Source organism: Hylobates moloch, unplaced genomic scaffold, assembly GCF_009828535.3.
Source record: "Hylobates moloch isolate HMO894 unplaced genomic scaffold, HMol_V3 SCAFFOLD_16, whole genome shotgun sequence".
Classification (NCBI taxonomy): Eukaryota; Metazoa; Chordata; class Mammalia; order Primates; family Hylobatidae; genus Hylobates; species Hylobates moloch.
Window position 1 is genome coordinate 58,073,243 of NW_026652291.1, and position 68,472 is coordinate 58,141,714.

At 46.0% G+C, this 68,472-nt stretch overlaps 6 protein-coding genes across 18 annotated transcripts; 4 read left to right on the plus strand and 2 right to left on the minus strand.

Moving 5' to 3' along the window:
- The first annotated feature begins 1,225 nt into the window (after window positions 1-1,225).
- METTL17 (methyltransferase like 17) lies at window positions 1,226-8,415 on the plus strand. The gene is made up of 14 exons (XM_032180406.2): window positions 1,226-1,344; window positions 1,497-1,650; window positions 1,731-1,865; window positions 3,498-3,579; window positions 3,915-3,996; window positions 4,495-4,568; window positions 5,344-5,438; window positions 5,928-5,998; window positions 6,178-6,285; window positions 6,549-6,617; window positions 7,285-7,335; window positions 7,593-7,676; window positions 7,911-8,095; window positions 8,170-8,415. Exons 1-14 carry the CDS (start codon window positions 1,270-1,272, stop codon window positions 8,273-8,275), a joined length of 1,371 nt encoding a protein of 456 aa, XP_032036297.1. The 5' UTR covers window positions 1,226-1,269; the 3' UTR covers window positions 8,276-8,415.
- Window positions 8,416-10,043: 1,628 nt separating this feature from the next.
- On the plus strand, window positions 10,044-13,228 carry SLC39A2 (solute carrier family 39 member 2). Of its 2 annotated transcripts, XM_032180408.2 has the most exons (4): window positions 10,044-10,941; window positions 11,122-11,252; window positions 11,496-11,546; window positions 12,323-13,228. In XM_032180408.2, the coding sequence occupies exons 1-4, from the start codon at window positions 10,827-10,829 to the stop codon at window positions 12,953-12,955; spliced, it is 930 nt and encodes a 309-aa protein (XP_032036299.1). In that variant the 5' UTR covers window positions 10,044-10,826; the 3' UTR covers window positions 12,956-13,228. The 2 variants fall into 2 exon arrangements, with proteins under 2 accessions (XP_032036299.1, XP_032036298.1); XM_032180407.1 differs by lacking the exon at window positions 12,323-13,228 and having other exon boundaries at window positions 11,501-11,546.
- Window positions 13,229-30,200: 16,972 nt separating this feature from the next.
- On the minus strand, window positions 30,201-39,230 carry NDRG2 (NDRG family member 2). Of its 11 annotated transcripts, none has more exons than XM_032180411.2 (17): window positions 39,130-39,219; window positions 37,481-37,547; window positions 36,685-36,765; window positions 36,312-36,353; window positions 35,840-35,945; window positions 35,510-35,630; window positions 35,265-35,327; window positions 34,229-34,289; window positions 33,941-34,027; window positions 33,349-33,405; window positions 33,068-33,171; window positions 32,545-32,589; window positions 32,192-32,243; window positions 31,886-31,933; window positions 31,633-31,668; window positions 31,415-31,466; window positions 30,201-31,191 (listed from the first exon to the last, which is right to left on the minus strand). In XM_032180411.2, the coding sequence occupies exons 3-17, from the start codon at window positions 36,757-36,759 to the stop codon at window positions 31,025-31,027; spliced, it is 1,116 nt and encodes a 371-aa protein (XP_032036302.1). In that variant the 5' UTR covers window positions 36,760-36,765; window positions 37,481-37,547; window positions 39,130-39,219; the 3' UTR covers window positions 30,201-31,024. The 11 variants fall into 11 exon arrangements, with proteins under 11 accessions (XP_032036302.1, XP_032036301.1, XP_058285680.1 ...); XM_032180410.2 differs by lacking the exon at window positions 39,130-39,219 and adding an exon at window positions 38,479-38,516; XM_058429697.1 differs by lacking the exon at window positions 39,130-39,219 and adding an exon at window positions 38,299-38,465.
- A 4,393-nt stretch (window positions 39,231-43,623) lies between these two features.
- TPPP2 (tubulin polymerization promoting protein family member 2) lies at window positions 43,624-46,261 on the plus strand. 2 transcript variants are annotated; one of them, XR_009210331.1, is made up of 5 exons: window positions 43,624-43,755; window positions 43,962-44,207; window positions 44,461-44,614; window positions 45,336-45,824; window positions 46,049-46,261. XR_009210331.1 is itself a non-coding variant. In XM_032180423.2 (4 exons), the coding sequence occupies exons 2-4, from the start codon at window positions 44,035-44,037 to the stop codon at window positions 45,519-45,521; spliced, it is 513 nt and encodes a 170-aa protein (XP_032036314.1). In that variant the 5' UTR covers window positions 43,624-43,755; window positions 43,962-44,034; the 3' UTR covers window positions 45,522-46,261. The 2 variants fall into 2 exon arrangements, 1 of the variants encoding a protein (XP_032036314.1); XM_032180423.2 differs by having other exon boundaries at window positions 45,336-46,261.
- Window positions 46,262-48,255, minus strand: RNASE13 (ribonuclease A family member 13 (inactive)). Its single transcript, XM_032180424.2, has 2 exons — window positions 48,104-48,255; window positions 46,262-47,744 (listed from the first exon to the last, which is right to left on the minus strand). The coding sequence occupies exon 2, from the start codon at window positions 47,734-47,736 to the stop codon at window positions 47,266-47,268; it is 471 nt and encodes a 156-aa protein (XP_032036315.1). The 5' UTR covers window positions 47,737-47,744; window positions 48,104-48,255; the 3' UTR covers window positions 46,262-47,265.
- A 7,530-nt stretch (window positions 48,256-55,785) lies between these two features.
- Window positions 55,786-57,662, plus strand: RNASE7 (ribonuclease A family member 7). The gene is made up of 2 exons (XM_032180425.2): window positions 55,786-55,866; window positions 56,374-57,662. Exon 2 carries the CDS (start codon window positions 56,414-56,416, stop codon window positions 56,882-56,884), a length of 471 nt encoding a protein of 156 aa, XP_032036316.1. The 5' UTR covers window positions 55,786-55,866; window positions 56,374-56,413; the 3' UTR covers window positions 56,885-57,662.
- The last annotated feature ends 10,810 nt before the right edge of the window (window positions 57,663-68,472 follow it).

The following is a 68,472-nucleotide window of genomic DNA, read 5'->3' on the forward strand; positions in this document are numbered from 1 at the left end:
AAGAGGCAGAGCGGCCCTTCTCCCCTTGTCCACCCATGTCTCCTCACCCCTAGATGAGGAGCCCTGAGAGAGCTGGCAGGCTGTGGTCGGTGAGGGATGCAGATTTGGGGAAGAAGTTGAATAAGGGAGACGACCACAGAAGGACAGTCCAATTAGGGCGCTGGGGCCTGAGATCCCTGGACCACCTGCGGCGGGGCCTGATGACCCAGGAGTCTAGCCCTCCAGATGAACTGGCTGGTTCCACACACAGGTCAAGTGGATGTGCTGGGAGAACATCCTAAACCTGTAACGGAAATTAGGGGGCCAGGAGCCCACAGAAATCACACACCGGGTGAGCTCCAGTGTTCGGAGACTGAGAGGTAGCAGTTGTCCACTGTCAGGTTCCGAAAATAGACATGGCCTTGCATATGTCATTTATCCTTCTGATGCTCTGGTGAATGAAGGTGTTGATGAGCTTGCAGACTCTGGAAACCATTCCCTTATGCTACATTATCACGTCAAAATAGTGGCTGGACCCACCTGAGATTCTGCACCTTAGGTAATCAGACGGCTTCTGTGTAAGTCCTGGACCTGGGGGAAACAGTCTGATGTAGCAGCAGACACAGGAGAGTCGCCATCAGAACCATGTTTTCTGTGAAGTGGGGATCAGTCCTTTTCCCTGAAGTACCTAGCACATAGGTGTTCTCAGTAAGCGTTATGTTAGCTTACTAATAAGACTGGTCTCATTTGAAGAGAAATTAACAAATGTAAAAAAATAAATAAATAAACCTATTAACTAGGTTTAATATTTATCAAACTATTAACTATTTAATAATTATTTAACTATTAATTTCTGTTATCTTCAGTCGCTTAAATCTGATTTTTTCTCTTCTTTCCGTTACTGCAGTCTCCCTTTTTCACACAGGGAAACAACCCAAGACTCAGAGTTCTCCGCGGAGGAATGCAAAGAACACAGGAAGTCAGTACTCCCAGAAACCGTCTTTGCTGGCGCGCTCACACCCAACTCCATCCCGCCCCCGTCCCGCCCCGCCCCACCCTCTTGATTTCTGGCGCCGGTGACCAGGCCCAACGCAGCCTTCAAGTCGGCCCAAACACGATTTCCGCCTCAAAGATTATTTATATAACCATTGCTTATTGGCTGCTGGCAAACACTCGCTCTTCTGGTTGGCTGAAACTGTCGGGAGAAGTTCTGCGAAGGCTGCTCTTTGCGGCTTTGGGACTGAGGGTCACAGGCACCTACATTTCCGTTTCCGGTTCGTCTCCGGAGCCATGGCGGCGGCACTGAAGTGTCTACTGACGTTAGGAAGATGGTGCCCCGGCCTTGGAGTAGCTCCCCAAGCCCGGGTGAGTGCCTACATTCCCTGCTGTCGGAGAGACTCTGGATCTGCAGAGACATCTCCGCGCAGAGGAGGAGCGCTCCTGGCAGCCCCCGTCCTAGCGAGCGCCAGCAACTTTCCTTTCTGCCAGGAAATCAACCTACCTTTCTCTGCCTGCAGGCGCTCGCCGCCCTAGTACCTGGAGTGACCCAGGTAGATAACAAGTCCGGTTTCCTGCAGAAGAGACCTCATCGCCAGCACCCTGGCATCCTAAAGCTGCCGCACGTGCGGCTGCCACAGGCACTGGCTAACGGTGCCCAGTTACTGCTACTTGGTGAGTAACGGCGGGAAAGCGAGAAGAAACGGGACTGGACCTGCATGCAAGTGATTCCGCTTTTCATCTTTGACCCATAGAGAGCGCTGGGCCCACTATGGAGAATCAGGTGCAAACACTGACCAGTTATCTCTGGAGCAGACATTTGCCTGTAGAGCCAGAGGAGTTGCAAAGACGGGCTAGGCATCTTGAGAAAAAATTCCTGGAAAACTCAGGTAGGACTTAAGAATAATTAAAAAGTAGGCGAGATTGAAATATCGGTTAGAAATGAAGAGTAATAAATAATTTTACAGTCTCTCAGATACTGAAGTCTCTTATTTGACTTTCTCGATCTCCTGACCTCGTGATCCGCCCGCCTCGGCCTCCCAAAGTGCTGGGATTACAGGCTTGAGCCACCGCGCCCGGCCTTCTTATTTGACTTTCTAACCAGAGCAGCAGTTGTTACAATGATGCCTTACTAAAAGAAGGTAGATTATTTTAGAGATTGCTTAGGTAAGGGTCAGAATGTCCCAGTATACTGTTTTTTGTTTGTTTGTTTGTTTTGTTTTTTCGTTTTTGCTTTGAGACAGAGTCTTGCTCTGTCACCCAGGCTGAAGTGTAATGGCTCGATCTCGGCTCACTGCAACCTCCGCCTTCCGGGTTTAAGTGATTTTCCTGCCTCAGCCTCTTCAGTAGCTGGGATTACAGGCGTGCACCACCACACCCGGCTAACTTGTATTTTTAGTAGAGATGGGGTTTCATCATGGTGGCCAGGCTAGTCTCGAACTTCTGACCTCAGGTGATCCCCCCACCTTGGCCTCCCAAAGTGCTAGGATTACAGGCATGAACCACCGCGCCTGGCCACCAATATACTGTTAAAATCTAGATTTTTTTTTTTTTCCTGCAAGTCCACTGGATTAGGACCTTCTAAGTTTTTATTCAGGTAAAATAAAGTCCCTGGATGGTCCCTGCCCGGTACTGAAACCCTCTTTTGGGATAAGAGGGTAAATATAATTCATCAAGTTAGTTTCATGATTGTGAGCTCCTTGACACTACCATTTATTCATCCTGCATTCCCTACACACCTCACAGTACCTGGCTCACAGTAGGTGATCAGTAGATACTTGCTAAATAGTACTGAACTGAACAGTCATGAGACCTAGATTTTCAGATTTCTTTCCTCTCCATAGGAATAGTGGAGACCATCAAAACCTTAAATTTTGGAGAAGTGAAGAAATCCAAAAAAATAATGTCCTTGGCCTACCCTTTAAAAAAAAAATTTTTTTTTTTTTTGAGGCAGAGTCTTGCTCTGTTGCCTAGGCTATAGTGCAGTGGCGCGATCTCAGCTCACCACAACCTCTGCCTCCCGGTTTCAAGTGATTCTCCTGCCTCAGCTTCCCAAGTAGCTGGGAATACAGGTGCACGCCACCACGCCCGGCTAATTTTTGTATTTTTCGTAGAGAGAGGTTTTCACCATGTTGGTCAGGCTGTTCTCGAACTCCTGACCTCGTGATCCGCCTGCCTCAGCCTCCCAAAGTGCTGGACTTATAGGCGTGAGCCACCGCACCCAGCTTACCCTTTAAATTTTTATCACACTTTCCTTTAATGTAAAACAAACCTGTGGGACAGGATTGGTTAAGCTGAATAAACCATTCTTATAAGCAAAATGCTACCTGATACAATCTGTTAGTGATAGTTGTTACTGTTAATTCTTGCCTGAAACTTTTCTCTAGGTTTGTCGTCTCTCTCGAGCTTTAAGGCTTTTCTTAGGTGGAGTCGGGGAGGACTGGGTGGGCAGTATATTCAGATATTGGATCTGAGCCCTGTTCTCCCTAGGTCCTGACTTCCAGTCCTTGTTCTCACCATAGACTTATCTCAGACAGAGGAGAAAGTTCGTGGAGCAGTGCTACATGCACTACGTAAAACTACCTACCATTGGCAAGAACTGAGGTAAGGGGGCCTAGAAGAGGTGCACAAGAAAGAAAAGGCAGACTTCAGAAAGAGAGTTGGGGGAGTACAATTACACAATCAATTTAGTATTTTCTTTTACATCATCTGACCTTAAAAGGATCAATTTAGTATTTGAAAAAGCTAAAGTACGAAGTTTCGAGCACTGAAGTTTGAAAATTTAGTGTTTGTAAGTCTCCCCGGGACCCTTTTGTATTGGGGAGTGAAAGGCCTGAGCTGGAAGAGCCCTTTCCAAGATGTCATTTTCTAAATCTAGAAGGTAACTATGGGATTAAGGTTATTTACTAGTATGTACGACTCTCTAATTTTAATGGCAGCTACACTGAGGGACTGAGCCTGGTGTATATGGCAGCAAGACTGGATGGTGGCTTTGCAGCAGTCTCCAGAGCATTCCATGAGGTGAAAGTCCCTTAACTTCCAACCTGAACTTTTTGACCATCAGTTCCCTATTCATAAAGTAGTTTTCTAGGATGGGGATTCTTGGGACATTGCATATGCATTTTTTTTTTTTTTTAAGAGGATCTCCACTGGACACAGTGGGCTCCTGCCTGCAGTCCCAACTGTTTGGGAGGCTGAGGCAGGAGGATTGCTTGAGCCAGTTTGAGGCTGCAGTGAGCTGTGATCTCCACTGTACTCCAGCCTGGTGACAGAGTGAGACCTCATCTCTTAAAAAAATACAAAATAAAGACATTCTCTTTATCCTGTGAAAGCTTTCTGTGACCCAAGAAAGGTTTAGAATCACTATTTTAGGAGATTCTTATCCCATAAGGTATTTATATCGAATCTCAAAAGGCATTCACATCTCACATCCTCTGTGATAGCCTCCTAATTCATATTTCTCAAGGTCCTAAATAAGTATCTAATTACCCTACTGTGGGATTTTGTATATTTCTTCAGATCCGGGCTCGAAATCCAGCATTTCAGCCACAAACTTTGATGGACTTTGGCTCAGGTACTGGTTCTGTCACCTGGTGAGTAACTTTCTTCAGCCCTGTCTTGGTCAATTTTAGCTCTAGAAAGCCATACTTACACCACTCCAAAATTAACAGACTGGAAAACCACAGGGAGAATAGGCAAGTTGGGAATCTGTAATGTTTCTTCCATCAGATTAGGCAAGGCAGAAGAAGGTATATGGATTGGGGCCAGAACTTAAAGAAATGTCAAGTGAGAAAAGGTGCATGTTTAGAAAAATTAAAAAGAAAAGGAATTATCAATCAAAGTTTTTTTGCCTACACATAGTATTTTGAGTCTACCTTTTTTTTTTCTTTTTTGAGACGGTGTCTCGCTCTGTCGCCCAGGCTGGAGTGCAGTGGCACAATCTCGGCTCACTGCAGCCTCCACTCCCGGGTTCAAGCGATTCTCCTTCCTCACCCTCCCGAATAGCTGGGACTACAGGTGCCCGCCACCACACCCAGCTAATTTTTGTATTTTTAGTAGAGATGGGGTTTCACCATATTGGCCAGGTTGGTCTCTAACTCCTGACCTTGTGATCCACCGCCTCGGCCTCCCAAAGTGCTGGGATTACAGGCGCGAGCCACTGCGCCCAGCTGAGTCTACCTTTTTTTTTTTTAGGAGTTGTAAATAAAACAAGAAAATAACACTATTAGTTATTTTATTACTAACTGTACAACTATTTTAACATAACACTGTCTTTTCCCAGAGGTGGGGTTGGGTGTAAATGGGTCTCTTGTAGAGATGACTCTTGGTCATGGGAATTGGTGATTTATAATAATTTTGCTGTCTTAGGGCTGCTCACAGTATTTGGGGCCAGAGCCTACGTGAATATATGTGTGTGGACAGATCAGCTGCCATGTTGGTTTTGGCAGAAAAACTACTGAAAGGTAGGTGCAAGAGCACTTCCAAAGTTGAGAGAGTTAAGAAAGCAAAGGGGTACTAGCAAAAGTGTTTTACTGGGAAGTAGAGAAGAGGGTAAAAATTAAGATGAATCTGGTTTACTTTTAAAGTTATAGTTAAGCAAAGGGTGGTATTAGAGGTTTCTGCTGGACTGAGGATGGGTTGGGTAAGAATCAAAGGACAGGAGGCCTAATATTCTCCCTGCCTTTTTTTTTTTTTTCTTTTTTTTTTTTAATTAGAGGTAGGGTCTCCATATGTTACCCAGGCGGGTCTCAAACTCCTGGCCTCAAGCTATCCTCCCACTTCAGCCTCTAGGGTAGCTGGGATTACAGGCACGCACCGCCATACCTGGCTTATCCCTGCCCTTTTTGATATACACTTTCCCTATTCTTGGGGCCATGTTTCTTATCTGGATATCTCTTCAGTTTATACCTAACTTCCTACACACTCACAGATGCCTCTTCTTTTCTCCGCAGGTGGTTCAGAATCTGGGGAGCCTTATATTCCAGGTGTCTTTTTCAGACAGTTTCTACCTGTATCACCCAAGGCAAGTGGCAGTGTTTAGAATATTCTAAATGTGGAATGTGGCAGATGGAAAACTGTGGCTTGAGCTTTGCAGCCCAGCACTGAGTGTTAGAAGATAAAAGAAATTTAGCGGCTAGGACTTTGTTGTATTTTGGGATGCAAAGATGTTGAGTCTGTCATGTTCCTTGTCTTGGTCCTCAGGTGCAGTTTGATGTAGTAGTGTCAGCCTTTTCCTTAAGTGAACTGCCCAGCAAGGCTGACCGCGCTGAGGTAGTTCAAACCTTATGGCGTAAGACAGGTCATTTCCTGGTGAGTTAAAATTCCTTGTTCTCCTTAAGTCTTAAAGCAGCTTCATGGATTTCATGCCTTTGCTTCTCTCATTGTCTTTATTCTTCACCGTTTTTCTCCTTTATGGGTTTCTTTATCCCTCTTTGAGGGTCTTCATCCTGATTATATAATACCTATTTCCTTTTAGGACTCCTTCTCCCTCTATGATTGCTCTTACAGAGCTACTGACATTTATACTTTCATGTAATTTAAGTCTTCTGCATATTTTCCCCTTTTGTGAACAGGTACTGGTGGAGAATGGAACAAAAGCTGGGCACAGCCTTCTCATGGATGCCAGGGATCTGGTCCTTAAGGTAAGGCTTCTTCTTCCCTCACTCCCCCACCCATATGTCACCAATTACTGTTACTCTCTTGAAAACTAAAGAGACTGTCATATATTGACAAGGCTGACTCTCAGGAAACTGGGCATATAAAGTCATTATGATACAGAGCAGTGGTTGGCAAATGAGAGCCTGTGCATCAAATCCGACCTGCCACCTGTTTTTATATAAGCCATGCTTATTTGTGCCTCTGTTGTCTGTGACTGCTTTCACACTACAAACAGCAGAGTTGAGTAGTTGGGACAGAGATAGATTTTGCCTACTCTCTGGCCCTTTAAAAGAAACTTTGCGGACTCCTAATGTAGGGCATTGCTGAGCTAAGAACCTTGTCACGGGGGGAGAGTATGAGCCAGTGTATAATCATAAATTTAATTGTCCTGGAGTGGGATTTTTTTGAGAGTGGAGGTTGCTGACAAGGGAGAGCACCGTACTATGTGCCAAGTTCTTGCCTTTCTCCTGCAGCAAAGAGAAAGTTCTTTGTTTGGAGTATTAAAGATGCAGCCAGCTTAACTCAAAGGACATAGTTAATCGTTATTAGAATTGAATGTTAAAGGAGTCCTCAGTTTACTGAGTGCAGAGATTGAATTATGAAAATAGACCCCTGGCCCAGCTTTATTTCTTTTATTTCCTTTGATTTTAGGGAAAAGAGAAGTCACCTTTGGACCCTCGACCTGGTTTTGTCTTTGCCCCGGTAATTATTACTTCTACCTGTCCCACCACACAGATCAGAACTTAGGCGTGGCCGGGAAAAGTAAGATGGTAAAGCTCAGCCACTCTCCACTACTTTGTGTTGCTATCCAGTTCCTACCTAATGATTCCCCTGGCTCCTCCTACCCACTGCTCCTGTCCTCCCTTCTCCTTGGCCCCTTTTGACTCTATTGTTCTCAGTTTTTAAGTTTTGTGGTTGATGGCTCTTTTGTCTTACCTCATTTTTTTATGTGTTCACAGTGTCCCCATGAACTCCCTTGTCCCCAGTTGACCAACCTGGCCTGTAGCTTCTCGCAGGCGTACCATCCCATCCCCTTCAGCTGGGTAGGTACCTGGGGATATTGCAGCAGGAAGCAAACATCCTGGAAAAACAGGAAGAAAAAGAATCAGAGTTAAGAGGAGTTGGATAATTCGTAGAATAGCCTAGAGACTTTAGGGCCTACATGTATATGATTTATACATTGTAAAAAAGGACTGCAGGAATGGGGAAGAAGGGGCTTTACAAACTTTTTTCCCGTATCTTTTTCTTCTAAACAGTCTCTATGTTCCTTATCTTAGAACAAGAAACCAAAGGAAGAAAAGTTCTCTATGGTGATCCTTGCTCGGGGGTCTCCAGAGGAGGCTAATCGCTGGCCCCGTATCACTCAGCCTGTCCTTAAACGGCCTCGCCATGTGCATTGTCACTTGTGCTGTCCAGATGGGCATATGCAGCATGCTGTGATCACAGCCCGCCGGCACGGCAGGTATAGGGGATGTGACCAAAATTAGTGGGATGTGGCAGGAACCTGCAGCCCACATGAACATCTCGTTTCCATAGGGATTTGTATCGTTGTGCCCGTGTCAGCTCCTGGGGAGACCTTTTACCTGTGCTTACTCCATCTGCGCTTCCTCCATCTACTGCTCAAGATCCCTCTGAGAGTTGACAAGGATGTGTAACAAGTATTTTCTTCTATCATGCCTGCCAGGGCTGAAGCTGCCTGGTATCCAGGAGGGGAATGCTGGTATCCCCATATGTCTGTGTTTGTTTGAGATTTTTAATAATAAATAATAAATTTTTAAAGAATGGAAGTGGATTTTGTGATTCTTAAAAAGTGTAGAAGCTGGGCACGGTGGCATGTGTCTGCATTTCCAGCCACTCAGGAAGCTGAGGCAACAGGATCATTTGAGCCCAGGTGTTAAGGCTGCAGTGAACTTTGATTGTACCACTGCACTCCAGCATAGGTAACAGAGCAAGACGTCCTCTCTTAAAAAAAAAAAAACATGTAAAAGATATAGTTAATTCTCCTGGCCTATCCTGTAATGAAGAGCTTCCTCAGATTTTTGGTGCCAGGCTTCCCACACAAATCTGAAGCTCGCCCTCTCCTATTGTGGCAGTTCAGAGCTCCATAAGCTCATCGCTGTAATGATGAATGTGTAAGCTGATCATTAAAGCAGAAGTAGAAAAACCAGATTTCCATAAGCCCTTTGAATGTACAAGTTAAACATTAAAGCAGAAGCAAGAAAAATGGATAAGGAATTGGGGGAAGCTGGTGCCTGAGTACGAAAGCCGGAATACAAAAAAAGCAAGCCCTTTAAAGCCCCACCTATACTTTCTCTACCTCAGACCTAGCTGAGTGATAAAAGCATTCCTGCACATACAACCCATACCAGGACCAACTTAAGATTAAGAAACTTCTATCTGCAAGTACTCACTCACTATGGTGGGATCAGCTGCAAAGCGAGTGAACTGTCCCATGCTCATGTTGATGGTTTTCTAGATATTGCCAACATGTTAGCTCTTTCTGATGCCAATGAATTTCAAACGCGAACAGACACCCTTGATGTGGGTTTGCTAAGAACATAGAAGAACAGGAAGAAAAGTTGCCAGGTTCAGACATCCCAGAGAAAAAAAAGGATAAACAGCATTAGCAATCAGTGACTGATGATAATGCTGCAATAATGAGAATGGTTTTATTTCTAAATCAAATTATTTCTAAATAAAATCATTTATTGCTTTGTTTCTAAAAAAAAAAAAAAAGAAACTTCTATCTGCAGACCCCTAGTTTAGACTAATTAGGAAACATTCCCGCAGGTAGTCATAGAGCTTGAATTGTATATAAAAGCTAAAGAAAAGCTTGTAACTTCGAGTTGGTCTGGTGTGCTACTCCGACCTCCCTGTAATCAGTTGCAGAGATAAACTCCCTTCTTTCCCAGTCTGTCTGTCTGCATCTCATTATTGGACCACAAGAACAAGCAGCGGGACCAGTAACACTCTAAGAATCATCCAGTAACACTATAAGAATACTGCTTCTACCGGAGGCCAGGACTTCCGTAGGAAGATAATCTGGAGTAGCAAGGAAAGCTGCCTCCAGAGCTCTTGAGAACTGGCTCAACAGGTCTCAGGGTTGTTATGTGGGCCACCTGAATAGGGGAATCAGCAGCTGCCTGGCCTCTCTTACTAACGCCTTCCCTTCTGTTTTTCCCAGGGTCCCTCAGCTACCCTAGAGTACGTATGGCAAATGCCCCATACATTTCCATCAAGAGTGATCAGAACTGAATCTTCTACTCCCACCCCTCTATATCCAGGTAGAATCCTCCCATTTACTCAGTTCATTTCTGTTTTCCCCTAAGCCTTGCTGTTTCAGAGCTAGAGCAGCTTCCTTTGTCTTAAACCTTAAATGTCTTTTTTTCCACAGTTCTTACCAGGAAACAGGCACAGTCAGAAGTTTTAACAGTATAAATGTTGTAATACCAGAAATCTCAACTCATTCCTCTCAAAACTGGTCCCAATCAAAAGAGAAAGAAAAAAACAAATCAACTTACCACTAGACATTTCCATGCCTGGAGCTATTTTTCTGGGGCTACAGGAAAGGGTAGTTCCCTCATGTACTAGTTCCCACAGAGTAGCACCAGCACCACCTCTCAGCCCCACCTCTTTACCTCCAGGTGGCCCCAAATCTCCTCTGAAAGCGGATGGTTCAAGTATCAGCACTGCAACCTATAAGACTTGGGATGAGGTGGAGAGGGTATGGAAGGCTTAGATCAAATGTCCTGAGTGAGACAGGACCAGATTGTCCCCAGTACAAAATGGCTGGGAAGCAGCTACCATAGACTTTCCTGTTTTGGATTAGACCAACCCCAAGCACATGAACTAAGACTATCCGTAGCTCTTGGATTAGTCATGCCATTGAAGAGGAGGAGAAGACGCCACTGGGCTGTGCCTGGCAGGGAGTCTGGAGTTTCTGGTTTCCAAGCTCAGGAAGGCGTGAACCAGGGGAGGGGCATCCATGCAGGGGGAGGGCTAGAAGCTGGGGCAGGATCTGTCAGCTCTGCAATGCTGCACAAGCAGAAGCAACACAGAAAGAAGATACCAACAGCCTCCTGAAACTCACGAGAGTGGACACTCCAGTGTTGACCACCTAAGATACCACTCCTGCTCCAAAGATTACAGCTCCCTTGTCATTCCGACTCCTGGGCTTACCCTACACCCCAGAGATGGAGCAACTACTAGGAATAAAACTTGGCTGCCTGTTTGCCCTGTTGGCTCTCACTCTGGGCTGTGGCCTTACTCCCATCTGCTTCAAATGGTTCCAGATTGATGCAGCCAGAGGTATAGCCCCACCCCATCTTTGTTCCATAGCCTGAGTCTCACCTCAACCCTGTCCTGATACCTTGCTCTGATTCTCTCACCATCCCCAACCTTGGGATATTGAGTGCTGCCTGCTGCTCTTTACTTGCCTTTGTCTGTCTCCTCAGTGTCAAGTGGGTTGTAACTTCTGCTTTTTATTAGGTCATCACCGGCGAGTCCTCAGACTCCTGGGCTGTATTTCTGCTGGTGTTTTCCTGGGAGCAGGGTTCATGCATATGACTGCTGAAGCCCTGGAGGAAATTGAATCACAGATTCAGAAGTTCATGGTGCAGGTGAGAGCAGAGATCTCAAGCCGCAGGTCTATGAGGCCAAAACGATAAACAGGACAAAGGGAAGAGAGTGGGAAAGTGATGGAGCCAAGGACATGGCTGGAACAACAGGGAAAATGACAACTCTTGTGTGGGATGGTGAAAGCAAATCAGATTAGGCTTTAAGGAAAACAGAATTGCTGAAGGGACAGGGCAGGAAGCTGTGCTGCTCCATCCCACATCTAATTTCTGCTGCTTTCTCCTTAGAACAGATCAGCAAGTGAGAGAAATTCTTCTGGTGATGCTGATTCAGTTCATGTGAGTACCTCCCACCATCCCCTATCTGGAGGGTGAGGAGAACCAGAGAGGCCTTTCATATCCAGACCCTTTTGAGAGGACTACATGAGGAGTACCAAGAATCCCTTCTGCTCCCTAGCTCAGACATTGTAGAGGAAAAGAGGAGCAAACCCAATCCTTTTGAGTTTATAGAACCCCAGGGAAAGCTCTTGTTTTACTCTTTCATTCTTTCCCTGGATCCTCTGATATACCTCACATCATTTGCCTGTGTTTTTAACTCTATTGAGATTCTGTCCCTTAGTCCCTCTGGCAGTCTTTTGTTGTTGTTTTTCGTTTGTTTGTTGAGATGAAATCTCTCTGTCGCCCAGACTGGAGTACGGTGGCACAATCTCGGCTCACTGCAACCTCTGCCTTCCGAGTTCTAGTGATTCTCCTGCCTCAGCCTCCTGAGTAGCTGGGATTACAGGCATGTGCCACCACACCTGGCTAGTTTTTGTATTTTTAGTAGAGTCGGGGTTTCATCATGTTGGCCAGGCTGGTCTCAATCTCCTCACCTCAAGTTATCCGCCCACCTCAGTCTCCCAAAGTGCTAGGATTGCAGGCGTGAGCCACTGTGTCCGGCCCACTCTGGCATTCTTGTTGTTGCATGTCCATGTCTTCTCTTGGCTTCATTTCCCCTACCCTTTTTTGTGTTCTGTTACCACATTTTCTCATTTCTTCAATCTCCCAATTCCACGTCCATCCAATGCATTGCCTACCCTTCCTCTTCATCTCACAGCCCTTCTTTTTGTTTCTAGATGGAGTATCCCTATGGAGAGCTCATCATCTCCCTGGGCTTCTTTTTTGTCTTCTTTTTGGAGTCGCTGGCATTGCAGTGCTGTCCTGGGGCTGCTGGAGGATCAACAGTGCAGGAGGAAGAATGGGGTGGGCCTCATATCTTCGAACTCCACAGCCATGGACATTTACCCTCACCCTCAAAGGGTCCCCTCCGAGCCCTTGTCCTCTTGCTGTCACTCTCCTTTCACTCAGTGTTTGAAGGGCTAGCTGTGGGGCTGCAGCCGACAGTAGCAGCTACCGTGCAGCTCTGTCTTGCTGTCCTGGCTCATAAGGGGCTTGTGGTGTTTGGTGTAGGAATGCGGCTAGTGCATTTAGGTACCAGCTCACGATGGGCAGTGTTCTCCATACTATTATTAGCTCTCATGTCCCCCATGGGCCTAGCCGTAGGGCTGGCTGTGACTGGAGGGGACTCTGAAGGAGGGCGGGGCTTAGCCCAGGCTGTGTTAGAGGGTGTGGCAGCTGGTACCTTTCTGTATGTTACCTTCCTAGAAATTCTTCCACGGGAGCTAGCTAGTCCTGAGGCCCCTCTAGCTAAGTGGAGCTGTGTAGCTGCTGGTTTTGCCTTCATGGCCTTTATTGCCTTATGGGCCTGAGAGATTCCTGGCTTTTCTGATGGACCTATTTAGGATGACCTCTCTATCCCCAGGGAGACCTCCCAAATGGCTTTGGCCCTCAGACATTTCTTTACTGAGACTAAATAGCATTCAGTAGGACTGGACTGGACCCCAGGTTTCCTTTACATGAGATCCCATTTCTCACCCTGGACTAAGAAAAAGATATTTAGGTTGAGCAGCTATTAATTGGAGAATTGGTACAGAGACGCTCCAGATTTTATTCTTGTCCCATTTATGCTACTGTGTGTAATAAAATGCCCATTTTACCCTCCTTCAGCCATTCTGGATTTCATTTTTCCCGGTTGCCTAGAAGCTACCTGGCACAGGAAGTGGTGGAATAGGGAATGGGAAGGTTGAGTGTTGAATGCAGTATTTTATTCTGGAATTAGGGCCCCTAGCCATTCTGTCAGTTGCCAGCCACACCCCTAGGCATGGAGCCTTGCTAAAATTCCAACGACCCCCTCCCGCCTTACCCACTGTAGTTGAGAAAATGAGCCAGTTCCCAGCATTTAAAAGGAAAGAAAGTTAAAAACCAAAATGATGTGGATCGATTATGTTCCTACACTTACCATAACCACCCCATTCCCAGTACCTATTATCAGCCACCCATAACATGTCCAGGCTAAATGGAGATCAGGCAGAATGGAGCCTACCTCCATTAGCTTCCTATTTTTTCACACTGAGCCCTGTGTGGCCTCAGGGACACTATTGCTTTTCTTTGAGCTTCTATCTCCTTCCAGCTGCCTTGTGTTGAGGGATTAAAAAGCAGTGTGCTTGGAGAGGTAGAAAAGTGTGAGAGGTAGAGAGAGTGCGCCAGGTATTAAAATAAATGCCTGGGGTGATTACTTGGCTCTTGCAGGACTTACTGGCTTCCCTCCTGCCTGCCTTACCAATTGTCTTTCCATCTAAGTAACCCCTACAATGTGTTGCTTCTCTTAAAAACTGCTGAGAACAAATACGAAAGCAGGTTAGCTGGAACTGGTAGGAACAGGATGGCTATTGCATAGCCCCCAACTCATGAGATGGAGGAATATCTCAAATTTAGTGGAGAAATGGGGAAGGAGAAAGTGTGCCCTGTGAGTTCAGTTACCCTCACAAGTTGGCCCTTTCTAGTATTTTCAGCATGGAAGCCCAAGTAGCCTTAACATGGACATTCATTCTTCTTCTCAGTCTCTGTCTCCTTTCGATCCTGTTCCCCTTCCTACAAAGTAAGAAATACAAGCCTCCTCACAAGCCCAGTTTACACACCCAGAGATCAGTGAGAAGGCAAGCTTCAGGCAAAAATGATAGAGAGAGAGAGAGAGAGAGGATAGATATGTCTAACGCAGGAAATCATTTCCCTAAAGCACCATAGTATTGTGTTTTCCATTTGTATTAAATGCAGTCACATGTAATACACTCAGAACAGTTGTCCAGTGTGTAGTAGTTTCTACACTGAACAACGGCTATGTGCCAGGTACCAGTGTGGCAGGCCAGGTTTCACCAACACAGGCCTCCATCACATTTTCATCTCACAGCCCTTCTTTTTGTTTCTAGATGGAGTATCCCTGTCACCTGCTTATTTTGTTTCCAGTCAAGCAAAACAAGGGGCTTATCTCCCTCACACATCAGCATATGAGATATGCTTCAGATATGTTTGCCTGTCAGACTCATAAACACAACAAGATATGCCAGCTGCAATGGAAGAGAAGCCCTGTTTCAGTTCGTGGATTACAGACTGCAACTGGTTAGGTTAAATATTAAAAGCTAAAAAAAAGCCAGTGCTTATACAAAGGCTGTAATGTAACAAAAGCCCATCAAGAGTTTTGATTAGACTTTCCCTGGCAAAACTTAAAGCATGACAAAATAATGAAGGAATTCTTAACAGGACCCATTTAGGATTAAACAAGTTTTACTGGGGGTCTGAAGAAACTCCCCAGGCCTCCACAAACGAGTTTACTGGGCATCTGAAGGAACTCTCCAAACCTCTGTGATTTAGCAGGAGACAAGATAAGGGTAACCACCCCAGCACCTAGACCCATTTAGATTAAGTAAGCTTACTGAGGGTCCAGGAGTAGGTCTTGCGGACTCAGACCTTAGTTACAGATTAAAAGAAGTTAATCACTTATGATTTTAGATGAATGCACCCCACTCACACGTAGACATATAGCTTAGAAGGTATATAAGCTCTGAAAAACTTTGTAATTTTGAGTTGGTCTGGCGATAATTTCCAGGCCTTCTCCCTATAACCGATTACAGAAATAAAAACTCTCTTTCTGCCCAGTTCATCTGCATCTCATTATTGGGCCACGAGAAATAGCAGCGTGACCCTCTGTTTGGTCTGGGAACAAAATTTGGTGAACCAGCCAGGAGATAAGGATAGTGCTGCATTCAATGGCCGGCAGCTTGCGACGAGACAGTCTTCAGGAGGATCCCAGCAGCTGTGGGGTGAGGTTTCCCCTGGGGACCCTCCAGAGGGCTGTTCCATGCACAAATCTGCACATCCCTTTCACTACTGGTGAAGAACAGAGGTCAGGAGTGGACAGGCTCAAAGGGTGAGTTGACTGGATCATATGCCAGCAGCCTATTGTTTTCCTATCTGGGCTTGTTAAGCCATTTGTCCAGCACCACCAAGGGAAGCAATGGGGCTCGTTCATACACCTGCTTTGCATTTTGGTTGAGATCAGGTTTTGAGTTAGTTTTGAGTCTCTTTTGCCTGACTGCACTCCCCTTTGAAATCTGTCTCCACTTGTTTGTGTGTCTGTCTTGTTCCTTTTGATACCATGTAAACTTGAAAATGGGAAGTATTGGGTCCATTCCTGCTGGGAGGCGTCTGGGAAGGAGAAAGGTTATTTTAGAAGCTCGATGGTTGAGAGTCAGCTTAATTAAAAGCTACCATCCAAAATGTGTATGCGTATATGTGTGTGTGTGTGCATGTTTGTATTTAAAAGGCCTTCATGTTTTTGTTTATTTCTCACCTAGGACCTTGTTTTTTTGAGCAAAAGTTTTTTCTTCACAGTTGTCTGAATCCTGTTTTCTTCATTAATGGCTATTACAACAGAACCTACTCTGGGGTTTTTAAGAAAAAGTGTAATTTAGATGCTTAGAAATGTCTTTGTTTGGAAAAAAAAAATAAGTGCGCTGTAAAAGCATCAAATGGTCTAGCCTCATAATAATTCTCCCCTTTTGAAAACCCAGGATTCAGTGTGGGGTCTGCCCAGAGCTCAAAGATCCAGGTAAAAAATAGGAAAAGAAAGGCTTATGAATTTATAAAATGTACTTCTATTGGCATGCCTAATACGTCTAGGTATTTGTCTTGTGTACACCATGTTTCACTACTGAAAAATATAAAAGAGTTCTAATTTACTGACTCAAAGAAAAAATAAAAGCAGTTACAAACTTTAACAGAAAAAAGGAAAGACTAGTCAAGTGCTTTTTCAAGTTTATGTGACTTAAGTAAAATCTTTAATAAATAAGCTAGCTTTAAAAATTATGGGTAAAGTAATATTAGGAATGTCTTAAGAGTTGCCAGCATACATTTTTGTTTGCATTTATTGATCAAGCAATTCCATACTTATCTCTGCCAAATACTATAAAGTGTCAAAATTTGGCATGGAGGCTACAAAACTATAACTCAGCCCAAAACAGAATGATCTTTGCTTGTGTAGTTTTTAAAAATAAAACATTAATATTGGTTTAATGAAGGTAGCTACATCTTGAATTATTTAGTAAAATACTTTAACTTCTGATCTTGTGGCCTTAGGTAGTCTAGTCCACAGACATGAAGAAAGTTTGTTCTGGGAAAGGACTGTTATCGTCTTTGTTTCAAAGCTAAACTGTAAACTAAGTTAATAAACAAGAATAGCTTGTAGATTAGAAGCAAAATGGAGTCAGGTCAGATCATTTTCACTGTCTCAGTTATAATTTTGCAATGGCAGTTTCAAAACTTTAAATGATGACTATTGCAGTTTTCATAAATAATCCATGTAAATGATTAAAATAATTAGAGAAATGCAATTGGATAAATACTTGTAAATAACGTCAAAATTTAGAATCTAAAATTATATTAAAAACAGATATCTCATTATTTGGATATTTTCCAATAACAATATATTGTAGGAAAACATTCTTTCTAAAGATTGTGTCTTTTTTAAAGGGTAACTAATTTTTGTCTAATTCAAAGCTTATTTAAAGATTATATACAAAACAAGGTAAAAGAAACCAGAGAATAAAAGAGATATAAAGAAAGCTATAAAAATAAATCGAGTTTTAAAGATTATTGGTAAAATAAAAATATCTTCAAAAATGTAAACCTTTGGTCTAAATTATGCAGGTCAAATATTAGGTTTGCGAAATGCTTTAGTCCATAAACTGCTTCTTTGACTTAAAAATTGTTCAATGTATTTTGGCAGATTAAATTCTAGATAAGGCCTGGGGACATGTGAAATTAGCCACGCCCCCTAGCTATGCAAAAAGGTATTAAAGAAAAGAGAATTTATATAAGAAAGGATCTTGTTCGTGCCACTGCACTCCAGCCTGGATGACAGAGCAAGATTCCATCTCAAAAAAAAAAAAAAAAAAGATCTTGTATGGTACATTCTTGTCCTAAAGTAAAATAACTGCTTGTTTAAAGAGAAAGACATTTAGGACAAGTCAGAAAGTCAAGACATGTCAGAGATTGTCTGTGTAAGTCATGAAAGTTTTTTTTTTTTTTTTTGAGATGGAGTCTTGCTCTGTCACTCAGGCTGGAGTGCAATGGCACTATCTCGGCTCACTGCAACCTCTGCCTCCCGGGTTCAAGTGATTCTCCTGCCCCAGCCTCCTGAGTAGCTGGGATTACAGGCACCCACCATCATGCCCAGCTAATGTTTGTATTTTTGTAGAGATGAGGTTTTACCATGTTGGCCAAGCTGGTCTTGAACTCCTGACCTCAGGTGATCTGGCCGCCTCAGCCTCCCAAAGTGCTGGGATTATAGGCACGAGCCACTGCACCTGGCCTGTGAAAGAATTTATGAAAGGGAATTTATGCAAGAAATGTTGTACAATTTAAAGGTGATTAGGCCTCCTAAATGCTTTATAAAATGCTACTATGACTCTTAGCTATACAACTTGCCTGCTTTACAGCTAGGTAAGGCCTGGGACACATGGAGTTAGATGCTGGAATAAGTCAGACCTTATCTGCGCTTCTGTCTAGGTCCTAGGCCCCACACCTAGTACACCGTTAAAATCCCAAACTTACCAAGGTTTTCAACAAAAGTAAAGGTTGCTAAGAGTTAATGGTGTAACATGTATTTTAAGATTACCAAAGAAACAGTTTACATGCAAGGTGTGTAAGGAAAGTAAAATATACTTTTGGTAAAAGATTATAAGGAGGCATGAGAATGTGGATTTTTGCCTATATTAAAAGGTTAAAGGATTGTTTTAAATTGGATACAATAAAGATTTAAGCAAGTTGTGGAAGGTTAATTGTAGAGGAAATTCTGTATGTAAAATATTGGCTAAAGTTAAAAGGGAATCATCCAGTTTTTTCTGTAAATCGAGCATTGAAATAAAAGCACAATGGGTTTCTCTTAGAGCACTAACTTGCTCTTTAACAAAAATTATAAAGGGTTATAAAAAGTCTATAAAAATCTTACCTTGTGGTAAAACATTAAAATTGGGTAAACATGTCTATAAGGATTTATTAAGAATTGGGTTTAACATCCATAGTACACTAATGTAAAGGTGAAGTTTGGCTTATTTGGTATGAAAATTATACAGGAAGCATTGTCAAATATGAAATGGTGTTTGGCTTTCTTTCGGCTATATTTGTGTAAAAATGTTATTGGTATGTGTTACAAAGTTATGGGAGACTCCTATAATTCTGATATATCTTAGTGTATGTTATCAGTAATAATTATAATTGTTATGTTAAATTATTGTGTACTACAGACGTAACAGATTTCCTTGTCAGTTGTGTCTCTTTTTTTTTTTTGAGACAGTCTCACTCTGTCACCCAGGCTGTAGTGCAGTGGTGAGATCTTGGCTCACTGAAACCTCTGCCGCCCAGGTTGAAGCAATTCTCCTGCTTCAGCCTCCTGAGTAGCTGGAACTATAGGCACATGCCACCACGCCCAGCTAATTTTTGTATTTTTAGTAGAGACAGGGTTTCACCATGTTGGCCAGGCTGGTCTTGAACTCCTGACTTCATGATCCACCCACCTCAGCCTCCCAAAGTGCTGGGATTACAGGCGTGAGCCACCGCGGCTGGCTGCCAATTGTGTCTTTAACTATGGCTACCCTAAAAATTTTTGTTATCCATAAGCAATTGTTGTCTTGTTTTCATCCTCTTTTGAAGCTGGTTTTATAATCACCTATAAAGCTCTAACAGGGCTGGGTGCGGTAGCTCACGCCTGTAATCCCAGCACTTTGGGAGGCCAAGGAGGTTGGATCACCTGAGGTCAGAGTTCAAGACCAGCCTGGCCAACATGTTGAAACTCTGTCTCTACTAAAAATACAAAAATTAGCCAGGCATGATGGTGCATGCCTGTAGTCCCAGCTACTCAGGAGGCTGAGGCAGGAGAATAGCTCAAACTCAGGAGGCAGAGGTTGCAGGGAGCCGAGATCACACCACTGCACTCCAGCCTGGGTGACAGAGTAAGACTCCAGCTCAAAAAAAAAAAAAAAAAAAAAAAAAGGCTGTACTAGGTGCTCTTGATTGCAGATTTCTGATAACTTTTGAATTGTGACATCAGAATAGAGGAAAAATGTTCAGGACTCTTGAAGAGCTGAAATGTTCATTAATATCAAGCAAGATAGGAATTAACTGCATGAACTGAACTAACAGGAGACTGGAGTGATCTTGTTGACATTTTGCTTACAATATTGCTAATCTTTTGTTTTGCTTTTCAAAGTCAAAGAAACTTTTCTTTTGAGCTATTGACAGCTTTTAACAATTTAGTATACTCCCATAAACAAAATTTAGAGCATACTTGTTTCTCTCTACCTGATTTTCTCCAGAATTTGGGAACTATCGTGAGTAAATCTTAAGTTATGGCAATAGAGTTATTTGCATAAGTACAGTAAAAATCTGTTTTCTTTTGCAACAGGACACAATTGGAAAAGCTGGTTATTTTTACCAAGGCTTTGACTGGAATGATGTGCTTTCCTTTGAGGAATCAAACCTGACTTATGAACCCAATAAAGCCCTTGGGAAACTGGCCTCATATTTTGTGTACACAGTCCCTGTACAGGGTTTCTGACCTGTAGTAAGTAAAAAATATCACTTTCTGACAGGCCAGGAACCCTAAGGTATCTTGGAACCTCAAGAAGAGAGGAATTCACCCAACTCATAGGTATTTAATGGTACAAATCCATGGCTGGGCTTGACCTTAAAAAGGTCTTATCTCAGATTCCTTCTATGGAACAAAGTTCCTTGAAAGCCAGTTTAAAAGGCCTATGTGAAAAATAATTATTCTTGCTGCACTTTATGCAAATAATCTGGCCAAATATAATAAAGCAAACCGGTCCTATCATGATTTGTCTTTTAATAAAAATGGGAAACTGGAGAAAGAAAAATTGTTTCAAAACTATAGTACACCTGTTGTTAAATTCTAGCCTTGCCTGATGTTTTTCAGTTTTTATTATTTTCTACAGTTTGGATTAAATTCTAATTTTTCTGACTACAAGTCTGCAAATAATGTTTTCAATTTTTTCCTTTTGCTTTTCCTTTTTCCCCATCTTTCCTAACTGAAAACCATTGAAACCTAAGCTCTGCTTTCTTAAAGCCCTGTGAACTGAAGACTAGACAACTTACATTTCAGAAGAAAACAGCAGCAACCTATTTATATGTATTGCTGTTGTGTACTATTATGTTTCGTCGGGCACTGCCTCTAATCCCCCAAAACAGTAGAGAGTGCTACTGGGAACAAAACGACTTCTTCCACTCCAATGCTGCGTTCGGTGCCTCATAACGATGTCCCTCTCTCAGCAGGAAGTAGCCAGAAAGATTACAATGCCCCATCTCCCTACGATTCTCATGATAAATAAATATACAAGCATGATAGAATCATGCAGAAATTGACAGGGGGATTGTGGCAGGCCAGGCTTCACTAACGCAGGCCTCCATCACAACTGTTTCAGTACTGACTGGGTAGTTAAGTTAAATATTAAAAGCTGGTGCCCTTATACAAAGGCTGTAATGTAACAAAAGCCCATCAAGAGTTTTGCTTAGGCCTTTCTTGGGCCTTAAAGCATGACAAAATAACGAAGGAATTCTTAACAGGACCCATTTAGGATTAAACAGGTTTTATTGGACGTCTGAAGAAATTTCCCAGGCCTCCACAAACAAGTTTATTGGAGGTCTGAAGGAACTCCCCAAACCTCTGTGATTTAGCAAGACACAAGATAAGGGTAATCATCCCAGCATCTAGACCCATTTAGATTAAGTAAACTTACTGAGGGTCCAGAAGTAGGTTTTCCAGACTCAGACCTTAGTTATAGATTAAAAGAAGTTAATCACTTATGTCTTTCGATGAATGCACACTTACACATAGACATATAGCTTAGAAGGTATATAAGCTCTGAAAAACTTTGTAATTTTGAGTTCGTCTGGTGATCATTTCCAGGCCTTCTCCCTGTAACCGGTTACAGAGATAAAACTCTCTTTCTCCCGGAAATAAAGGGTATTCAATTAGGAAAAGAGGAAGTCAAATTGTCCCTGTTTGCAGATGACATGATTGTATATCTAGAAAACCCCATTGTCTCAGCCCAAAATCTCCTTAAGCTGATTAGCAACTTCAGCAAAGTCTCAGGATACAAAATCAATGTACAAAAATCACAAGCATTCTTGTATACCAATCACAGACAAACAGAGAGCCAAATCATGAGTGAACTACCATTCACAATTGTTTCAAAGAGAATAAAATACCTAGGAATCCAACTTACAAGGGATGTGAAGGACCTCTTCAATGAGAACTACAAACCACTGCTCAATGAAATAAAAGAGGATACAAACAAATGGAAGAACATTCCATGCTCATGGGTTGGAAGAGTCAATATCGTGAAAATGGCCATACTGCCCAAGGTAGTTTATAGATTCAATGCCATCCCCATCAAGATACCAATGACTTTCTTCACAGAATTGGAAAAAACTACTTTAAAGTTCATATGGAACCAAAAAAGAGCCCGCATCGCCAAGTCAATCCTAAGCCAAAAGAACAAAGCTGGAGGCATCACGCTACCTGACTTCAAACTGTACTACAAGGCTACAGTAACCAAAACAGCATGGTACTTGTACCACAACAGAGACATAGATCAATGGAACAGAACAGAGCCCTCAGAAATGATGCCACATATCTACAACTATCTGATCTTTGACAAACCTGACAAAAACAAGAAATGGGGAAAGGATTCCCTATTTAATAAATGGTGCTGGGAAAACTGGCTAGCCATAGGTAGAAAGCTGAAACTGGATCCCTTCCTTACACCTTATACAAAAATTAATTCAAGATGGATTAAAGACTTAAATGTTAGACCTAAAACCATTAAAATCCTACAAGAAAACCTACGCAATACCATTCAGGACATAGGCGTGGGCAAGGACTTCATGTCTAAAACACCAAAAGCAATGGCAACAAAAGCCAAAATTGACAAATGGGATCTAATTAAACTAAACAGCTTCTGCACAGCAAAAGAAACTACCATCAGAGTGAACAGGCAACCTACAGAATGGGAAAAAATTTTTGCAACCTACTCATCTGACAAAGGGCTAATATCCAGAATCTACAATGAACTCAAACAAATTTACAAGAAAAAAAAAACAACCCCATCAAAAAGTGGGCGAAGGACATGAACAGACACTTCTCAAAAGAAGACATTTATGCAGCCAAAAAACACATGAAAAAGTGCTCATCATCACTGGCCATCAGAGAAATGCAAATCAAAACCTCAGTGAGATACCATCTCACACCAGTTAGAATGGCCATCATTAAAAAGTCAGGAAACAACAGGTGCTGGAGAGGATGTGGAGAAATAGGAACACTTTTACACTGTTGGTGGGACTGTAAACTAGTTCAACCATTGTGGAAGTCAGTGTGGTGATTCCTCAGGGATCTAGAGCTAGAAATACCATTTGACCCAGCCATCCCATTACTGGGTATATACCCAAAGGACTATAAATCATGCTGCTATCAAGACACATGCACATGCATGTTTATTGTGGCACTATTCACAATAGCAAAGAGTTGGAACCAACCCAAATGTCCAACAATGATAGACTGGATTAAGAAAATGTGGCACATATACACCATGGAATACTATGCAGCCATAAAAAATGATGAGTTCATGTCCTTTGTAGGGACATGGATGAAACTGGAAAACATCATTCTCAGTAAACTATCGCAAGGACAAAAAACCAAACACCGCATGTTCTCACTCATAGGTGGGAACTGAACAATGAGAACTCATGGACACAGGAAGGGGGACGTCACACTCCGGGGACTGTTGTGGGGTGGGGGGAGGGGGGAGGGACAGCATTAGGAGATACACATAATGCTAAATGATGAGTTAATGGGTGCAGGAAATCAACATGGCACATGGATACATATGTAACAAACCTGCACATTGTGCACATGTACCCTAAAACCTAAAGTATAATAATAAAAAAAAAGTCAAGGTTAAAAAAAAAAAAAAAAACTCTCTTTCTCCCTAGTTCATCTGCATCTCGTTATTGGGCCACAGAAATAGCAGGCCGACCCTCAGTTTGGTCCAGGAACACTATAGTATTGCTTTCACATACACTATCATTGAGAATGACACCAAACCAGGTGCTTATTTAAAGAAAGAAGGAGGCTGGGCATGGTGGCTCACGCCTGTAATCCCAGCACTTTGGGAGGCTGAGGCGGGCAGATCACTTGAGGTCAGGAGTTCAGCCCCAGCTTGGCCAACATGGTGAAACCCTGTCTCCACTAAAAATACAAAAAGTAGCCAGGCATGGTGGCGTGTGCCTGTAGTCCCAGCTACTCCGGAGGCTGAGGCGGGAGAATCGCTTGAACCTGGGAGGTGGAGGTCACAGTGAGCCGAGATCACGCCACTGCACTCCATACTGGGCAACAGACAGAGTGAGACTCTGACTCAAAAAAAAAATAGAATAAAAATAAAATAACGAAAGGAGGGGATGACCCCCTGTGTATGGAATGCTAAATACCACACAGCTACACACTCCCATTTGTTGTCTCTAGTTCTAGTCCAAGACTACTTGAAACTCCTAGAAAGCAATAATTCCCTTAGGCAATCCACAATCCCTGGGGGCTTGGAATGTAAATGGATGAACAAATGCCTGAAGGTACCTGATTAACTCAGTATTTCATAACCTCAACAGGTAGACATTATCTCCACAGCAAGTCCAGGGAAACTGGCATTCAGAAAAGTTAAATAATTTGATCACATAGCTAGCTGAGTTTCAAGCCCATGTTTCTGTGATTCTAAGAAAACTTCAATGTATAGATTCTCTTCTCCCTCATTATCTTTTCTTTACCACATCCTCCCATCTCCCCAACCTATATGTTAGGATCCCAGAAGAAAGCAGATAGTACATTAGATGATTGAGGTGATATTAATAAAGGGAGTATTTAGGAAGGTGTGGGTTTGAACAAAGCAACAAATCATGGGGCAACACCCTGGGACTGAATAAAAACAATGCTATTACCTAGGCTGAAGAGAAGGGAGCAGTTGTCAGAAACTAGACAGGGCCGTCCAACACGAGCTGTGGCCTTTGGTGGAGGGATTCAGCCAACTTGCAGGGACCCAACAAGGAAGAACCAGGGGGAAAATGTACTATCCTACTCTTTGATCTCCTGCCAAACCCAAACAGAAGCCAGAGAACAAAAATATCTGTTGGTGCATTGCAGCCAGGTAAGCCTCATGGGGCACAGAGCATAATACCCAAATGTAAAGGGGCAAACAGAAGGTGTTCCACATACCATCCATTCTCTGCTACTTTCAACTTGAGTGATCTTGCTAGGACTTTGGGAGGGATGAATTGAAAGGTACAAATTTATGTGAAAGCTAGAGAGCTATTTCTAGTACAGAGGATTTGTATGGCTACAGAAAGGAGACTTAAGGAGAAGTACATTAGACTGTTGGAGCTCTTCACCACGTTCTGGGTCACTATCAGCATTTGAGGTAAATGAGGTAGAGCTTGGGATACGTCAAGCATAGGTGGATGAGTCATGAACTTTCTGCCTCCTTCTATCCCAGAAGCCCTTGGATTCCCACTTTAGTCTCCTCTGTCCTCAGCCATCAATGCTTTCTTTCCTTTCCATGGCTATTTCCTTTGCTTTTCCCAAAATTCTTACTTACCAGAACAGAACCGTCTTTAGTTTGAACCATATTGTTTCAAGAGCTAGAATAAAGCTAGAGAATGGCTCCATGTAGAGAATATCAGGGAGAACATCAGGACTAGGAAACTGAAATAATCTTTTGATTGTTTTCAGAAGATATGGATTCCCAGCAAGGAGCCAGAGAGGGTTATACAGAAGCAGAAGATGAATGTGATTTCTGAATGAGATTAAAACAAGAAAGGCTGGAATAAGAACAGGCATAAGAACCCTAGGACAGGAAGGAGAGCCGAAATGCCTGGGGCAGGGTGACTACAAACTTGGTTCAGGAGTAAGCCTTGATTCACTCAGCCCTAAGAGATAGCTTATAACGAATGGTAACTAGAATGATCAGAGCTGAAAAAATAAAAAAGAAGGAAAAAGCCAGGCACAGTGGCACACCCCTCTAATCCCAGCACTTTGGGAGGCCAAGGCAGGTGTGTCGCTTGAGCTCAGGAGTTCAACATCAGCCCAGGCAACATGGCAAAACCCCATCTCTACAAAAAATACATATATATATAAAATATATATTATATATTAATACAAATATATATAATATTTTATATATATATACACACAAAAATACAAAAAACTAGCTGGGCGTGGTGATGCGCACCTGTAGTCCCAGCTACTTGGGAGGCTGAAGTGAGAGGATTGTTTGAGCCTGGGAGACGGAGGTTGCAGTGAGCTGAGATTGCACCACTGCACTCCAGTCTGGGCAACAGAGTGAGGCTCTGCTTCCAAAAAAAAAAAAAAAGAGAGAGAGAGAGAGAGAGAAAGGATATGCAGAATGGGAAAAGGGATGAGGGAAAACTAGTTGGAATAGTCAGGAGAGGATTTATGTAGAGCATTCTCAAGTCTCCCCAATCTGTCCTCCGTCCCTACCCCTCATTCTCCACTCCACACATGTACTTTGTATATACTTAAAGAGGAAGAATATAGAACAATGATAACTCCAACTGCCCTCCTAGAGCCAGCTTTCCATTCCTGCGACCAGCACATTTTTTCTCTAAAGTAACCCTTTGGAACTTATCTTCCCTTTGCTTTCAAGCTGAGGGTTTGATTTGAATATTGCAGTTGTAGGATGACAATGTGTAAAGAAAGAGAGACGGGGAATAGCATCAGAGAGAAACCAGAGTTTCGGGAGTAGTGTGGGGGGTCAGTCAGAGATCAACACGCAAGGACAAGACACATCCAGGAACAAAAACCAAAGAGCTCCAGACAAACTCTTATGAGAGTTTGTGCCACTTCACCTCGCCTGGAAGGACAATTTTAGAGTGTCTTGCCACCCTCGCCGCAGGAAACAGTCCCTTGCTCCTGCCTCTGGTCTGATAAGGTACAAGGAACAGCTGTAAGAGTTTGAGTGCATTTGTATGTGTGAGTGTGGCAACCAGCCAGACACCCTCACGTTCCCCCCGACTGACCTGAGCGGGGAACACATTGCCACTAGCAAGGGGGAAGCAAAAGAGGTGCAGAGAGGGATGACACCCCAGGCACCAGTGTGGGAATGCTTACAAAATGCTAGTTGTTGATTTTTAAAAAATTTAAATTGTGTTCTTTGTTACTGTCTTCAGAGTTGTTGAATGTCAAATACACAAGACATTCTACTTTTAGTATGTATTTATCCAATTAGTGGGAAATTCTGATATTAGTGAGGAGAGAGGGTACAAACAAATGACATTGCTCTGGGCACTATTTGGCCTCACCTACCCTGGCCTCTAGTCATAACTGACTCTCGCTTTCTAGTTAGTACTAAAATTGCTCTAGAAAGGTGGTGTCTCCCAGCCAGGTACAGTGGCTCATGCCTGTAATCCCATCACTTTGAGAGGCTGAGGCAGGCGGATCACTTGAACTCAGGAGTTTGAGACTAGCTTGGGCAATAAGGGGAAAATCTGTCTCTACCAAAAAAAAAAAATACACACACACACACACATACACACACACACACACATACATATATATACATATATACACATATACACATATATACATATATACACACATATATATATACACACACACATAAATAAATATATATATATATATACAAAAAGCTAGCTGGGTGTGGTGGTGCACACCTGTGGTCCCAGCTACTCAGGAGGCTGAGATTGGAGAATTGCTTGAGCCCAGGAGGCAGAGGTTGCACTGAGCGGAGATCGCACCACTGCACTCCAGCCTGGGTGACAGAGTGAGACCCTATCTGAAAAAAAGAAAGAGAAGAAAGAAGAAAAAGAAAAGAAAGAGATAAAGAGAGAAAGAAAGAGAGAGAGAGAGAGAAAAGAAAGAAAGAAGAGAAAGAGAGAGCGAGGAAAGAAGAAAGAAAGAAAGAAGAAAGAAAGAGAAAGAAAGAAAGAAAAAAAGAAAGAAAGAAAGAAAGAAAGAAAAAGAAAGAAAGAGAAAGAAAGAGAGATAGAGGGAGGGAGGGAGGGATGTGGTGTCTCCCACGCCAGTATTTTCCCTTACCATTCATATACTCTCTAATGGCTGACATCCATCCCTCCTACTGCAGGTTCATTGTTTTTTGTGTACCATCAGAGACTCACCCTTTAAAATCTCTTCATGAGATCCAGAATTTTCAAGCTGAAACCATAAGGCTCTTTTCACTCTGTTCTTGTTTTACTCTCTTTCCCATTGAATCTTCTCTTAGCTGTCTTGTGGTCTTGTCCCTAAAGTCTGGGAAATACTCACATTCCTTGACAATAAGGGGAAGAGAGAAACAGAGGTCCCAAACCTGAAGCAGAGACAAAAAGCAGGGAGTCTGTGGTTCTGCTTCTGCAAAATCACCTCTCCTCTCCTCTGAGCCTCCAAGCTCTGATCTTGAAAATCTTGAAAATGGTCAAGATCAATGGCCAACCATGATATTAGGACCTCCTTCCTATAGAGCTACTACACAGAACCACAAAGCACAACTGAGGAAACACCACCTGGGAACTGGGGAAAGTTATTAAGAACCATGTCAACCACAAGGGGGCACTGTGTCTCCATGGGCTAAACTAGAATGTTTAGCTGATTGACATGGAAATGGGACATGGAATATGCTCTTGATTCTTGAGCTTTTCGTCACTCTCCAACAGAGTAGGGAGGTCAGTCAAGGACAAAACCCCCACCCCACGACTAGCTCCCAGCAGAGGGCATCTTTCTCTCTACCAAACTCAGATTTCTTATGCAGAGACATCTATGGGAAAGACACAGTCATCACCCATTTGACACACCCACCTACACGATAGATGTGTATGCACATACTCACCTATGTATACATACATACAATCTGCTCCCATTTCTAGAGATTGCCCTGCTGACAGTGTTATCTATGTGGGCAGAGATGCAGAAAAGACCTGCCTTCCCATCCATAATACACAAGAGCAGCTATTGCCAGCAAAGATTGATGCTGGTTATAGTTTTTTGCCTTTTCCTCGTGTTTTTCCGAGAAGCTAGTTGGTCTCCAATGATTCCAGTTATGCTGCTTCTTTTCTTCAGTGTGGTGCTTCGCACTCTGCTGCCTGCCCTGCGTGTGGTCACCCAACACCCTCACCATCCAATAGCGAGCTCCATAACCCTGTTTGTTACCCAATACCTCCGCTTCCCCTTCTGACCCTGGCCTACCACATTTAAAATAGACCCAGTTCTACAAAGGAGAGTGATGAAATGCTCAAGAATCAAGGGCATATTCCATATCCTATTTCCATGTCAATCAGTGTGTCAGCACCAGACATCAAGTGCATTACTCCTCAGCTCAGTTTCATTGAGGGAAGGGTATAATTGCCTGTGGAGTTTCTGTAAAGCAATCTGGCAAAAGACCTTGTAATATTCCATCACAGTAGTGTTGCCAATAATGCTACAAGGTGCCTTCTCATTTTTACTTCCTGTGCCTCAAGACCCTAAGAATCAGCCTGCAACAGCGGCAAAATAAGAATTCCTCTTGATTGTTCATAGTTGTTAAAAAGCTTCTTAATAAACCACAAACATAGACAATTAGCTCCCAGATCCCTTGGATTCCATGAGGGAAGAGAAATTCTCAATAGAAATCCTTCTTTTTGCTGCACCCCTCCTGAAAGAGTCTTCAGATCAGAATGAACTATGAGCAACCCAACCCTTACAGTTAAGTTCATGCACCCTGGTCTACTGATTGCACTAAAACACCCAAAATGGAATCTAGGTGACCCTCTAGGGAGGATCCTACAGGAAGGTGCGTCTCAAGATATCCTTGGGCACTTCTGTCATCAGCCTTCTTCAATTTTTTTTTCTTTTCTTTTCTTTTTTTTTTTTTTTTTTTTTTTTGAGATGGAGTCTCACTCTGTCGCCCAGGCTGGAGTGCAGTGGTGTGACCGTGGCTCACTGCAACCTCCACCTCCTGGGCTCAAGTGATCCACCCACCTCAGCCTCCCGAGTAGCAGGGACTACAGGTGTGCACCACCAAGCCCAGCTAATTTTTGTATTTTTTGTAGAGACGGGGTTTCACCATGTTTCCCAGGCTGGTCAGAAACTTCTGAGCTCAAGTGGTCTGCCCACCTCAGCCTCCCAAGTGTGTTGGGATCACAGATGCGAGCCACCTTGCCCAGCCTCTTCAATTCTTTCTTGAAGGTGGTGGTGTTGGTGGCATCTCTGAAATCCTGTGGCCTTCCTCAGTTACCCATAGTTGATAAGGAAGTCTCCTAAGATCTAAATGGTTCCCCTCTCCCAAGCTTAAAAATACCATCAATATCAAGGCAACACCATTGTATTGGAAAGGGCCAGTTTCTATGTGGTCATATTTTGTGAAGTGCCTATGCCACAAAGGCCCTCTCCCAGGGTTTACATCACTTTGAGAAGAGAATATGAGACGTGGACAGGGAGCAGATAGGAAGAGGGGCATGATGCAGGCATACCTAGACAAAGAATGATAACGGTACTCAGATTCCTCTACAGTTTATTGTTATAGCAGAAGTTGTGGGAGACAGGAGGGCACCCTCCACACATAATACAGTGTGGTCAGAGCCCCAGGGTAGCCCTTTCCACCCCTATGCCAAGCCCCAAGCAGCCCAGCCCAAGCTTAGCTCCCTCCCCAGTCCCACTCTAGATGCACACTGAGAGCTACCAAAGTTAGTGCAGCCAAATGGCCCCAGGCCCCTTCCTGTTGCCCCAGCACCAATCCTTCCCCGACACTCATTCATTGCCCACCAACTCCCATTCCAACTTCCTTTTTACACTGGATGTTTCTAGCACATCCTGAGGACCACTAACCCACCAGCAAGTATCCCCGACACACATTCATGTAGGTCCATACCCTTCAGAGTCCTAAAGGGTTAACGAGAAGCCATATCAGCTTTGGTGAATGGAGCCCCAGCCCCAAATCCCCTCCCCTTGCAAATATGGGATGAGTAGGGAGAGTCTGATGGAGGCACCACGACAACTACAACAACCTCTTACCCCTCAGCTACAGACACCTAGATCAGGACAGAGGATGCATGCCCTCTCCACCTTAACACCAAAATGGGGGAGGAGGAGAATTTAGGGGTCTGGGTCCCTAAGAGATATTAGGACATCTCTTCCAGGAGCTGGGGGGAATCACAGGTTAAAGGTCAAGGTTAGGGTAGCAATCAAAGATCAAGGTCATCTCCCCACATGATCTGCCCTTTTTCCCTTGCTTACTCTGGCCCAATGCCCCTTCAGCACCTCCCAGGTTAGTTCTGGGGGAGGCGAGGGCTGGGTGCCACACTAGGGCAACAAGGGTCATTCAACAGGAGACCTCCATGGTGTGCCCCGGGGGCCCCGAAGAAAGAGTTCCAGACTCGCTGCTCTGGGACAGGGTGCGAGAGCGGGACCGGTTGCCATCAACAGACGCTGCACTGGTCAGAGAGGCTGTACGAGACCGGGACAGGCGAGTCATGCAGGATGAGGCCACTGTGGAGACAGAAGGATGCACAAGCAGTCAGAGAGAAAGTGGGGAAGGGGGGCTGGCCACTCAGGGTGTGGTCCTTGGATTATGACTAGTTATAACTAAGCCAGGGGATCAATGAGCTCGACTGGGCTGATAGTGGTGAGTCCAGGCATTCACCTAAAATGGTTCCACCCCGTCAGTGCCCATCTCTCCTCTAGTGCAGCAATCTCTTGTCCCCATACTCACTGTAGCCCATGCCTTGCAGGAAGTACTTGAAGGCCTCGGTCAGCTTGCCTGGCTGTGGAAGTAAGAAGAGGCGAGGGAGACGGTGAGATGAGGTTAGAGGCAGAGCTGGAGCCTGAGGCTGCGGCATTGTGGGGACGGGGTGTGTGGCAAAGGGCAGAGCCCAGTGCCACCGGTATCCTATGTCACTTCCCCATCCCATGGACGGCAGGGGTACTCACCTGAGTCAGCTGGGGCTGACCTCCGGAGTCAGCCATCTGTTCAGGAGAGCGCCACCCAGAAAAAGTGAAACATACATAAATGAGCCATGCGGAGAGGTGGAAAGGGTCTCTCTTCCCTAGTTTCTTCACTCTAGCCCCTTTGTTTTGTTCTTCGTTCACCCCATTTGCTCCCATGCAGGGCCCTGGAGGCTTGGCAGCTGAATCTAGAGAGGATATATGACTGTGGACAGGGGCCCCGGAACAGGTTACTGACCTTGAGGAACGAGGTCTGGGTGGGGTCCAGTTTTGAGTTACATTCCACCTGGAGTAAGCAGGAGGCTGAATGAATGAGGTCACGCCCACTGTGGCCCCTCCCCCGTAAGGGACCCAGGAACCCAGACCCCAGTCCCTTTTCTATCAGCTCCCTACCCAGTTCCTCCTTACCAGGAATCAAATTCTTAGTGCCCCAAAGTTGATCTCCCTGTGCCAAACAGGACATCCCCTTGGCAAGATACTCTTCTGACCACCACTCTAGGACCCCAACCCTCCTCCCTCGCTCACCCCAAAATTCCCTACTAACCACTGCATCTTCATGAGGTGCTTGGTCTCCTACCACCAGCATCACAGGACACCTAAAGACAGTGTTGGGGAGAAGGCAGTGAGCCCCTGGCACTCCCTCACTGGCCTCTGCCTAGAAGTGCAGCTGGAAAAATGTCTGGCTCCAAAGAGGAAAGACCCTTCTGTGTCTCCCTGCTGATGCCACCAAGAGGATTCAAAGGGGGAAGACCTGGAGGGAAGTGATTTACCAAATAGGATGGGGTGGGACATGACAAGGAAAAGTTCCCTGGCAAAAGATTCTCCTTCTTCTAAGGGATACAAGCTCCTAAGGAAGCTCCAGGGAGACGGGCAATGCATTATCTTTTAAAGTCTTACTTGAGGGTGATATCACCTCCACGCTCAAAGTTCAGGTCTCGGCGGCTAGAAAGGGGTTAAAAGAGTAGGAATTTTAGGTGGGCAATGCTATCTAACCAGATATAAGCTGTCTCCCCCATGATGAAACTATCTTTGTCCCAAAAATTGCAGTCAAATGCTGGTTATTAAAGGTGGAAACCAAAGGAGAAGGTAGCAGGCAGGCCCCAAGCACAGCCACTATAGCCACTTGTGCCCTAGATCCCTGGTCAGAGGGCAGCAAAAGGAGAGGAAGGGCACAGGACACAAGATCATCTTATTTCTGAGAGTCCAATAATTCAAAGGAAGTAAACAAGAGAACGGGGACAACCCCTTGCAATCCTTCCCACTGGCTCTGTCCTGAAGCTGCCCCCATTGCACACTAAATGCTGCATTCCTTGCACACTGCACACTACCCGGACTTCCCTCTCCTCCTCTGTGCCTCCCCATGACCCCCAATTACTGCTTCTGCATTTCTCTCACATGCATACACACACAGCCCACCCACTTGTTGTAGCTGTTCCAGTACAACTCAATGTTATCCAGGTTGGGTGCATGTGTAATGATATTTCTGTACTTTTGTATCAACTCAGAATTTCCAGAGAGCTCTTCCTGAAGGAGAGAACAAGGAGAAAAATTAGGGATGGAAAGAGAAAACAACAATTACTGGAGGAAAAGAGGTAAGCCTTCTTCCTTCCCCAAATCCTGTCCCAGCTAAGGAAGTTAGCCCAAGCATTCAAGTTCCCCGCTGCTCCCCTCGACTCTTCTACATCTCCTACACCCACTTACCTGGCTGAAAAGATGTCCAAGGATCATCTCCGGAATGGAAGAGGTGAGGCCGGTTAGCTATGAGGAGAAGGCAGGTGAGAAAGTTCAGGATATTGGCCGGGCACAGTGGCTCACGTCTGTAATCCCAGCACTTTGGGAGGCTGAGGCAGGTGGATCACAAGGTCAGGAGTTCAAGACCACCCTGGCCAAGATGGTGAAACCCCATCTCTACTAATAATACAAATATTAGCTGGGTGTGGTGGCGGACGCCTGTAATCCCAGCTATTTGGGAGGCTGAGGCAGGAGAATCACTTAAACCCGGGAGGCGGAGGTTGCAGTGAGCCAAGATCAAGCCACTGCACTCCAGCCTTGGCAACAGAGTGAGACACCATCTCAAAAAAAAACAAAAAACAAAAAAGAAAAAAGGAAAGCTCAGGATATTATAAGAGACTCAAGCAAAGTGACAGCTTCACTTTCCTGCCCCTTTACTCCCTCCTTGAAGTTCGGAGTCCATCCAGTTAGGCTCTCTACCAGAGCCTCTCTACCAGAGCCTAACTGGATCCATACGAGGAGATCCCCAACCCTAGGTCTCAGCACACAGGCCCCTCCAAACCTTGTGGGCTGCCCAATCCATCCAACCCTTGGCGTTGGGATCAATGTTGATGAGGACAAGACCTTCAACTGTGTCCGGGTGGTTAAGCTGAAGGACAGCAGAAGGAAGGAAATGAGAAACAGGGCATGGCCTTATCCCCTCCCCACTAAGCTCTACCCACTCCTGGACTCCCGCAGGGCCTGACTCCCCACCTAGTGCCCACTTCCTCCCCCAAACAGCACTAATAAACAGTATTCTTCTAATCAGTCTGGACCCTCCTTTCCCTCATCTGGGCTTTCTATTTCTTACAGCATATCTCGCCAGGATGTAAGCTCCAGCTCCAACACCAACTCCAATTATTGTAGAGAAACTGTGAAAGGGAAAGAAATATATGCCTCACAGGCTCTGCCGTCCAAAACCTGCCACAGCCCATCTCTTCAAACTCTTCACCCTCCCTCCTGAGTCCATGGGCACAAAGAAAGGCAGACACGGACCTTTCTCTGGAGGATGCGAAAAAGAAGAGCCCAAGGAACCAAAGGTTGGCACGGGTAGTCAGGGTAGATCCCTGAAGTCTATCCCCAGCTTTCTCCTGGAGAGCTAGTGTCTTGAAAACAAACACCCATCCACCAGCCAACCAACACACTGTTTTCCTATAGAGATAGCTCTTTGTCCATTCTCAATTTCAAGAGCCAGTTCAACTTGTTCTGCTTTAGTTCCTAGTTCCTCTAGAGGAACGGGAAGAATGGAACTTAAAGCAAATGTGAAAACAGACACAACTTTAGTGAACAATGGGGAGAATGAGGAAAAGAGCAGCAAAGTGGTGAACTAGAAGTGCTGAGCCCTGGTGCCTAAGAGAAGCTTAGCTAAGAACAGCACCCAGGGGTCAGCACCTCCTTCTGAATATCAGAGACACTTGGTCTGGCGTTCTCTTCCTTCCCCCACTCTCTCTCACCCACAGAGCTCCCCATCCACCAGGTGTGGGCGTGAAGGAGAGGGAAGTGGGAGAGAAAGAGACAGGTCTATCTGGTTCATCAGGGATTATGTCACCCCCTTTTATTCCTCCCTGACTTTCTGATCGGAGAAGGCCCTCCTTAGCCTGAGGCAGGGCCAAGCATAGACCCTTTTCCTTCCCTCCATCCGTTAGGGCTACTCTGCTGACTCTGGCCAATTTTCCAAACCCACCACCTTTTCTCAATAATCAAGGTGGGAGCATGAAGGAAGAAGATACATTGAGTTCAGAAGCTGAAACTGGCTCAGTCAGGAACCATGGTGAACCTGGAAGTTCTAAGGGTCTCCTTGTGCTGGAAAGAGAACTCTGCTTTGGAGGGGTTCCCAGGCCTCTCACTTTAGGTACTGCAGGACGCAAGGGATCATGTCTGCAAGCTGGTCCAGAGATGGGTACTGATATCTGGAAAAGAGAGGCATGTTAAGGAAGATACCAACCTGCCCTCACACCCGCCCCCCCCAGGATGTCCTACTCATTCTCTCCCAGAATCACCACGCCCTCCCTTTCCGCCTCCCCAGTCGAACCTTTCCCGCACCTGTCCTGTTCCTCACAGTCTGGTGAAGCGGTAACGACCTAACTCTTACCCCAAAGGGAACACAGGGGCTCCCTCTTCCATTCCAGGGGCATCTACATGAACCCGCACGAAGTTCTGAATGATTTCCTGCATGTCCTCGAACTGAAACAGTGGCTGGAAGCAAGATTTATCTAAAGAGAACCCACATCACCTCAACAATAGAATCAGACAGGGAAACGTGTCCCCCAGTCAGAACTCACCCTTCCTTTCATGCCACAGTCAGACTAGGAGAGAACTTCTCCTTCCCACACTGACCCCTCCCCTCCCTCTGGGTTTCATTTCTACCCTTCCCCCACAGCCTCTTCCCAGACAGGAGTGGGAGACGAATGAAGGTCCTTACAGTTGAGTCCCACATCGTGGTAGGTAAGGATCGCTGGGCGTTTGGGTTTGGGGGTGCCATAGACAGTGAAAGTGACAGAGCCGTATGGTGTCTCCACAGAGTGAGTCTGCAGGAAAACAGGGCACCAAGAGCTAGGCTCAGAGGACACGAGGCCAGAAAAGGAGCAACACCAAGGTCAGGGAGCTGGGAGTGGGCGGGCAAGGGGGAAACGGGAACAAAGAATTAAAAACAGGATCAGCAAGAATTGAGGAAAACATGATACTGGAAGATGAGTTTGAGGATAAGAAAGAATAATAAAGATTAGAGAGAGAAGAGGAGGGGAAGGAAGGAGAGGCGAGAGATAGGGAAGGGAAAGGACTAGAACGGAAGGAAAGAAAGCGAAGAGAGAAGAAAGGGCCAAGCAGAGGCCATCCTTCCACTGGGGAAGAGGAGAGCCCCTCCTCCCACCTTGGGACTGCCCCCACACTGTTACCTGTCCCTGGTCCAGGAGGATTCGGGCAGCTAACTCAGCCTCCTGGAGAGACACACACAGATACACACAGAAACACACGACAGGTGGCATCCCAGATGGAGAGACAGACAGAAAAGAGAGGCAAGTAAAGACAGACCAACAGAGACCAAAGACAAAGAGATTGACAAAGAGAGACATGGAAAGGATGAAGGTTAGTGTAGTGACAAGACAAGGGCCTGACTCCCAATTATAGTGTATGGGGAGAGAGACTGGGGTAGAGGTGAAGCAGTGGTGTGAGTTAGAATAAGATCAGTAGGCTTGGGAAGTTAGAAGGCAAGGGGGGATGCTTAGAGATCTGGAATTTGGGCATGGGAGTCAAATGGTCTCTAATAACCTTGGCCGCCTCAGGCGTCTGTCCTGGCAACAGTGGCTTCTCCTCTGTGATCTGCACCTCCTGCAGCTCCGCCATAGTGGCCTGGCAGGATGGGGAAATGAGACTGGGAAGTTGTCTCTACATCCCCACATCTCCTCAAACACCAGGCTTCCTCTCTCAGCACAGGAAGATGCGGGGAACAGAGGGACCCAGGGGTTGAAGACTACTCCAGAACACACAGAGGGCCTTTCCTGCCCCCAGATCCGTTTCCAGGCTGATTGGTGGAAGCTTTGGAAGAGGAATCAGGACACCGCTTCTCTTGATACTCACCATCCCCACTGCTACCCTCAACACCCACACCTCCAGACCCCCTCTCTCCTCTGCCCTGGACCAAAATACCAGGGTGGGGCAGAAGTGTAGCTCAGATTTCCCAGGCTATATTTAGGGGCCACCCCACACTCTCAGGTAGGGAGTGAAACTCGTAGCTCAGTGACCAAGTATTCTAAAGGACAGGGTACCAAAAGACAGGATTGTAAGAGTTCACAATTGACCATGACCTTCAATTAAAGCCCCAAAGTCGGCAGCTCAAAGGAAAGGGGGCTAAAAATGACCAAAGCAACATGACCAATGGGGGAGGTGAGGAAAACAACATAAAAGGGACATCTGGCCAACCAACCCAATGCCTCCCTTCCTCCCAAGACTCTTCCCCCCAACTCTGAATAAACTCCGCAAGTTCACCATTAGCGGGTGAGGAGCACAGCACCTGGACAGACCTGCACAGGAAGGAGCCTGCAGCCTGCGGGGTGGGGTCACTTACTGGGCTCCTATTGGCTGGATGCAGTGGGATTAGGGGTCAGGGTTCTCACTCCTTCTGACTCTGGGGTCTGAGAAAACACAGCAATGAGGTGAATGACATGGGAGACAGACCTGGGGTCTTTTAGGGACGGAAAGCCTCAGCCAAGACCCAGACTCCCAGGGTCATCAACCTCCTCGGGTCACTAACCCTCCCCAGTGTCTGTCTACCCCTGAGTCCAGAGAACACGTCCTCTCTAGGCTCCAGCCGGAATCAATATAGGCTACAGGGGCATCAGTTCAGGCTGCGCGGAGGAGAGAAGGAAGTGCTGATGTGGAGGTAAGAGGGTGGCCCTGTCAGAACCTCCGGATTCGAATCCCAGCTCTGCCACTCCCAGTGTGACCTTGCCCCAGTTAGTTACTACATTTGGCCTCAATTTTCTATCTGCAGGGGGACTAAACGCGGGGGACTAGGGGATCCCCAAAATTTTTGACAGCTCTGCAATAAGAGGAGGGAGCAGAGCATGGCTGTTTCCCTCCACAATTTAAAAACAAACACAAAGCTTGGTGCTGTGGCTTCTCTCCTCTACCCAGTCTCCGTGTAGGTCCCACAAGTGGAGAAAGGGAGAGGAGGGCGGTCCCATAATCTTCTCCCGTTCTCCCCCGACGGCCCGCGAGGGCAAGCGCCATCGGGAAGGGATGGGTAGGACGGAGGAGACCGGCCGGGCCCAGCACCCGGAACCCGTCCCTACGAGTCCCTACGCAGCCCGTCCGCGTGGAGACGGACACCCTCGCGTGGCCGGTGCCAAGCGCCCCGGACCTTGCACACAACCTCGCGCGCACCCCAAACACGCCCTGCCGCTCTCGGAGCCTCAGCCTTTGTGCGCAGCAGCTGAGCGTCCCCTCCGTGCTGGCCCTTTCCCCCGAGCCTCCAGCTCCAGGGGACGGGGATCAATCACACCGCCCACCGGCCCGGCTGGCGCCTTCCAGGCCCTACGGCCCCTCGCCTGCCCCTCCCCCTACCTGCTGCCGCCGCGGCCGCATCCACCTTCACTTGCCTTTGACTCGGGCCCGCCCCGGCTCGGGCTTCCCGCAGACCCGCCCCCGGCCCGCCCCAGCCCGCCCACGGGCGCTAGGCTCCCCGCAGACCCGCCCCAGACCCCCAGTAAACACGCCCCCCCTTTCACCCCGCCCAGACTGCCGCTCAGGAAGGGGTTGTGCTGGGGCCGGGGGACGAGGGGCGGGCGGCTGGACGCTTCCAGGCTCCGCTCGCGCTCACCATAACATTCCACCACCCCCTCCCCGCACTGGGGCGGTGTGGGGAGTGCGGGGATCCCTCAGCCCTGCGAGGGATCCCTCAGCTGCCCTCAGCACCGCCCCCATCCATGACCTGGATCTGCAATTCGCACTCTGGCTCCTTCCTTCGCCCCCAGACTCTGTGGTGGGAACCGGTAGTGGGGAGACGAACCCGGGATACCGACACCCCACTAGTTCGACTCCCCCCGCCCGAACACAGAGAACTAGATTAAGAAAGGAGGAGGTGGGCGGGACCGCCGCTGAGGAGGCGGGGGTCTCGCCGGCTGGCAAGGGCAGGTGTGCCGGCGCCGGAAGGGGGCACGGGGGAACGTCGAGGGCGCAGGAGTTCCGACTCCCTAGTGCCCGGAGTCCTGGTACCTCTCCTCTCTTTGCCGCGTCTCGACGCCTGCTCTCCGGCTGCTCCGGGAGAAGTTGGACAACAAGGCGGGGAGGTGGGGGCGGGGAATGCGGGGGGCCGCTATAAATAGAGGGCGATCGCGGGCGGGCGTGGGGGTGGGGAGAGGATGGCCAACAGGGACTCTGGGGTCAATGCCTCAAGGGGCGACGGGGGAGGGGCCGGGGACCCCCAGAGGCTCTGACTCCTGGGTAAACAGGCGCAGGGGCGGAGTTAACCCTGCGGGGGTGGAGTAGGGGCTTGGGGAGGACGCAGTGTCCCGGGCTGGGACCCAAGAGACCCTGTGGCTTCGCCGCTAACCCCTCCCAATCCGGCCCAGAAAAGGAGACCAGCTCAGGCCCGCTGAATCGCAATGCCCAGGCGATGGTCGACCCGCGTCCCTCTCGGTGCCCGAGTGGGTTTGCCACTCTAGACTTCACACACACACACACACACACACACACACACACCCTGGAATGAGGTCTCCTTGTGCCCCTCAGAGGAAGGCTCCCTGGAATGAGATAGTTGATTAGATAATGTGGCTTAAGGGAATTCGAAGTTGTTTAGGCAAAAGGAAAAGGACTGACTGAATTTCTCCCCACCTGCCCCCCTTGTAGCTCCGCCAATCCCAGGATCATATCCACCCCAACCCCCTTCAGACTGGTTCCTCAGTTGCCATTTCGGGGGCTGGGCGCCAGGCCAGTCAGGAACAATGGCCAATGGAACTTGAGCTGCCAACTGCAACACCAGCACCGACTGCCCCCCCAAGACCCCCAAGTTTCCCTGCCCCCTCCTGCCTGGGAACCACCCTCCCACCACCACCCTCACCACCCGCAGTACCCCTCCCATCCAAGGAACATCAATGCCCCTTTCATCCCCACTTGGCAGGGTCTGCTGGAAAGAAGGAGAGGCCAAGAGGGAGGAGGTGACCCAGAGTAGGAGAACTGGTTGGGCTAAAACCCAGCCTTCAACAACCCCAAATCTAAGAAGCCCCCCCTACATCCCCCAATTTGGAGCACCCAACTTTTCTTCTGTTCCTTTCTCCCACTCCCTTTATAACTTTTTCCCCAGAAACTGGCACAGAAGCTGGGCACCCTGGCTCCTCTCCTAGTCCCCTCTTCCCTCTGGATGCCAGTTTAACACTCTCCTGGACAAGGAAAAGCCTGCTGGAGTAAGGTTCACAGCCAAAGGTGCGCAAGACCGGAGCGATCTCATCAGCCCCAGAGGAGCCTGGGGAGAGGGAGAGCCTCAAGTGAGAACTTTTGCCTGCAGGCTCTTCTTTGTCAAAAGTAGTCTTACTTGGAGTGGGGGAGGGAAGGACCTGAAGGTTCCAGCGTCTAAATTCGTCTCTGGGTCAGGATGACTCAGGGGGAACCTGATAAGGGGCCTGCGCAGGGGCGCAGGGCGGGCAGGAGATGGGAAATTTCCACTGACATCCATTGGCTTCCTAGACCTTGGGGTCCCACCCAGCATGCTGCAGGCAGAAGTAAGGCTGGTTCTACCCTAAGATACAGTTCTTCCTTGTCAGGGCAGTTCCCAGCCCAACCAGAGTGTAAGTGTTGCAAGGACAATCTCTCTCTAAACTCTTTCCCTTTGGCCAGAGCAGCTTCACACTATACCTTCAAGTAAGCAACAGTTTTAAGTATCTGTTATATGCAAGCCACTGTGTAGATGAAATTCAAAGTGTGAGTCTGGTCACACCCTCTCTAGACATTTGTGATGAGAAATGACATTTTGACATTTGTCAAGAGAAGTTACAAACACAGGACAAGTTAAGAAAAATTATGTATGTATAAGATCAATCATTTGGACAATAAGTCCTGTAGCAGTAGCTTCCCACCCTTCTCAAGTGGGAGATCAGAGATTTCCAACCCCACATAATAGTTTTAGTATCCCCTGATGGAGAAAATACAAACTATGAATTCATCAATACTTTGAAGTAAGTTTCTGTCACAACATCTGTAAATGCAGTAATACCTACACATGCAAGGCGTATTATTCACTCAGTTCACACTCACTCTTTATACATACAGATTCTAGGGCCTTTTGCAAGATTTCAGAAATCCTCACGCCGGGAGGCTGTGGCCCACAGTCTAGAAATCGTTATCTTACTATAATTCAGAGAAGGAAAAGGGCTTTGTTCCTAGGGTGAACCATCCAGATGAGAAGTGCAACCATGGAATACTTGAGTGGGAGTGAGGGGCACTCTGTCCAGGCAGAGAGAGAGCGTGAAGGACAGTTTGGAGGCAGAAACACTCAGGTTACTTTGGAGAACTGAATAGTAGTTTCCCATATATTATTCCCTAATACCATAAGGTTAGTGTTATTGTCTTCACTGTACAGATGAGAAAATTGAAACTCAGAAATGTTTAGTGACTTGCCCAAGTCCACTCAGCTAGTAAACGACATATCTAGGATTCATTTCCCCACCCAGATCCATTCCACTGCAGGGACTATGCTCCTTCCACTACCAAGTAGCCTGTCAAGTGTATAGCAATTAGGCCATATGACCCCAGCTGAAGAATAAGCTGGTTCTTAGGTTTTTCGTTTTTTGGGTTTTTTTTGTTTTGTTTTGTTTTTGAGATGGGGTCTCACTCTGTCAGTCAAGTGGGAGTGTGCTGACACAATCCTAGTTCACTGCAGCCCCAAACTCCCGGGCTCAAGCAGTCCTCCCACTTCAGCCTCCTGCATAGCTGGGACTACAGGTGCATGCCACCACTCCCAACTAATTTTTTTTATTATTATTTATTTATTTAGAGACAAGATCTCACTTTGTTGACCTCCCAAAGTGCTGGAATTATAGGCATGAGCCACTGTGCCCTGCCCAAGAATAATGTTGATGAGAGGTGGGTGATGTTTGGTAGAGTAGATTGGGGCCTAGTTAGTTGTATAGGTCCTTGAATGCTAAGCAAAAAGATTTAGCAATGAGAAGCTATAGTATATCTTGAGCCGTAGAATATTCTTGAGCAGGAGTAATAAAAAATACTGTCTTGTGAAAATTAATCTGATGGGCAGGAGGTAATAGAGATGGATTATGGGTGGATGGGAGTGAAGAATTAGATTTAGGAAAGAGATCATTTAGAAGCCAGAGTAGTCATCCAACTATGAGATGATAAGAACTTGAATAAGGGTGGAAGTAATAGGAATGGAAAGAAAGGCATAGATTTGTAAGACAAAGAAAAAAATAGAAAGTGGTGGCATTATTAGATGGGAAAAGGAGGAAAGTCACCAGTCTCGTTGCTCTGTTTTAGGGTCCGTGAGGTTCATCTATCTGTAGTGCTTCTTGCCAGAGAAAAGGCCGAAGAGAGAAATCCCTGAGGAACATCTTTGACCTGCATAGAAACTCATCTGGAGATTTTCAGAATCTGAGCCTCACCCTCAGTCTATCCCAGTTTTATCCTGACCTGCCCACATCTGTTACACTCCAAGGCTTGCTGGGCCCAACACTGGAAGCCATTTAAAGTTTCTATCGCGACTGGCCTTTTAAAGCCAGTGGGATTCTCCATGCTACACTTGAGCCTGGAGACTAGAAAAAATGATAGCCTGTTTTCATTAATCCGTTTTCATTAACTGCTATGGTCTGAATGTTTATGTTGTCCACAAATTCATATATTAAAATCCTAACTCCCAGCTGGACGCAGTGGGTCACACCTGTAATCTCAGCACTTTGGGAGGCTGAGGCAGGTGGATCACTTGAGGTCAGGAGTTTGAAACCAGCCTGGCCAACACAGCAAAACCCAGTCTCTACTAAAAATGCAAAAATTAGCCGGGCGTAGTGATTGGGCTAATCCCAGCTACTGGGGAGGCAGAGGCATGACAGTCGCTTGAATCCTGGGACTGGAGGTTGCAGTGCCCCAGGATCCTGCCACTGCATTCCAGCCTGAGCAATAGACAGTGAGACTCCGTCTCAAAATAAATACATAAATAAATAAAATCCTAACTCCCAAAGTCATGGCATTAGGAGATGGGGCATTTTGGGGGGTGATTAAGTTTTATGAGGGCAGAGCCTTTCTGAATGGGATTCATACTCTTATAAATAGGCCCAAGGAAACTCATTCACCCCTTCTACCATGTGAGGACACAGCAAGAAGGTGCCATCTATAGACCAGAAAGCAGCTCTCACCAAACACTGAATCTGCCAGCACCTTGATCTTAGACTTCTCAGCCTTCAGAACCCTGAGAAATAAATGTCTGCTGTTTATAAGCCACGCAGTTTGACATTTTGTTCTAGCAGTCCAAACAGACTAAAACACCTTCGCTGGGCTCGCCTCAGCTTCTGTTGTGGGACAGCGCAGAAGGCAATTTGACTAGGATCCAGAGGATGGGTAAGCTTGGCTGAAACGATGGAAAAGTGATCATCTGAAAAGGTCAGAAAGTTGGCAGTTTGCTCAATTCGGCATGCAAGGTAGGGAGACCAAAAGCCCCCTCCTTCGAAGGCAAAGGCTGTAGCTGGGGCCAGAAGTGATGTCACATAACCACTGCTGAGGTCATAGAATCTTCCCTCTCCTCCCTCTGTCTCCTCATTGCCACAGCCAACCAGCTCCCACCCATCTGCACACACTTAAATACAAAGGCCGGGAAGGGTCACACCACCATACAGGTACTCTAAGGTACATAAAAGAGGTGGGGGAAAGAGAGGATCATTCAGTAGGTAGGATCCACACTGGTATCTCCAGTGCAGGGAATGGAAGACATGCTGTAGTTGTGTAGGTGCAATGGGAGCTGGGAGGGAGAGAGGAGAGAGCAACAGGGAAGAGGGGAGCTGTTCCTGTTGCTGACTGATTTTACCTTAATGGTCATCCTCATTACTCCACAGTCCTCCCTCCTCCTCCTCCTTCACCCCCAAGTGTCTCCCACAACTGCCCCCCCCCCCCGACCTCTAGCTGACCATGGCATCAGAGGCGGAAAAAACATTCCATCGGTTTGCTGCCTTTGGAGAATCATCAAGCAGTGGCACTGAAATGAACAACAAGAACTTCTCCAAGCTGTGCAAAGACTGTGGCATCATGGATGGCAAGACAGTCACCTCCACGGATGTGGACATCGTGTTCAGCAAAGTCAAGTGAGGAGCCAAAGATATGGGGGTGTGGGCGAGAAGAACCTGCGAGGTAGTTGGCCATGGAGGGGTTCACTTGGTGGAACATTTGCAGTGGGCCTACCAAGCACCACAGGGTACCTGGCGGTGTGCTATTCTTTGTCTTCAAGACACTCACTGATAGGACAAAAGAGGCCAAATCTGAGTGAGGCAAGAATTGGACTTTGGAAGGTAATGCATTCATGCTCCAAAGTTTCTGGATTTCTGTCTAACTGACCAGGGCCAAGAACGCCCGAACCATCACGTTTCAACAGTTCAAAGAGGCAGTGAAGGAACTGGGCCAGAAGCGTTTCAAAGGGAAGAGTCCAGATGAAGTCCTGGAGAACATTTATGGACTCATGGAGGGCAAGGACCCAGCCACCACTGGCACTACTGTGAGTGACAGTCTTCATCCCCTTGACCCTACTTCCCTAAGTATCCATTGTTCCAGTCTACCCTCCTTAACCCTGCCAACTGTGTGACTGTAGAGACAGGGCAGAAACAGACTTTAGAGATCATTTAGACATTCCAGAAGTCAGGAAAATGTGGCCCAGAGAAGGGAAGTGACTTGCCCAAGGTCCGTGGATATTTTAATAGTAGATTTAGACTAACTTCCAAGTGTCCAGTATCTGAGCCAGGCAATTAGGGCTTGGTAGATTTTGGAGGACATTAGTGTAGAGGATTTGGTACCTGATGCCCACTCCAGTTCTTATTTAGGGTTTAATCTCAGGCCGCTGCCTCTCACCTACTCCCTTTTTTCATTGTCCCGTTTGAACTAAAAGCTCTTTCTACAATGGATATTGGGTCGAGGAGCGGGAGTGAAGTCCTCTGGCAGCAGCCTAGTCAGAATAACTCCTCTGGAAACAAAAAAACCCACCCTCCCTCTGCACACGCCACACTCATTCCCACACCACACTTCTCCTCCCCCATTGGTGAATGGCTCTTACCAGAGTTCCTGCCCACAGCTGTATCTGGGCCCTAAGAAAGCAGCACCCCATGCCAGTGGCAGAGCAAGAGCTCCAAGCACTTCCTCTAAGTATCTCTGGCCATCTTTGGGGAAGGGATATGACAGTGTAAGGAAAGGAAGAGGGCTCAAATCCATCCTCTGGCTTGCAGAAAGCAACAACAGCGGGTGCAGTGGACCGTTTGACAGACACCAGCAAGTACACCGGCACCCACAAGGAGCGCTTTGATGAGAGTGGCAAGGGCAAGGGCATTGCGGGACGGGAAGAGATGACTGACAACACAGGCTATGTGAGTGGTTACAAGGGTTCTGGCACCTATGATAAGAAGACCAAGTAGAGAGGAGCTTCATCTTAGTCTGCTAGCCCCCTGACCCTGCATGTTTAACACCAGGGAGCTTGGAAAACAATAAACATCTGTGTGTGCAGCAGCCAAAAACTCTGTCTATGAGGGACAGATGAGCCTACTAGTGTAGAGAGAGGGAGAAGAGGCAGCATGGGAGTGTGGGTTCTCAACCACACACCCTTCACTCTGCTTAGCCTTATGCCTACCAGCCATCAGTTAGTATTCCTCCTCAACAGCTGCTTCCAAGAACAGGATGGAAGAATATATTTGGAGTAAAGAGATGAACCAGATGTGGAGGTAAAAGTATCTGCTACTTGTGTTCACACATTACTGATATTCGCCTCTCCACTCCCACCCCTCAAAAGGGTGTAGCAATTCCTTATGTGATGGACTATAACTATATCACATATTAGATCCTTCCCTGTCCCTCCACCTTCCTCATCTGTTGCAATTCAGGTTTTTTGGATGGAGAAGTAGAAGCCAGCTAAGATGGCCTGACTTCTATTACAAATTTGTTCTAGAGCTGGGGTAAGGGGAGAGTCTATTTTCAACACCCAGCCCAGCACTAAGTTTTACCCCACATCACCTCCATCATGGTGCAAATGGGACAGAAGAGCTTACTGACTGCTAAGGGTAGCTCAGGAAGATGGCCAGATGAGGGAGGCTGCCAGGATTCCAAGAGCAGGAGTTCTGGTGCACTGAAGAAAAAGCAATTAAATCACAACAGAGTCAGATGTGTGTCGTTAACTTTTTATTTTGAAATGATTACGGATTCACAGGAAGTTACAAAAAAATAGTACAGAGGGGTCTCGTGTGCCCTTCACCCAGTTTCCCCCAATGGGAATACTTACATACCCCCAATCTTACATACTCAGATGTGGTTTTAGAAATTTATGTTTGATTAGAGCTGGGCCTGCCTCATTCCCTGTCTGGTCAGGGGCAGACTCTGGAGTCTGGGGGATTTGGGAGGAGCTTCTGGAAGAGAAGGGAAGCAGGAACCTCTGGGGAATGGGTGAGAGAAGATACCTTGAAATGCCAGTGAGCCAAGGTAAGAAGACTGGAAGAAAAAGAGGTTGGAAAAAGGAAGGCAGGGTGACTAAGGTTGTTGAGAGTGTGGGGGAGACAGTCCTAGGCTCCATGGTAAGAGGAAGGAGGAGAGGACAGTTATATGAAGGGAGAAACAATGATTTCACAGAGAGAAGCAGGCTGGAAACTGGGGGTTGTGGGGAAGTGAGGCTAACGTGAGTCTGAGGGCCTCAGGGAGGTTCCTATAGCTAGCCATATCCCCTGAGTAGGTGGGTAAGTGGAGGGAATTATAAGGCAACTGGGGGAGGCTGAGATGAGGAGGGTGGTGGGGATGGGGAGGTGGTGCCTGTTGCCATGGTGTCAGTTGAGGCCCTGGGCCTCCATCCAGGACTTAGGATCTGGCCCAGTGGGTGGACAGTCACTGCCAACTGGACACAGTCAACTTCTTGGGTGGGTTTTACTGTCTCTGGGAGAGGGAGGATGAGGAGGAGGTGGGGGTGAAGAGGGGGTAAACAAGCTGGAAAGAACCTAGACGATAGCACCACTTTGCATGGTGATCAAAGCCCTGGACATTGTCACACCCACTTGGTCTCTTGGGAGGGGACCCTGCCTGCCTCAGAAGTCAGGAAGGAAGGCTTGTTACAGGGATCAGAGTGTTGGAAATGGACACAGGCTGGCCTGTGGTGGTAGAGGTTGGGGAGTGGCTCAGGAATTAAATTCCCGAATAGAGACCAGCGATACCTATTGGATCAGCTTCATACTTGCGGGAGCAGAGTAGGTAGAGCTTCTGGTTGGTTAGGGTGCTATTGTAGTAGCAGCTAGTGGGTGGCTGTTGGTGGCTCAGGGAGCAGACCGTGATGGGGAAGGAATCCTCGGTGAGTGTGCAGTATTCATTATAATTCTCACAGAAGCTGTCACTATACTTGCAGAACTTCTGGATCGCCTTCCAAGGGGCATGTATCATATAATGGATCTTTGGGCAATCTGAATTTTGCATCTTGCCCCGCATATAGGACATCAGACCGTTACAATAGCCCCGGAAACCCTTTGGGTAGTTAGCCCTGGGATAGTCAATGCTTAAGGTATAGAAGTTCCTGCTGCCAATCTGCATCTTGATGTCCATGACCAGAGTTGGCCCTAGAACAAGCTGGAGGAAAAGGAGCCGCGTCACAGCTGGTGCCATTCCTCCTGCTGGTAGAGTTAAGGTGGTTGGGGGCAGCAGTGGGCCTGAAGTGGCTGTCTGCCGCATCCCAGAGCCGCCAGCATTCCCAACCCAACAGTACTTTAGAGATCATCTCACCCATAACCAAGTTCTCATGACCCAGAAAAAGGAGATGCTTGCCCAAGGCCTCCCAGCCAGCCAGCCACCTTCAGCCACCCCTGCTCCCTTGGTCCACCACAGAATCTCGGCCTCTGCAGAGTCTGTGAGCTGCATTTGCAGAATAAGAGCTCTAACTGGTCCTTGGGTGAGAGACTCTTCCCAATTATCCTTGCGCCCCTGGCACTCCTGCTAGTAAAAAACGCAGAGAAGAAAGAAGGAGCAGGCTGACCTGACAATTCTCTGGCAGCTGGGAGGAAGGACAGGAGCTGAAGGCAGCTGGGTAGGGATGTGTATTCTTCTTGCTGAGGCCAAGACAGTCAAGAGATGAGGAGAGGCTAGAAAGGTCTCTGGGTAAAGATCAGTCTGGGAGGAGGGAATGTCCCCTGAGTTTGATGAGCCCCTGTGCTGAGGGGGTTGGATGGGTGGGAGGAAAGAGGCATTGCTATCTGGTCTCCTCCTCTACAGTGTCATTGGAACACTTAGTTCCAACCTCCTTGCCAAAAGTTCCTAAGTGCCTGGGCTTTCTTTGATGTTTTCTCTCTTCCATAGCCTGTGCTCTCGTGGCAAGGTGAGTAGGAAAGCACTGTTATGTTTTGAGGAACAAAGTGCTTCTTATTCCTGACCCTCAGAGAACAGAGCGTTCGCCACTTTGTCATCCCACTCACGGGAGCCCAGGAGGGCATGTAGTCAGGGGCCTCCCACCAAAGTGCTGGGCTGAGAATCAAAGACCTCTATGTGGACTCCCCACAGTCCCTATCAGCCTTACTCCTGTCACACCCACAGCCCTCACCTGTGACCTCAAGCCCTGTCAGAGTTTGAGCACTACTGGAAATCTCTGCATGCTGACTCTGAAGCCTCAAACTTGGCAGGTTGGATTTGAAAGCATAACCTGAACATGAAAAGCTGTGGATGCCAGAGCCTGGTGTGATCCATTTCTTACTGATGGTTGGTCTCTGAGTGGTTTGCCATGCTGGGGAAAGGGCCACACTCCTATCTTTTTCATCAACATCTTCCCTTTCATCAGAATCAAAGAGCTAGCTCCCTGGAGCCTGCTAGCCCTCGCCCTTGACTTCCACAGGTCACTCAGCCTTGTCTGTCTGCAAGGTGTCTTCCAGATTTGGGGCCTCCTCTTAGGAGCGCCTTTTTACCTTTGCTGGACAGCAGAAAAGGGGAGTCAGAACACAGAAAGCTGAATGCTCCAACGCCCCCCAGTATAGCTCAGGAGGAGGGAATAAGGCCTCAGAGAGACAGATTGGTGTTCCTCATGTAGAGCCCCCTAAACTGGCACTTTCTGACAGCACAAACTACAGTCCAAAATGGAATCCATCCTCCCCGCAACTTGTTTCTCTTCCTGTGTTGTCTACCTCAGTTTCCCCGGTTACCTATGCAAGAAACCTGAAAGTGATCCTAGACCCCTCCACCTCCCCAATCCCAGCTACGGGGAGGCAGTCCGCATGGTGGTTAAGATCAAGGCTTTTGAGTGAAACAGACCAGGAATTGAATCCTGCCTCTGCAGCTTACAAGCTGCACACCATCTATCTGTTTACTAAACCACTGAAAGCTTCCTTGTTTCATCTGTTCATGAGGATAGTATTTTTTACCTCATGGCAGTATTAGGATCCATTAAGATGTATATTGAGAGTTTTTAGACCAGCGCCTGGCACATGGTGAGTCTTCAATATGAGCCTGAGTGCATCGGTCACACAGCCCTGACAATCTTAAACTTTTCCCAAGCCCATCTCTTCCATTCTTACTTCTTCCTCAGTGAATGCTCTCATCTCCTGGACACCACACACACTCCAACTCCAGTAAGACTCAACTCAAATATATCTCTTATACAACTTCAAGAGAAAAAATGTGGTCCCTTCTTTCGTCTAAAACTCTGCAATAGCTTGTTTCTCATAGGGTAGGGATGCCCAATCTTTCGGCTTCCCTGGGCCACATTGGAAGAAGAATTGTCTTGGGCCACACGTAAAATACACTATCACTAATGACAGCTGATGAGCTTAAAACATGCAAAAAAAATTCATAATGTTTTAAGAAAGCTTACGAATTTGTGTTGGGCTGCATTCAAAGCCATCCTGGGCCACATGTGACCCGCGGGCCATGGGTTGGACAAGCTTGTCATAGGGTATAGTCCAAACTGCATCTCACAGGACATAAGACTTCCCATGATCTTGCACCTGCCCATGTGTACAACTGCATCTGCATCCCTGCCTGCTTCCCACCTTGTCCCCCACCTCCTCCATGCCCTATCTCCTGCTGTCTCCTCTATCTGGAACCCTGCTGCTGCACCGCTCCTTCTCACCCCCATCTATTCCATGGTGCTAGCTCACAGAAAGACTCGACCCAGAGGTCCCACTTAGAAAGCCTCTGCTGGGAAGACCTTGCCAAGGAAGTGGGCACAGTCAAGCAAGTAAGGATAGAGTCCACATGGGCAGGTGGCTCATCTGTATTCTTCAGGCTGCTCAACAAGACAACACTGAGTGGGTGCCAATGCAGGGCGTTGCCTGAGCCTGGTTGACTCAAGCCTTTGCTTTGAGGAAGCCAACCACACTGTGGTCCCTGCCTTGAATCATGCCACCTCTTCCCTGGTCCCTCAAGGCTGCAGCTTCCCTGAGAATAGAAAGAGACTTTTTATACCTTTCGGTCTTCCTCTTCCTTCATTCCCCACCCACCCATCACCACTCTTCACTCCCCACACCCAATGCCACTCACTTCTGCCGCACAATTACAGAAACTGAACAGCACATTATAGAGGAAAGCATTCAGGACTTAAATGATTTAATGATGATGAGCCTTCGGCTTCCCAACTGCAATCCTGGTGATCTGTTCCCTAAAATCCTATCCTAGAGGTGCTGATGCATAAGATTACTTCATCCATTCTGACATCCTCATCATGGTGTCATGTGCTCTGTAAGCCTGAGATTAGTGGGATTGTTACCCCATTACACTGGGTTTTACATACACAAGCATTACCCTAGGGATGAAAAACTAAGTTCTAGAGTGACAGTGGCTTGCTCAAGGTCATGTGTCTAATTCAGTAGTTCCAGGGACAATTGGATAATGTCTGGAAACATTGTCACAACCAGGAATTGCTACTGGCCTGTGGCCAGGGATATTGCTGAACATCCCACATTTCACAGGACAGCTCCCATAACAAAGAATTATCCAGACCAAGATGTAAATAACACCGAGGTGGTGAAGCTCTGGTCTAAATAATTAGCTAATCAAATTTCTTAACCAAAGCAGACTTACTTGTATCTTATGTATTTAAAAAAATGATAAACATCTGGGACTTCAAAATATTTTTGCTAATCAAATGTTGATTGTAATGATACTGATTCCACCAGCAAAATGTGTATTGATAGTTCACCATTGAAACAATAACTGAGTTGTTTTTCCTGTAAAGATGACCCTCTGCATGTAACCATTTACACATTCTCTCCCTGCCCTCCCCAGTGGTAAGCATTTATAGAACAACTGGCTAGGCTGGCAGGTACAAGGGTGACTCCCTATGACTGAGGAAAACCCCAAAATTTTGCCCTGAGTGGGCTCACCATGATCTCATTGGCATTATCTTTTGCCCTGTCCAATTCAAGTTGCTCAAACAATATACTGTGTCATGGACAGTTCCTGGGCTGTCCTTGAACCTGAAGGATTGCCTCAGCCATCTCAACCTTCTTCTCATAGCATCACCTCAAACCCAGGGCTGAAGTCTAGAAGCTGCATTGTCAGTTCCTCATCTGCTAACCATCTCTGCGGGCTGGAGGCAATCCCACCTCAGACTGGGATCATTCAGGAGCAGACGGAATGCCTTCTAAAAGTTGAATCAGTTAGGGTCACTTATATGCAAGGCATTATGCTATATACTGTGAAATGCGCAAAAGAAGTGTAACAGGTGGTCCTCGTCTTGTGGGAATTAACAGTCTAAGAGAAAAATAATACATACATATGAAGAAATAACCAGTGATTCAAGGCAGAAAATTATACATTCTGAAGACAGTAAATGCTGTAGGAATTTAGAGGTGAGAAAGAGGTCTCTGAATTGGGAGGGTCAGAGAAAGTTTTCCTGAAGGGTCACCCTGGCTTGGAAATGGATCTCATGGTGAAGTTAGAAGTTAAGTGGAGATAAAGAGGATTATGAAAGACATGCTTGAAAAATGGGGGGAAACCAGTCTGGCTGGGGTTGAGGCACTCAGTGGGAGAAAAGTCAGAGATAAAGTTAGAAAGACAGGCTTGCCCGATTGTGGCAGATCCTGATTACCAGGCTAAGGAAATGATACTTTGCTCTGTACATAAATGGGGAGCTGGGAGGGCCTGTGAGACAAGGCCCCAGTGAACCCCCAAATCAGTTTCCTCTTTTCTCCATCCTGGCTTGTCTAAACGCATTGGTCTGGGAGCCAAGGATTCCAAACTTCTGTCAGTGCTGCCTCCTCCTGACCCACAACTGTTCCAGGAAAGGTCATGGGAATTCAAGGACCTGAAGAAAGTCCCACATCTGACCTCAACTTGCTGTATGTTTCACTTTCTCAGTCTACAAAAATGAGCCCATTACCTTTATTTATCAAAGGACCAACAAAATTAGGATAACAGAACTTGGATCTGCTTTTGCTTGGAAGGAAACTCTCACGGGCTTTCCATTGGTATCCAGAGGCTGTGTGGAACTCCGGAAGGCAGAGAGGCTTGGCTCTGAAGGGTAGGCACCAATCCAGGCCCGGCCCTCCTCTCTCCCTTCCCCCTTCACTCCCTCCCAGCACAGGCGAGAGGAAGCAGCAGCTGTTGTCCTGTGGGGAAGACAGGCAGAGGTCCACCTGGCACTGTTGGGATTTTCACAACACCCGCCCCAACTTAAACACACACACACAACAGCAGCCTAAGGAGAAGCTGGGCCAACAGCAGTGACTTCGACGATAGAATGAGAAGAAAGTAGGGGTAGAGATTGCTGGTGTAAGGGGCTTTTTCTTCCCTTCTGTCTTCTCTCCCACCGTTTTGTCCTCTGCTCTTGCTCTCTCTCTCTAAGTCTTTCTTCTCCTCCTGTGAAACTCCTCAACCAGTCCCCGGCCTGATGCCTGAATCTTTTTGTTCTTCCTAAACTTGTCCCCCTTCCTCCATCTTTTTCTGTTGCCCCATGAATGCAGTGAAGCCAAAATAGCAAAATTAGCCTACCAAGTACAAGGTGAAGCAGATCTTGGAAGCTGGATAATTTGGGCACACAAACAAAATCACCTCCCTTATCCAAATAATTGAGGCAAAACAAAGATTTCAGTTGAATTGTACATATGGCAGGTTCGACTCTATTTTCGATTTTCATGTGCAAACTTAAAACTTTACTCTCTTTTCCCTTTGGACTGAGGCAGTAGGGCCATGTTTATTTCACTTTCACACAGTCCTAAGGCAGCCTTCTACGCAGCCCAGCATACTCGAGTTGAAGAGCAAACTAGGATAATTATAATGTCAGGAAAACACAAGTGCAGAGGGAAGTTTAAATCATGGCTTGAAAACATCCCGCTCTGGGACAATGAGAAGTAGAAAGGAGACCCAGCTAGGCATTCAAATGAGCTTGCAGCCTTCCACCCAGCCTCCACTGCAAGGGCTAGACTGGCCGGATACACAGCCTGGTTTAAACCGTGGATTTTATCTCCTAACATTCATGTTTCTACGGCAGCAGGGGCATAATTCTCTATCCAGAACTTCTATCCAGAAGTTCAGCCTGCAAAGCTTGGGATACCTTAACAAATAAGTGAACAGCTGTTCCCCCAACCAAGGCCTCGCTGAGGACAAACCAGGAAGAGCCAGAGGCCGTGTGAACTTGTTCTTGGTTCTCTTTTGCCATCTAGTGGCATTTCTCATCTCCAACACCACTTTTTCTTCTAAAGATCCTTCATCCTGACCCCCAACCCACAGCTGTGCTGTCCAGCTACTAAAATAATGTCCTCCTGGCCTCAGAACAAACTCCCCATCCTCCTGACTCAGAATCATAAATTCTGGACCAGAACACAAACCTTATGATCAGGATGGGTTGTGCGACTTCTCCACAGTTATAATCCACACAACAGCCAGGTAATCCTTTAAGCAGACAAGTTCTTTATTCATCTACTTAGAACCCTTCCAGGGTTCCCTACAGTGCTTGCAGTAAAAGTCACAGGTCTTCAAATGGTCTGTAAGTCTTCCCAGTGACCTGGTCTCTGGTCCCTCCCTGAACTCTCGGTTACCTGCTGCAGCCACACTGGACACGCTGCTGTTCCTCCAACACCTTAGGCATCTGTCTGCTCTGGGGCTTTTGTAGTGCTAGTCTCTTCACTTGGAACATTCTTCCTCCAGATAATCACAAGTTCACTCTTGTCTTCAAGTCTGTGCCCCAGAGTCAGCGATTTCAACGATGTTACGTAAAATTACTGACCACCAACCCCTATACTGTTCTACTTTTTTCCCTAGCAATTATCACTTTCAGCAAAGTATACATTTTTTTTTTTTACTGTCTTTCTCCAATGGAATGTAAGCTCCACAAAGGCAGGGACTTTTGTCTTTGTTTTGTGTTGTTGTTTGTTTGTTTCTTTTTTGAGACACGGTCTCACTCTGTCACCCAGGCTAGAGTGCAGTGGTGTAATGATTTTCACTGCAGATTTTATCTCTCAAGCTCAAGCAATCCTCCCTCCTCAGCCTCTGGAGTAGCTGGGACCACAGGCATGCACCACCATGCCTGGCTAATTTTTCAAATTTTTTGTAGAGACAGGGTTTCACCACATTGCCCAGGCTGGTCTTGAACTCGTGGCCTTAGGCAATCCTCCTGCCATGGCCTCCCAAAGTGCTAGGATTACAGGTGTGGGCCACCATACCTGGCCATTTTTGCCTTTTTTGTTCAGTGATATATCCCAAGTACCTTGACACTTCGTAGGTGCTCGATAAATGTTTGTTGACCATATGAATGAAGCATGCCCAAGATTCTATTACCTACTACTTACAGGTAAATTCTGAAAACAAAAATATTACTCATCTCAGTTTTACAGGCCTTCTCACCCACAGAGGGTGATGCTTCTCTGTCTTGGTGTCTCGGTTCTCCTGAGTGTCGTATTACAAGCTCACAAGAGCCTGGAGTAGCACTGACCCAGACGCTCCACACAGCTGTAACCACCACAAGGAACAGGACATACAAGGTGAAGGAAGCACTAAGGCAGGATGTCAAGAGCAGCAACACCAACAGCATTTTAAACACAAACATTTGGGCAGTATTAAAGTTTTGCAATTTTCAATAAAAAGGGGAGGGAACAAGTGAAATTGAGAGGTGTTGGCTGCCTTCTCCAGCTAAAGCCATGTGGCCTTGGCTGGTACCTGGAACTGGAGAGGCCCATGAATCACTGTGGAATGGCTTCACTACTGGGGATGGTGCCAGGCCTCGTGACAGTGATGATTCACCCACTTCCCTCGTGTCTGTTCCATCTCCTCTGAAAGATAACCAGTATCTCCAGATGACAAGGAACCAGACAAAGCATCTTTCTAGGCTGTCCTATCTGTACCTCAGGTCAGAGAAGAAGCAACCCTTAACACCACAGTGATTGACTCTTCCCAGGATCATGGGCCAGAGGTGTATATGAGAGGATATAAATGACAACTCTTCCTGAAATTGATTTCAGTTGACACCTGGGTCAGGTGCTCTATTAAAGAGTCATTAAAACCATGTGGCCAGGGAACAAATACAGTCTTCGAATGTGACGATTCAAGCTTCCTCATTGCTGAACATGCTTAGGCAGGTACAGGCATCCTTAGGTGTCCACGTATTTGGGACATGTAAGTGGAGAGGCATGAACCTGATTCATTTCCTGATCCAGTGATGCTCCCAGCCCGCCCCCAAACAGACACAGCGTAGCCCAGGCCAGCTCTTAAGGAGTTCAGGAGTGAGAAGAGGCCCTCAGAGATCTGACAGCCTAGGAGTACACGGACACCACCTCAGCCCACTGAGCAGGAATCCCAGCACGAAGACCAAGCACAAAGGTGAGGCTGTGGCAGGATCTGGGGAGGAGCGAGGACAGAGAAGGAGTGATGGGTTCTGATCCTGAGAGTACACTCGGTTGAGTGATAAAATGGATAAAGGAGGGACTGGATTTAGGGGAGATGAGGACACGCATTGGAGAAAGGGGAGAGTGATGTTGGGGATGGAGGCGAAAAGTGAAAAAGAATGGGAAGACAGACGAGATGGGAATCGGGAGAGGAGACACAGACACAGGAACATGGAGACACAAAAGGGATGAGACTTAAGGGAAAGGGGAGAGGACAAAAAGTGACAGGCAACAGGGACAGAATGAAGGGACCAGAAATACAAGATGAGAGATGGGGCCACAGGGTTGGTGTTGGGGCTGCAGTGGATGTGGACACACAGAAGAAGAGGCAGAGATGAGACACAAAGTGAGGAAAGGAGACAACCGAGTAGGGAGATGGGTGATTAGCACATATGAGCAGGTATAGGAGGACTAATTTCTCGACTGAACACCTCTGTCCCAGCGACCCCTGCCCTCCATTCTGACTGCTCCTCCTAAGAGAGATGGCACCAGCCAGAGCAGGATTCTGTCCCCTTCTGCTGCTTCTGCTGCTGGGGCTGTGGGTGGCAGAGATCCCAGTCAATGCCAAGCCCAAGGGCATGACCTCATCTCAGTGGTTTAAAATTCAGCACGTGCAGCCCAGCCCTCAAGCATGCAACTCAGCCATGAAAAACATCAACAAGCACACAAAACGGTGCAAAAACGTCAACACCTTCCTGCAAGAGCCTTTCTCCAGTGTGGCCACCACCTGCCAGACCCCCAAAATAGCCTGCAAGAATGGCGATAAAGACTGCCACCAGAGCCGCGGGCCCGTGTCCCTGACCATGTGTGAGCTCACCTCAGGGAAGTATCCGAACTGCAGGTACAAAGAGAAGCGACAGAACAAGTCTTACATAGTGGCCTGTAAGCCTCCCCAGAAAAAGGACTCTCAGCAATTCCACCTGGTTCCTGTGCACTTGGACAGAGTCCTTTAGGTTTCCAGACTGCCTTGCTCTTTGGCTGAGCTTCAATTCCCTCTCCAGGCCTCCGCACCACTCCCCTACACCCAGAGCATTCTCTTGCCCTCATCTCTTGGGACTCTTCCTGGTTCAGCCTCTGCTGGGAGGCTGAAGCTGACACTCTGGTGAGCTGAGGTCTAGAGGGATGGCTTTTCATCTTTTTGTTGCTGTTTTCCCAGATGCTTATCCCCAAGAAAGAGCAAGCTCAGGGCTGTGGGTTCCCTGGTCTCTGCCTTTGCACGTGTCTCCCCTGCCCCCTGGCATTAGGGCAGCATGACAAGGAGAGGAAATAAATGGAAAAGGGGCATATGGGATTTGTGGACACAGCTGTTTCTGTTCCTGAACTAGAAGTCTTCCCCAGCTCTGACGTGGCAGTGAGGTGACCTGAAGCAAAGAAAAATATTAATAAATGCCACTTCATATTTGTGTAGAGCTTCCATGTGAATCCTCTAATCCCTTGTGACATAGACTTGACAGGGATTGTATGCCTTCTTTATGGAGGAGGAAATTTAGATTTTAGAAAGCTTAATTAATTAAAGAGCTTGTCTAATTAGTAGCAGAACCTGGACTTGAACCTAGGTCTCCTTACTCTAAATGCAGTGTACTTTCTACTCTACCAGTTGGGCAAGAAAGAAGTCACTGTTACAGGGGCAAGAGGTGAACTAGGTAAGAGTTCATCCGTGAAGAAATGAGTGCTCTGAAGAGCCAGTCACCCTGTGTTGGCTGCAATGAAGGTCATTATCTCTCTAGCCAAGAGATTGTTTATGAGGTGCTCTGGCATCTTATTACTTCTCTCTCTTCCTCTCTAACTGCTCCTCCCGGTTCTCTAGACCACTGCTCTTCCAGCCTAGGCCCTGGGCCTGGCTCTGGCCAGATCCCCTTGGCCTGAAGACATAGGTAAAGGGAGTGTCTCAGCTTCATCCCACAGATCCAGGATCGCATTTCCTTTGACCTTAAGGGACTTCCGTGGCCCTGAGCCTGCTTGTCACAAACAGGCTGGTGGGAGCTGCCAGAGCTTCCTTCCTCCTGATAATGATCTCCCCTGCCTCATTGCTACCCTGGCTCTCCACTCTGGCAGTCTGCCCAGGCCTGAGGGGTTGAGATGCGAAAATGCCATTTCCCTGTGCCCCTGGGCTACAGATACCATTTCTCTCACTCTGGTGAGTGGAGCTGGAGAAGGTATGGCTTGGTATTGACCAGCCCTGATGGTCTCTCTAGCATTGCCTGACCAGCACCATCCCCTTCTTTCTTCCTTTATCTCAGTCCCAAACAAGCTGCATTGTGTCCCATGCCTGTCCTATTTCAAACCCAAATTCATTATAAGACATTCCTGACCTTGCTGAGGATTCCACTCTACCTATCCCTCCCCATCAACTCCTGTGCTTTTTTACTACTGACCAGAGTCAGAGTAAGCTTTGCAGCCAGACAGAATCAGGTGTAAATCCTGACTCCCGTCTACCTGACCTCGAGCAATTGGCTAGTCTGTTTCTCTACAGCAAAATGTGAGGAATCCTACCTGCCAAACAGGATTCTAGGTAAAGATGTGGAAAAGATATCTATGAAACTCTTGTCAGCCCCAAGTACTGAAAGGTGTTAGATCATAACTAGTAGTAGCAATATCCATCTTTGGAAAACACGCAGACCAAGGCAAACAGCCCCACTAAGGTCTCCCCAGAGACTTCCTTCTGCCAGAGTGATGGTCATGAGTGGGTTAGAGGACAAGCCCGCAGGCAGAATCCTGGGAGGGCAGCCACGTTGTCTGAGATGATGAGAGAAAGTAAGGAAAGGATGATTAAAAGAAAGGAGAGCAGATCATTAAACAGTTCTAACAGAATGAGGGCCAATAAGTGGATGAGTTGGTCACCACAGCCAAACGACTGAGTGTAAAAGCAACTGTTACCTGGAAACAGAACATTGCCATCATCGAATGGACTTCTGGGATTCTTGAATAAATCTGAACTTTATCCAAAATCTGAATTTGTTTTGAACTTTTGTGGTCACTATACTGCATTTACCATCCTAAAGAGATGATTTTCACTTGTGGTGCATAGAAAAGGAAGATACTTGGGGCAGCCGATTTTTCTCTTCATTTTATTCTTTTTTCACAACTCTATCTTCTCTATTGATGATCTTTCTTATGGATAATATGGTTTTAGAGACATTCTCCTCACAAAATTTAAAGTGGCTAAAATTATGCCTTCAATGCATCCTCCCAAAATAAGAAGAATTTCCAAATAAAACTTTTTCTTGAAAGTTGACCTAATATAGCATTAAAAGTTGACCTAAATAGCATTAAATAACTAGAAAGTTCTGAAGTAACCTGTGGCGATAGAGGCCAGAATAGTTGTAGCCTTGGGGAAGTACTGACTGTGAAGGGGCATGGGGGAGCCTTCTGAGGACCTGGAAATATTCTACTCTTGGTCTGGATATGTTTCCTATGTGAAAGCTCATTGAACTGTACACTTAAGATTTGTTTCAAGAGGCAGCAGGTGGTCATAAAAATAAATAAGAAAAAAAGATTTGTGTATTTTATGTACGTTATGTCTCAATTTCAAAAAAATCTTTCAAATATGCATACTTCTTCAGGGATTATTTTATTTACATAATAAATGATAATACACCAATCAATTCTAAAAAGATTAATTAAATCGTAGATAGAATTATGATATAATCTAATTTCTATTGTTCTGTTTTGTACTATTTGTTAAATTAAATACTAGTTGTGCTGTTTATTAAATTGTTGTAAATACACTGGGCTCAGCCGGGCATAGTGGCTCTCACCTGTGATCCCAGCACTTTGGGAGGCCTAACCAAAGCAGATTACTTGAGCCCAGGAGTTTGAGACCAGCCTGGGCAACATGGTGAAACCCCATCTCCACAAAAAATACAAAAATTAGCTGGGTATGATGACACATGCCTGTAGTCCCTGCTACTCCAGAGGCTGAGGTGGTGGATCTCTTGAGCCCAGAAGGTCGAGGCTGCAGTGAGCCATGATCTGCACTCCAGCCTGGGTTACACTCCAGCCTGAGCACCACTGCACTCCAGCCTGGGTAACAGAATGAGAGCCTGTCTCAAAATAAATAAATAAATAAATAAATACATACATACATACATACATACATACATACCTTGGTCTCAGAAGGTACAGTGGGGTTTTGAACAACATGGAGGTTAAGGGTGCCTACTGTACAGTCGAAAATCCAAGTATAACCTTTGACTCCCCCAAAACTTAACTACTAATAGCCTATTGATCACCTGAAGCCTTACCAATAACATAAACATTCAGTTAACATATATTTTGTATGCTATATGTATTATGTACCATATTCCTACAATAAAGTAAGCTAGAGAAAAGAAAATTGTCATTAAGAAAATCATAAGGAAGAAAAAATATATTTACTATTCGTTTAGTGGAAGTGGCTCATCATAAAAGTCTTCATCCTCATTGTCTCCACGTTAAGGAGGCTGAGGAGGAGAAGGAAGAGGAGGGGTTGGTCTTGCTGTCTCAGGGATGGCAGAAGCAGATGAAAATTTGAATGTAAGTGGACTTGCACAGTTCAAATCATTGTTGATCAAGGGATGTAAGGTTCTTCCTAAAGTTATCTAGCTAACACACTCTCTCCTATTATTTATATTATCTGTCAACTAATTTCCTATTTTTTAACCATGTGGAAATTTTAAATAATTGTTTCATATATAAGCTTTCACAACCATTAATAATAGCATCTTTCTTAAAATAATAAATAATAATAAATATCCATTTATACTTCCACTAGCTGGTAGAATTTCAATATAAGAATTTTTTTTAAGTTCACAAGGAAAATTTCACTCCAGGTTACATCTAGGATACTCACCAATATTTGGAAGTAACTATTCAGATATTAACAATAAATCCAAATGGCCTGGCCTATTCTCATTGGTGGTGCCCTACCTGATTAGATTTGACAGTCACTCAATCCTTCGTGTGACCTTGATCACAGCCAAGTTAAAGGATGCCAGGAATAGTGATGAAATAGGAATTTGACTATTCAGCCTTCCAAAAGCCAAAGCTGAGATACAAGAAGATAATAATTTGGGCCAAATACCAAGGCTGGCTGAACTGTGATGCATTCCTACTTGAAAGCTGAAGAATGGGAAAAGCAGAATGCTTAATTATGAGATATTTATGTTTCTGGGGCTGGGAGCTTGGAGAGAGGAGGATGGTGTCCAGGGGAGCTTTGCCCAGTCTTGTGCAGATGGACTTAAATTGTTTCAACATGGAGTAAAGGAGCGGAAATGGAGTTCAGTAAAGAAAGTAACCCAAGAACTGGAGCTAGATGAGCTGGCTCTCCTAGAAGGGAGACTATCTGAGGTAGACTGGGGAGGAGACTTTTCTACGTGACTCTGGTTCCCAGTCTCCACACACTGAAGTAAATGAGCCCTAGACACCATGAAGAGGGCCAACAGAATCACTGTGAAGAGAAGGATCCTCAGCTCCAGGGATTTCCTCTGCCTACACCCTACCCTTAAGATCAGGACCCTTAGGCCCTCTTCATAGTGTCTGGGGCTCTGGGGGATAACCCTTGAGCTATGGCACCAAAAAACATACCAGTAGCAACAACATCCAGGGGGCCTTCTCTTCTCTTTGGGAGAGCTTCAACTCATTTCATCACATTTCTTCCATGCGCCTGCACAACTGGGCTTCCAAAAGTGCTTCAAAGACTTCAGAGCCTCATTCTAATTTCCTCCCCCTACCCCCACCCCACCATGAATGGGCAAAAAGAAGAGCAGTTACAGCTCTTATCAGGATGCTTACCTGTGCAAGACTCCAAAACCAGTAAGCTTGGGAACATCCATGGAGCCACAGGGACATGAGAAAGCCCACATTGCTAATGAGATCTTGTAAGAAGTCCACAGTTCATAAGAGGAAAGGTAAAGAAAAATGTGTGCTGTGATGAAAATACACACTGTGATAGAACGCCTCTTAGCTTAGGGAGGTGGGTTTCCCCATCTATATAAGCTGGTCTCAAACTCCTGAGCTCAAGTGATCTACTGTCCTCGGCCTCCCAAAGTGCTGAGATTACAGGTGTGAGCCAATGCGCCTGGCAATAATATTACCAACAGATGGTTTTTGAGCTTGAATACCTTCAGGGACATGGATCTTCACTACCACTTCACAAGAGTAGAACGTGGATTAAAAGTAACAATACATATAAAGCGCTTAGTACAGTGACTAGCATGTAGGAAAAGTTCGAATGGTGTTAGCATTTCTATTTATCGTTGTGATGTCAAATGTTGAGTGGCCAAACCTGTGATGAATGGAGCAGGCCTGACTTCCGTGACAGAAGGACAAAGGATTTAAACAAGGGGGGCCAAACTCCTCCTCATCCGCCTCTTGCCAAAAAGCTCCTAACCAAGAGTAGATAAGGTAAGGTTCAAGGTCAGACAAAAAGGACAATATGTATTAGTTTCGGTAGATAAGGTTATTTGGGAGGAATGGATGGGTACCTTGAGTTGAAGGAGAAGTAAAAGGGGGCTTTGGAGAATTTCTGTTAAGACTACTTAAGGGAAGTTTTTCTCATCTCCAACCTCTGTGAATTTATGAATCCAAAGATATGAAAATAAGTTGGAGGACTTAGGACCACTAACTTTTGAGGATGCCATCTCTATTCCCTCCCATCCAAAGGATTTGATTATTGCAGCAAGTGATGGAGACAGGGCTCTAGTGACATTTCCAACTTCCCCTTCTGAGATACTTAAATTAGTCCTTATCGTGGAAACCTCTTATATTTTTCCCACCCTCTGATTCAGCTCCACTTTCTAGTTCATTTTTCATCACTCAAAACCTCCACCAATGCCTGTGACTCATGTCCAGTGGATTGGTTATAGCAGAAAAACACTGTGGTCATTACTTTCTATGGCTTTTTCATAGAAACTTAGTTGAACTTACACATTTAAAACATAAACTAACTGTGGTGTGAATTAGTACAAATTCCTGCTTGGGTCATGGCATTTAGCACAAGACGAAATTTCCTATCTGCATGGCTTTAGGGCTCTCCCAGTAGATAATCATAACATTATAATGCTGCAAACATCTTGTCCAGTGTTCTCGGAGATCATCTAGTCATGCCTTCCTCATGTTGCAAATGAGCAAAATAACCCTGAGGACTTAAACACCTTGCCCAAGATTACATAAATAATTTAAGCAAGAACACGGGCTTTTTTGAACAAGCCCTGTGATATTTCCAAAGTGGCATTCAATATCAAATGGATCTCAGATATCTTTCTTCTTTTTTTTTTTTTTTTTTTTGAGACAGAGTCTTGCTCTGTCACCCAGGCTAGAGTGCAGTGGCACAATCTCGACTCAATGCAACCATGCAACCTTGTTGAGCTTTTTGGCCTCCCAGGTTCAAGTGATGCACCTACCTCAGCCTCCTGAGTAGCTGAGATTACAGGTATGCACCACCATGCCCGGCTAATTTTTGTATTTTTAGTAAAGACTGGGTTTCACCATGTTGGTCAGGCTGATCTTGAACTCCTGACCTCATGATCTGCCTGCCTTGGCCTCTCAAAGTGCTGGAATTACAGGTAAGCCACAGCACCCGGCCCAGATATCTTTCAAGATCAAATCATACATGGACTGGCAAATCAATCTGCAAATGGGCAGAACCCCAGATTTGAGACAAAAGCACGTTCATGCAAAAGAGTATTAAGTGCCCATAATCCTGACACGTTGCATTTCTGACCTTCACCTGAATGCTCATATTGTATCATTGAGATGGAAAAAAAAATAGTACATGAGGAATTGATGGCAAACTAGTCAAGCATGTCCCTGGCCATGCCATTGGCTGCTGGAAACATAAATAAGGATATGCAACAAGAAAAAGGGCCTGGACGTCCCGTCTGCTATTCGGGACCAGGGTGAAAACATTACAGAGATCCTGTTTGGTGGAGCTCCGGGTGGGCCTGAGATATCCCAAGCATTTATCTTTGGTAAGGGTTACCACTTTTTAGCCTTAAAGTTGGCATATCCAGGACAGGATCTTCATGGTCAACTAGAACCTGCAGAGCAATGCTTCCCAGAATTTCCCCTGAAGTGCTAGTAACCAGAGGAAGATTAACTAAAACACCCAAAGTAGTGTCCAACGAGCTTGGGCTTTCTCTGAAGTCTCCTTCTTTCACTTAACTAATATTTATAAAATAGCCGTGCATATGAGTGTTTTATATGCTATCTTAAAATTTCGTTTGTGGTAATAATAATAATGGATCAACGTAAATTTCCTCTTTTTGGTGACTGTACTGTGGTTATGCACGCAAGAGTACTTGTAATTAGGAAATAGTCACTGAAGTATTAAGGGGTAACGAGCATCATGTCTATAACTTGTTCTCAAATAGCTCAAAAATGTTAATAATTGGGGAACTGGGTGAAGCATATAGGGGAGCTCTGTGTGTGCTTTCTGAAACTTATATACATTTTAAATTATTTCAAAGTGAAAATGTTAAAAAAAATTTAATGTAATTCATTTGAATTTTTCTATCATACAAAGTTATTTTCTTTAAAAATGATGCCTTAAATTACTCCCCATCCCCTAAAAAGATAGTTTTAGTAAAATTCTAAAGAAGACATTTGTCTTGTGACTTTGTGTACCCTCTGCACACATCTGTGTTCCACCTGGGGTAGCAGTACACTGGCTCTAATGTTTTCCTTAACTTGCTCTTTGTGGGTTTCTATCTCTGACCAGTGTTTCTTTTCAAGAACTGGTTGAGGAAGATAGGATAGTCATGGGGCTAGGAAATTGGAAAGGTCCTTTTCATGCTGAAAAATGAGAAAATAGACATAGAGCACTTGGAACAGTGACTGGAACATAGAAAATCCTCAGTAAATGTTAACTATGATTGCTTTTATCATTATGACCCTTATCATTCCTAGGAGGGCTGGAGGCTGCACGCAGGCTTGTTGTGGTAAGTCAGAGGTCTTAGGAGGGCAGCCGGCCTATGAGGGGAGCTGGCGTACCCACGGAGCCATATGCCTCAGCTCTGGTTGGGTTGAAGACTACATCCTCTCCCTCGTGAAGATGAATCCAGGAGTGAGGAACAAAGGGAGACAGTCCACCCACAGAGACAAGCTCATAGTGCAAATGGACACCCTAGGAAGGCCTCAAGGAACTGCATAGAAAAGAAAAATGGACCTGGCAGGAGACAGGGTTAGCCACTGGAAACAGAACAGGGCTTCCCAAAAGGAGTGTGGCCACTGGATTCCACGTGATGGAGCTCTGCTTCTCAGATCCATAAACCGGGGTCCAGACCACAGGTCTCTCACCACCAGGAGGCTGTTTGAAGGTTGAAGCTTGAAAAACCCTATGGGGGTGGCACTTTTAGTTCAAAGACTACCCTCATGATGCTGCTGTCCTTCAGGCCAGCAACCCAGGCAAACTTCTCTGGCACCCTCGCTCACCCCTCCTGGGGTATCCTGAAAGAATGGGTCTTTGGGGGATAGTTGCTTATTCTCTGCTCCCCTTCTTTCAAGGCACCTTCAGAGTCTACCATTAGGCCTCTCCTTACATTCTAGTAAGGTGCTGGCTACTTACTAGCACTTTGATGTTTTTTCTTGTGTCACACAAGTGTCAGAACCAGGGGGCATTTTAGAAATTATTCAACTGAAACTCCTTGTGTTATAAATAGTAAGGAGACTGAGAGGATCAGAGTGATGACTAAGTCCAACACACGGTTACTGAGTGCTCCTGTGAGCTAGCCATGTGCCTGGCACTATGAAGACAGAGAAGCACGGAAGGACCTGATTCTGTCCCACGAGTTTACCATCTAGTTGGGAAGACTGGATGCTCTTACTGGATGAAAGAGTTAAATAGCAAAACAAGGTAATACGTGATTTAGAACCCAAATGAGTGATACTATGAAACAGTTAATGCTAAAGGAGGTTAGGAGTTGTATGGGAAGGTTCATAAATGTGATCATGAGCAAGCTAATATTGTCAAGATGAGTTCTAAAGGATGGATAATATTTGAGGGAGGACTCGCAGGGAAGAGGGAAACAGAAGCAAAGTTGAAGACAGCAAAACATGTGCTGGAGACAAAAGGAAAATCAGGCTATTAGGATAGAATTTGGTTAGAATAGTTTGTGTTTGGGGGGAAGATGGGGAGGCCACTCATATGGAATGGGTAGACTGGACACAAGGTGAGTAGGAGAAGGCTTTGATTCCAGGCTGGGAAGGCTGGATGTTACCTTGCACGCAAGAGAACCACTGGAGATAAACAGATGTTCTTCAGAGAAATGATGCAGGAAAAGGAATATTTTAACAAGATCCATCCAACATTATTACACATGCTCAATTAAACTGAGGAGAAAGGGTAGGCAAGGAAGCAGTTAGAAGGTCGTGAGAGTCATCCAGACAGGCAGTGGAAAGGGAGAGAAATATATACAAGAGAACCAATAAGACTAAGTGACTCAAGTGCCCGCATGCTTTGACCATGCTAAGTACTCAGTCTGTTAGCCTACTAATCGGTATGAGGATGAAAGATTAGAAAAAGTCAAAGGAGACCAGTATTTTCAACTGGAAGTGCCAAAAACAGAAACAGGGGCCTTACAAGGGAATAATCAGGTTTTGAGAAAAGTTGAATTCTCAGACAACAGAACTGGGTGCCTGATATAACTGGTAGGTAGTGAAGATTCATGTCCCTGAAGGTATTCAAGCCCAAAAACCATCTGTTGGTAACGTTATTGCCAGGTGCATTGGCTCACACCTGTAATATCAGTACTTTGGGAGGCTGAGGCGAGTGGATCACTTGAGTCCAGGAGTTTGAGACCAGTGCTGGCAACGTGGCAAAACCCATCTCTACAAAAAATAGAAAAATTAGCCGCACTTTGGCCGGGCGCAGTGGCTCACGCCTGTCATCCCAGCACTTGGGGAGGCTGAGGAAGGTGGATCATGAGGTCAGGAGTTCAAGACCAGCCTGGCCAAGATGGTGAAACCCCAGCTCTACTAAAAAATACAAAAATTAGCCAGGGGCGGGGGCGGGCATCTGTAATCCCAGCTACTCGGGAGGCTGAGGCAGGAGAATCGCTTGAACCCAGGAGGCGGAGTTTGCAGTGAGCCGAGATCTCGCCACTGCACTCTAGCCTGGGCGACAGAGCAAGACTCTGTCTCAAAAAAAAAAAAGAAAAAAAGAAAAAGAAAAAGAAAAATTAGCCACATGTGGTGGTACAGGCCTGTAGTCCCAGCTACTCAGGAGGCTGACGTAGGAGGATCACCTGATCCCGGGATGTAGAAACTACAGGGAGCCATGATCATGCCACTGCACTCCAGCCTGGGTGACACAGCAAGACCCTGCTCAAAAAAGTAAAAACAAAATACACTTCTGATCAGAGCGAGAGCTCAGATTCAATGAACTCGGAAGTGCCTTCCTGCTTTGATATTCTGTGAAACTGGGTCCATGTAAGCTAGTGAAGTGCCTTGCCCAAGGTCATGCAGCTAATTAGTGAAAGAGGTGGGACCAGAATTTAGGGCTATTCATGTCTGGTTCAGTATTCTTGCCACTAAACTATTTTAACTTTGATTGTACTCTGAGTTGTACTCTCAGGGATGACCAGAAACCCCATATAAAAACAAGATCAGTAAAAATTGGCTCTGAAATGAAACAAAGCTGCAGCACAGCCTGACACAGTGTACAGAGTGTAAATTTGAGGATCAGATCGAAGTGGCTGCGTCACTCACTCCTGTATGGCTGTGGGCAAGTTACTCAACTCCCACACACACACTGTTTCCTCATCTGTAAAATAAGCGTAAATATTTCTATCTGATGGGGGTGCTGCAAGATAAGTAAAGAGATGTTTTTAGACAGATTGATCACAAAACAGATCACACACACACACACACACACACACACACCCCGCTGAGTTCAGTGTCAAGAACACAGTAGACATTAGAGATGGCATTCAGTCTTCTACTCTTGTGATCTGGTGGGAACAGGCATTGACCAATCAGAGCCAAGACTGGTCATCTCCATACCAGTGCACACAAGGTGACTCAGCCCACAAGAGGAGGAAATGTTTAGGCCAGCCCTGGGCTCCTGCTGCCATCCCCACTCTGTCACTTCAAAGCCTGGCAGCTTGGGTCTGTAACAGTTAATGAATTGTCAATAAACAGGAAAGCAGTGTGGCAAGGAAAGATAACATGAACTTTGGAGCCAAACAGACCAAATTTCGAATCCTGGCCCTGCCACTTACTAAATCTGTGGATCTTAACCTGCCAGAACCTTAGTTTCCTTTTCTGTAAAATTGGGATAATATTGTGGAACACACAATACAGTTTGTATAAGAAGTTGTACACAAAGCACAATGCCTTGGCTCATGAAGCGCCTTTTAAAATGAGGTTCTTTACTTTCCACCAAGAACCTAGAACTGTACCGAGCACATTTTAGATGTTCACTAGATGATGGTTGGTAGCATCTCTTTCCTCCTGCTGCTGCTGTACAGCCCTGTGCTGACCTGAACCATAAGTAATGTGGTGTATGTTATCCTGGCTGCCTTTAGTAGGTAGTAAATAGCATACTCTATCCTACCATACTCCT

Excerpts from the sequence above, each read along its gene's own strand:
- METTL17 (XM_032180406.2), top strand. The coding sequence starts at position 1,270 with ATGGCGGCGGCACTGAAGTGTCTACTGACGTTAGGAAGATGGTGCCCC. Across the intron at positions 4,569-5,343 it reads GGTACTGGTTCTGTCACCTG|GGCTGCTCACAGTATTTGGG; the intron begins GTGAGTAACTTT and ends TTGCTGTCTTAG. Across the intron at positions 5,999-6,177 it reads TTCTACCTGTATCACCCAAG|GTGCAGTTTGATGTAGTAGT; the intron begins GCAAGTGGCAGT and ends CTTGGTCCTCAG.
- SLC39A2 (XM_032180408.2), top strand. The coding sequence starts at position 10,827 with ATGGAGCAACTACTAGGAATAAAACTTGGCTGCCTGTTTGCCCTGTTG. Across the intron at positions 11,253-11,495 it reads TTCAGAAGTTCATGGTGCAG|AACAGATCAGCAAGTGAGAG; the intron begins GTGAGAGCAGAG and ends CTTTCTCCTTAG. Across the intron at positions 11,547-12,322 it reads GTGATGCTGATTCAGTTCAT|ATGGAGTATCCCTATGGAGA; the intron begins GTGAGTACCTCC and ends TTTTGTTTCTAG.
- NDRG2 (XM_032180409.2), bottom strand. The coding sequence starts at position 38,499 with ATGCGGCCGCGGCGGCAGCAG. Across the intron at positions 35,328-35,509 it reads GCCCCTGTGTTCCCTTTGGG|ATATCAGTACCCATCTCTGG; the intron begins GTAAGAGTTAGG and ends TCTCTTTTCCAG. Across the intron at positions 32,244-32,544 it reads GGAGGTGATATCACCCTCAA|GTGTCCTGTGATGCTGGTGG; the intron begins GTAAGACTTTAA and ends CACTGTCTTTAG.
- TPPP2 (XM_032180423.2), top strand. The coding sequence starts at position 44,035 with ATGGCATCAGAGGCGGAAAAAACATTCCATCGGTTTGCTGCCTTTGGA. Across the intron at positions 44,208-44,460 it reads ATCGTGTTCAGCAAAGTCAA|GGCCAAGAACGCCCGAACCA; the intron begins GTGAGGAGCCAA and ends CTAACTGACCAG. Across the intron at positions 44,615-45,335 it reads CAGCCACCACTGGCACTACT|AAAGCAACAACAGCGGGTGC; the intron begins GTGAGTGACAGT and ends TCTGGCTTGCAG.
- RNASE13 (XM_032180424.2), bottom strand. The coding sequence starts at position 47,736 with ATGGCACCAGCTGTGACGCGGCTCCTTTTCCTCCAGCTTGTTCTAGGG.
- RNASE7 (XM_032180425.2), top strand. The coding sequence starts at position 56,414 with ATGGCACCAGCCAGAGCAGGATTCTGTCCCCTTCTGCTGCTTCTGCTG.